This window comes from Triturus cristatus, chromosome 1_1 (assembly GCF_964204655.1).
Source record: "Triturus cristatus chromosome 1_1, aTriCri1.1, whole genome shotgun sequence".
Lineage (NCBI taxonomy): Eukaryota > Metazoa > Chordata > Amphibia > Caudata > Salamandridae > Triturus > Triturus cristatus.
In genome coordinates this window covers 1,066,798,341-1,066,870,429 of record NC_140579.1, presented here as the reverse complement: position 1 = coordinate 1,066,870,429, position 72,089 = coordinate 1,066,798,341, and the positions used below count along the sequence as shown (strand labels likewise).

Below are 72,089 nucleotides of genomic sequence, written 5' to 3'. Positions count from 1 at the left end.
CTTTCCACTTTCTCAATTCTTTCTCTGTAGCCTCTTCTTGAATTGATTTCACACTTTCTACTGTATCCTCATACATTCCTCTTTCTCTGACCCAATTTGCAGGACCCGCAACATACATGCGACTTGTAGCATCTCTGGCTGTCTTTTTCGCTACCTCATCCGCAAATGCATTCCCGCGACCAACATCGTCAGTAATCTTCTTATGCGCACTACACTTTACAATTGCTATCTGGGTAGGCAAAGCAAGTAACTCAAGAAGGTCAGTCACCAACTGACCATGTTGTATCTTCGTGCCGGTATACACGTTCACTCTTTTTCCTTTGGATAACACACACGCTCTGGTTAAGGCTATCAGTTCAGCTGCCTGAGCTGAATTATGTCTGATGCGTGCTGTTTCCACGACTGTCTACAAGGTAGTAACAGCATAGGCTGAAGTTGTTTCTCCATTAGGAAGCTTAAAACAAGAACCATCTACCCATAGCGTTCCATCCGGATTCCTTAATGGCGTATCTGTTAAGTCAATTCTACCTTTTGTCTCTTCCTCAGTACGGAAGAAACAATCATGTTGTTCTTGAACACCTTTCTCTTCTGGCAGAGGCAACAAAGTAGCTGGATTTAAAGTATTACATCGTTTGATATGCACGTGACTAGCCAAGAGCGTCAGCTCATATCCAGACAAACGAGCACTCGTAAGATGCTGTGTTTTTGTTCTGTTTAGCAAAGTATCCACTGCATGTGGCACCATAACAATGAGAGTATTATCTAGCACCACTTCAGCCGACTGTCGAATAGAAATTGCTGCTGCTGCTGTCGCTTTAAGACAACTAGGCAATGCTTTAGCTACTGGATCTAACGTAGCCGAAAAATAGGCACATGGTCGCTGTTTATCTCCAAATCGCTGTGTTAAGACTGACAACGCACAACCTTCTCTTTCATGAACATAGAGCATAAAAGGTTTACTGTAATCAGGAGTACCTAGAACAGGAGCAGAACACAGAGCAACACGTAAGTCAGTAAAACTCCTCTGACATTCGTCAGTCCATGGAAGGGGCTGAGGCGTATCTTTCAAAGTGAGTGCCAACAAAGGTTTGGCCAACAGAGAGAAGTTAGGGATCCACTGCCTACAATAGGAAGTAATGCCCAGAAAGGCACGTACCTCTCTTTGTGTGGATGGCACAGACATTTGCGCAATTGCTTCGATACGTTCTGGGGTTAATCGCCTTCCCTCCTTTGATAAGAGATGACCCAAGTAGGTAACCTCTTGACGAAAATATTGTAGCTTAGAAGGTGAAACCTTATGATTAAGATTGGATAAGTGTCGCAACAATGCAACCGTCACATTCTTACATCTATCCTCTGAATCAGCAGCGATTAACAAGTCGTCCATGTACTGAATGAGAGCAGCACCAGACGGCAAGGAAAAAGCATCAAGATGACACTTCAGAGCTTGACTATAAATAGAGGAACTTTCACAATAGCCTTGAGGTGCGCGCTTGAACCGGAAGCTTCGGCCTTCAAGAGAGAAGCCAAAAATATCCCTACTCTCTTCGCCAATGGGAATACTAAAGAAAGCATTTTTCAGATCAATAACAGAAAACCAAACCGCTGTAGAAGGTATCATCCTCAACAGCGCAGTGATATCTGGGACAACAGGAAACTGTGGTACAACAATTTTGTTTACCTCCTGAAGATCAATTACAAAGCGATAAACAGGAGGCTGAGAAGGATCAGTGTGTTTAAGAACAGGAAGAATAGGGCTATTACATATGTTACCTCTCGTTTCCTCAACCACATCTTTCTGAATCAAATCATGAATGATTTCCAAAAGCGCTTTTTCACCTTCAGTGGAAATTCTATATTGAGGAACACGTGGCAATTCAGTGTTGGGCTTGAGAGTAACAACATAAGGTGGAATTTCAAGACAACCAACATCATTTGGACCCGTAGCCCAAAGCGTTGTAGGAAGAGAGAGCAATTCAGGTGGGAATTGATCTTTAGACAAATACATTGGAGAAGTCCGTTTCTGTCCTAAAGTGAGATATACACCAGAAGGAGAACAAGATATTGTTGCATGCAATCTTTTCAATAGATCCAAGCCCAATAGATTCTCGCCGCAACCATTCGTTAAGAGAAGCGGAACTTCTAAATCATAAGGACCAATTGAAATAGGCAAAGGGCAAGAAACCGGATTACGAACTGGGGCGCCAGAAAAACCTACAGATACATTCGTTAAGCCAGACAAAGGTGCCCCAGGGAGTTTTGAATGAATGATAGAACTTCTCATCGCACCAGTATCTAAAAGAAATGGCTCTGAAACGCCCATAGTAGTGACATTGACATAAGGTCCATTCTGATCTACTGGAATCGACACAACTCCCTTTCTTTGTCCATGGCTGTCCTAGTTAGCATGAAGACTTGCATTCTCGCCTTCAACATAACAATCCTCATTGTAATACTGTGTAGACCGAGCGTTTTGCTGATCAAAGTAGTTCACGGAATTAGAAGGAGGAAGGGAACGCTATTCTTGGGTTAACATACCTCGACCTCTACCTCTGTTTGCTGACTGGAGGCCACCACGACCTCGTGGAGCAGATAGAGTCCCATTACGCTGCAATAAAACCGGACAACTATTCTTAAAATGACCTTCCTCTCTACAATAGGCACATTGATTAGGACATAACAAAGATCGCGGAATATATGGCTCAGGCTTTTGATACACCCTCTGAAACTGTGGAGGCTTTTGAAACTGGGGCTGAGCATAACAAGGTGGATAAGCCTGTTGTAAGAGAACCTTAGTTTTCAATTCTTTAGTCTTTTTCTCTTGCTTATCTTTTTCTTCTTTATCTCTATTTTCATAATATTGAACAGTAGCTAATATCTGAACTGAAGAAGAAACAGCCCATGAACTCTCGGAGTCCTTCAACTTATGCGACAGCTCGGGTAGCAAATTAAATACGAACTTATCTACAAATAATCGCTGTCCACCCTCCGTAGTCATGTCCTGACCACTGTGATCAATGAATGTCTCCTCAAAACGAGTGAAGAAATCGGAGACACTCTCATCTTTCTTCGGTTTACACGCGGCTAGTTTATCCCAGTTAACTCTCAAGGCAGGCATCATCGTTTTCATTAATGTAATAATCCTACCAGGGAGTTCTGAAATCAAAGCATCAGGCTTCGCACCACCCACTTGGTCTCTATCTGTGGCAATTATAGCATCCCAGTCTCCACCTAATTCTTGGGCATGATTCTCTTTACGAATCCTAGCCCATAACGCTTGTGGGACTACATTCCTCATCAACATATCGATATCTGCTAAATTCATGATGCAGGCATCAACAGTCTGTGACAACTCTTTATAATAACCTGCAGGGTTCTTACGAGGATCCGGTAGAGACTGTTTAAGAGCCAAAACTTCAGATCTTTTCCAGGGGACATGTACCCATATTCGCTGGAAGTGAGCAGGAATAGCTTGATTAGCACCTGCTGCTGTAACCTCTTCTCTCCATACCGGAGGAACCTCTCTCATTGGGTAATTTTTCAGTGTCAACCTAACTGAGGGATCGGGCTCAAGAAAAGTCTGTGAGGTAAATAAGGTTCTAAAGGTAACAAGTGTCTTTACAGCGTCCTCAACCTTAGAACCCACAATGAGCCCCTTATCACAATTAGCCTGAATATCTAACAGACCTTGAGGAACCGAACCCAAGTCCATATCCTCCCAACCTTTAACAAGAGTATCACACATAACATTGAAAACATGTCTCTGCGTAGGCGCATTCCACTGTGAGAAGGTAGGCATAATGTCGGGTACACTCTACCGAGGACCCTTCTCAATCCATTTGCGAGCGAGAGAGTCCAACCTTTCTCGTTCTTCGGAAGCTGGGAACTGACAACGAGACTGTCTTCGAGAAAATGCCGGAGACACATTTAACGCCTCAAAGAAAGGAGATAAAAGACCAGAGACCGTATCTGTGAGTCGCTTACGCATAGACGGAGAATTGGACATAAGGATAGGGGACAAGGTATTAGGCGAATTAACTGAAGAGAAATCAGTAATTACCGGGGGAGCAGAGGGCAAAGAAGATGAAGGTAAAGGAGTTGAAGGCAAAGCTGGCTGAGGCGGCAATACTTGAGGGGGCAAATGTGGAAGAGCCGGAGCAAGCGGAGGCGCAACTGGCGGCTGAACAGGCTGTAACAACAAAGGTGCATTAGCACCTTGTACATAGGGCGGAGGCAATCTCAATAGGTGAGACATCAAGGGATCTTCCTCTAAATCTTTTCTTTTATCAGAAGGGGAAGCTGGCAACATCGGATAGCATTTATCTATCGCCATACGATGCTGTCTCTCTGAAATTTCCATCGCATTATCAACTTCATTATCTTTAAGTTGCTGAGCAGCCTGTATAATTGTCATACCCTGTGCTTTCCTATCTCGTTTTTCTTGCTTAATTTTTCTCTGTTTGGCTTCCTTACGCCAAAGGCGGAAAGAGTCAAACATTGCCGGCCGGGCTTTTCTTTTAAATAAAATAGTTTCCAAATTATCTAGTATGTCAGGCTCAAAGCTACCATTTTCTGGCCATTTTAAAACACCATCATTCTTTGTGTATCGGATCCATGTCTCGTTAAAGGCAATGGGGCCAACACCATGTTTAGAATAGAGCTCATAAGTGGGAGTTCCAACCGAAGGAATTGGACAAGAGTCCTCCAGCCGGGAATCCCTATTACAACCAAATCAACAAAGCTTCCTGAACTTAGTCAAACCAGGCATCGTTATTTCACTGGACTGTTCACAAACATCAAGGGGGTTAAATCAATTAATACAGCACAAATGTACTTACCCCTCGGCTTCGGTTATTGCAATACCCGAATCAAAGACCCAAAGAACCTAAGAACCAAAGAACCAAAGAACCAAAGAACCAAATGTGGGAGCGACCCACTGATACTTAACTAAGATGTCTTCTTACACCAACAGAGGCCCGTCTATCGTCTCGCTTTACCATACATCACCAAAAAGAGGGCCAAGGCAGGGCGGCAGTCAGGGCAACAGTCGTCAGTAGCCGTCAGGAAGGAGTAACCACGCTGCAAAAGACCTTCGGACCACTTTCGACATACAGGGGTCGCTTGACGTGGTTCGCGATTCCTCCAGAATTTTCTTGCAGGGTTCCTCACGACCTTCAGGCAGAACCACTAACTCTGAAGCCGCCCCACGTTGGGCGCCATTTGAAGAACCAGAAACCTTATGGGCCTGTCGGCGCAGGGTACGCCTTAATCTCCTGGGTTCTCCTGCTTCAGCTAACGGGGACACTCTGTTGGCATAAAAGATCAGATTTTATTAGCTGCAGCTAGTACAGTTGTCCTAGAAGTACACACGGTATGTTCTCAGGAGACTGCCACTTCACTCCGTGGCGCACAATCTTTTATAGTACATAGGTGACATATACATTAACGAAGGACACACCTAGAACATACATGAAAAACCAATAGGAATAGTCTGAAAGTAAGTCAGAGCCAATAAAAGGAATTGGAAAACAAAAGTATCGAGTAACCCGAAGAAGCCTCTCCTCCAACTGTGTTTGCCACCCCTCCCACAGATTAAGGTATTAACGTGTCTGTAACTGACTTGCAGGTGGCGAGATACGTTCGTGTGTTTTGGAGGACAGTTGTGAAATGAGAGAATACGAGCAGAGGACAGCAAAGGCTAGAAGATAAGATAAAGTCAGAAGAGAATAGTGTGAACCAACAGATAGTTGAGACAGGGATTAGAAAAACCAGACGGGGATTAGTGTACTCGGCCAGTCTCTAACACCAGCTTTGTAAACAGAGGCACAAGGCTATTTTTGACACAATACTGCAGGAAAAGCAGAAAAGACTTCGTTTGTCGTATTGCCTGAGTACGGGCAACACAAAATGGCGGCAGAACACAAAATGGAGGCTCAACATGATCGTGATCGAAAATCGAATTTCCTCAGGAGTCATAGAGCCCGTTGATGCTTCGGAAGGTATCTCTCCAGTAGTTATTGTCAAGAAGATTCTGTGTGGATTTATGCAGCTTAAACCTGCATGTGGTGACGGACACTTTCCCTTTCCCAAATACATATGAGTTGTTGTTGTTGCTCAAAGGTGGTAAGTACTTTTCTAAGTTTGACTTAAAAAGTGCTAACCACCAGATCAAGTTACATGAGGAATCACAGACTCTGACAGCGTTTGTCACTATGGAGGGAACTTTTAGGTTTACAAAGATGCCGTTCGGGTAATCCTCGGCTGCGAGCATTTTCCAGTGGATTATGTCTGAGGTGTTCAGGGGCCTAGATATTGTAAAATTCTTTCAAGATTATATCTTGGTTTTGGTGGGTCCATCCAGGAGCATAATAACACCTTGAGGTCTATTTTGGGTAGGCTCAGGGATGCGGGGCTCACTTTGAGGAGGGAATAATGTAGGTTCTTGGTGGAAGAAATTAAATACCTTGGCCATACTATATCCGGGCAAGGAGCTTGACCCAAGGTGGGCCTGTTGAAAGCTATCAGGTCTGCACCAGTTCCCCAAGATAAAGATCAGTTGCAGTCATTCATGGATTTGATCGAATATTATTTGTGAAAAACTTTGAAGACAAGACTGAAGAACTGAGGATGTTGCTACAGAAGGGGTGTACATTCCTATGGGGCGAGGGTCAACAGAGAGCATTTGATGTGGTGAGGAAGGACATTTTTGAGGGGGGTATCCTTGCACCATTTGACACCTAACTCAAAAACCTTTAGACTGTGGATGCAAGTAAGTGTGGTCTGGGGGCTGTTCTTTCTTAGGCACATGCTGGTGGAGAAAACTGTAGCATTTGCCTCACATTCTCTGACGGATTGTGAGAACAACTATTCGGTCATAGTGCATGAGGCTTTAGCCGCTGCTTGGTTGGTAAAGCAATTTAGGACCTTCTTATGGGGTCTCATTTTTTTCACTCATACAGACCATAAATCTTTGGTCAAAGTTTTGACTCCTGGTGGGGCAGGCAAGGGGTCCACTAGACTGGATAGGCTAGCTTCCAGGACTCAAGAGTATAGGTACCAAATTGAACACATACCAGGGTGGCAAACCACACAAGCTGATTATCTCTCACGTTTATTTTTGGAGTGGTCAGAGGGGGATAGACATGGTACTTCAGCTTTGGAAAAGGAAGGGCTGTGGCATCTTTTTGTGATGTGGAAGAGTGCATTGGAGGTTCATTCTTAGGTGAGGAGTGGCGTAAATGAATGGATCATGATCTTGTTCTCTAAAAAGTGGGGCAAATGGTGTTGTACGGGGGGGTGTAGGGAGAGTACTGTGGCTCCGTCTGCTAGACCATTTGTGAAATTCTGGATGAATTGCCTTTGACTGACAAGCATGTTCTAATGAGCAATGGCAAATTTGTGCCACCAGAAGGGTTGAGGCAAAGAATATTTAAGCTGGCTCACGAGGGTCACTTAGGACAAACTCTGAATAAAAAACGAGTGATGGAAACATTTTGGTATCCATGCCTGGACGAGCAAATTACTTCTTGGGTTGAAAACTGTGAGGTGTGCAGAGAGAGTGAGAAGAGGCTTAAGACAGGTGTATAACCTACACAAGGACATATTAAGGATCCGGGGAGTCCATGGTGTACTGTATGCTTAGATTTTATTGGACTAATGAAATTGCAGGATGAGAGAATGAGAAATGCTATGGTTTTGGTGGATGTGCATTTCGGATGGTTGGTAGTAAAATTCTTACCTGATGTAACCCCCAGAACGACCGTGGAGACTTTGACGAGTGTCGTTTTTGGAGGAAAGGCTACCTCATGTGCTTGTCACAGATAATGGAACTCAACTAGTTTCACATGAGATGAAAAGTTTTCTGGAAAGTCTGGCATTAAACATCATCGTACTGCACTGTACAACCCCCAGGCCACTGGCATGGTGGAGCGGGCTAACTGGTTGGTTAAGGGTACCATATCCATGGTTATCCAAAGTGGAAAAGATGTCAAGGCGATGGTGGATGATATGGTATGGGCTCATTGAACCACAGTTCATTGTGTGACCAATGTTTCTCCCTTTGAGAAAATGAGTGGAAGAAAGCCGGGAACTAAAATTACCATGACTTAGCTCATTAGTACTGATTGAGAGGAAAGTGGTGGGGTGAGTGGTGTCAGGAGAGAGAGAGTGAGTGCTGGCGACTGGGTCAAAATAAGGCATGGAAGGTTATGCAAGGAATTGAATACAATTTGGGGCCCGTTCAAAGTGGAACAAAAGCAAAGTGGCATTGTACTAAAAAGGGCAGTTTGGGGACAGGAAAGAGTGTAAGGATATCTGTGAACGACTGTGTGGAGGCCTCAATGGTTTCATTCTTATGAGTGATGAGGAGTTGGTCAGCAACAAGGTAGGGGAGGGGAGTGTTCGCGTTGAGTTTGGGGGTGGGGATGCCGGTGGGCCTGTCCACACCAGGTTCGTTCCTCACTATGAGGTTAGAGGGTCACACTTCTAGACTTCATAGACCTCTCCGTTATTTGAAGAATTATGTTATGCTCTACTAAGCATTATTGATCCCCGCGCTAACTGCTGTATGGTTACTCTTACTTTATGCCAGCTGTACTTTGTAGCAATTTCTTACAGACGATGTCATTCATTGAAAAAAAAATTGATTTTCATTTGTTTCTACTTTTTTGTAGAAGAGAAGGGGATGTGTTGTAATATAGAACCTCTGTATATCATACTGAGGTTCTGGGGGGAACATTTTGGTAGCACGATTCGACCGGAGTCAGTTGCCCCACAGCTGGCGAAGGGAGAGTTACCCATTTGCTGGTGATAAATAAATGAATGTTTCAGCCTGATCCCTCGCCGTTATGGTGTCATCTTTACAGAGCCCAAAATCTGTATCACAAACTGGCTCACATTTCCTCTGCCATCCACGAGCAGGTCTCACACTCAGGACCATTACCATGTTAATACTAGATCAGTATTTACCCTGAATCTGCTGCCACTCCTTGGCATTCTTTAGCTGTGTTTGTTGCCACGGCAGTTGACGTTGTCTCTTCCTCTGCAGCACCCCGCAGCAAATCCAAAGTCACATGGGTCTCTGACCTTGCTTATAGTTAGGTGCAGGCCAGGGTCTCCATCGCCTCTATTCCCGCTGATGTACTTGGTCCATGGCAGCCTAGCATAGCTGTGTGTAACAATAGGTAAGGGAAGACAAGGATCAATTGTGATCCAGTAGGGCATTAATTACCATTCACAAGAGAAGGGAATGGAAGGTCCGGCCACAGTCGTAGCCCCAGATATGAAAGCAACAAAAAGAGATGACTGGGCTGTTCCTTAGGAAAGGAAAGAGGAAAGGATCACTAGGAAAAAGGGGTTAGTGCTCAATAGAGGACAACCCCTGGGTATCCAATTTGTTGGATATAATGGCCTCACACACCCTTGCGAGTGTCATGCTTCATCATCGGCAATGCTCCACATTGGGCAGGCGGTGCAATGCCCAACGGGCTCACCTCTAAGAGGGGCTCTTTATCGGAGATCTTTTATCCAACTGCCTATGGGTAAAGTGGGGGTGAGGGGCCAGGACAGAGTAGATAGTGTGGGTGAGGATAAAATGTGGCCTAAGGTACCGGAAAGCAATTTTTATTCTGGTGGTCCTCTGCCACAAGTAAAATCAAGGATAGCCGGTGGTCATGGGGACTATGGTTTCCCGGAATGGACCAGGGCTAGAGTGCAAATGGTGTGGTCAACATGTTTCTTGCTTCTAGTACATTGACAGCGATTCTTTAGGACCTAGTAAAAAACTACAATCTACAAAACATGACCTAATGATTAGTATCAGTTTAAATACAGCACATAAGTTGTACTACCTGTATGACACTGCTCCTACCTAGAAAGTGAAGATAAAGGAGAACATTACCACAGGTAAGTAACAACATGTGACCCTGTAGTGACCGTGAACACGCTGTGAAGAAGTGACATACTAGTGCAGATAGTGACTAGTATGTGATTAAAACCAAGTTAAAAACTGGTAGCATCAGTATCCATTTGAACTACTTCACGCACCCATGGAATCGGTGATACTGTTACTCACCTAAGGGTTAGAGTTATGGGTGTCAACAGTACCCGGTGGATCTGACATCAAGGGAGAAGCCCTAAAGATTCAGGCTGGGAAGAAAAGGACAAAAGTGGGATGGTATTGAGATAAGTGGTAAACTCAAATGTTGGGCGCATATGTATCCTGCTGCCTCGGTGCAGACGTTCTGTCTACGGGGTAGAAAGCCAAATGGTGGAATATTGGCTAAGTAGTATGTATTTGAGGCGCTACACGGCACTACGTGGGAGTAATCTAAATTTCCTCTATCCAGCCAGTAATAACCCGTTAATAGATGGTGGACTGGGCTGGGTTTGTGGACATGTTAGGTAGCTAACAATGGGGAGACGCTCCCATTGTAGTTGTATGACACTAATGCGCCGCAGTGAGTACTGGTCAAAAACGGATATTAATTCCTGGTCGCTGTAAAAGCGCACAATTCAAAACTGCTGTTTGTTCCTCCCAGGGCCGCTATAAGAATAACAGGAAAATAGTTGGAAAATAGTCAGGCAAAAGGACCCTGCAGCGCGGTAAAGAGGTTTTAGTCATAATGGGTTGGAAATCCCTGCTGGTGTGGATGGCGGTACACTTACTTTCTACTGCTCGTGTCAGGGCCAGTCAAGCCTACCCATCTCACCGGGTCTGGATAGTGGAAAGCCAGTCGTGTCCCTCCTCATTAAGTAGCACCCAGGGTGTGTTCCACAGGATCCCAAACAGGAAGTAGGACCCGCCCGTAGATCATGTGGTTTCCCTCGCGAATCGGGCGGCCATGATGGAGTGGGGGGTAGTGTACAAAGAGTCAGTGAACACATTCAGGGTTATGTCACTAAAATGGTGGTGTAGCTCAGTGATAAGTGGGAAGTGATTGGCCTTATTAACTGTGGTACGCCAAGGCATGTGTATTGGCCATGATAACTGTTGTAAGACCAAGCCAGCGGGTGTACACTGAACTTTGCATAGTTCGCTGGGCGGATCAGGGATGTTTTGGCAGAGATGTGTTCACAGAGCACTCCACGGTATATCCTCATTCAATCCCTGGCTGTCGGTGGAAAAACGATGTATCCACCTCTGTTCCTTAAGAAAAAGACTGTGCTTGGATTTGTCTGGGGAGGATTCAAGAACTAACCAGGACAATGAGTCAGTCGTGTGGTTCTGTTCTAGGTAGTGCCTGCACATCTTGGTGTTTGTTTTCTTACAACGGAAGTTGCTTCTATGTTCAGAGATGCGGATTTTCACAGGGCGGGAGGTCATGCCTACGTACTGCAGACCGCATGGGCATCTCAACAAGTAGATGCAATTAGAAGTGTTGCAGTTAGTATGGCCACGCAGTTCCCAGCGGAAGGTGTCCGTCAGGGGGATAGTTTTGTATGTGCTGGTGAAAGGGCACACACTGCAGGAGCCGCAGTGATAGTGCCCACGTACAGGCGGTAATTGCCACAGGGTGGTTTGTTTAGGTGGCTCTGCCTTCCTCGGTCTGGTATGCACCAGAATATCCTTAATATTCCTTGACCTTTTGAAGGCAAATCTGGGCGGTGTAAGACTGAGGTTGCCCGTATTCAGAATTTGCCAGTGTCGTTTGATTATCTTTTTGATTTCGTTTGAAACTGGCGAAAAGGTGGTGACACAAGTAAGGAAATCTGACTCCTGTGTCGTCCGGGTCTTGTATTCAAGTAGGGCCCCCCTATGGTTGTTTTGTGCACGTTTGCGTGCCCTAGAAATCTCTCTAGTGGGGTACCCTCTATCCCTCAGATTTCTGGATAGTAAGGAAGACTCGGTTTTGTAATCTGACAGGAGGGAGCAGTTGCGCCTGACCCGCAGAAATTGTCCGAAAGGCAGATTCAGTCTCAAGGCCTTAGGGTGGTGGCTGGTAAAGTAGAGCAAACTGTTGCGGTCTGTTGGTTTGCGATACATAGTTGTATCAATTTTGCCCCCCTCCAGTCTAACGGTGAGATCCAAGAAGGCAATTTTGGATGCAGACGCCGTTATGGTGAAGTGGAGGTATTCGTTCAGCGTGTTTAGCCAGCTGAAGAACTCCTTGTATAGGGTTTCAGTGCCTGTCCAGAGTACCAGGATATCATCAATGAACCTCCTCCATAGTTTGATGTTCAGATGGTAGGGGTTCTCTGGTCCATTGATGTGTCTTTCTTCGAAGTCTGACATGTAGAGGCAGGCTACCGAGGGGGCAAAAGTACTGCCCATAGAAGTGCCCTGGGTCTGGTGGTAATATTGCCCTTTAAACTCAAAGTAGTTCTCCGTAAGGGCAAGGGTAGCACATTCCATAATAAAGGAAGGCGGCGTGGGGGAGCTCCATTCTTCAGCACTGAGGATTCTCTCAACCACCCCTAGTGAGGCCCTCTGGGGGATGTTAGTATAGAGGGCCTCCACGTCTAGGCTGATGAGAAAATCGATCTGGATATCCTCCTGTAGATTATCCAAGAGGCGTAGGACATCAGTGGTGTCCTGAACATATGAAGGTATTCGTTTGACCAGCGGCTGTAGAAAGTGGTCACAGAACTGTGATAAAGGCTCTAGGACAGAGTCGATGCCTGATACAATCGGGCGTCCTGGTACAGGGGTGGTCCCCTTATGTATTTTCAAAAGGGTGTAAAAATAGGGGACCTTGGGTTCTTTTTTTGATAGAAAGTCAGCCTCCTTTATGGAGATCCACTCATGACATTCAGCAGTCTCGACCAGCCCAGTGATAGCTGTTTTCAGACGTTCAGTGGGGTTGGAAGGGATGGGGGTGTAGTATCACCTATCCCCTAGTTGTCTAAGACATTCAGTGTCATAGTCAGTGGTATCCATTAGGACTGTCGCCCCGCCTTTGTCTGCCTGCTTAATGGTGATGGTCTGATCGTTGGCTAAGGAATCTAGCATCTGTCTCTCAGAATTAGAGAGGTTGTGATGTTTCTTGCCTGGTCTCATAGACCCAATGTCTTTGAGCACAGCCTGCTCATACGTTAGGATTTCATTGGGGACCATCCCACTATGTGGGATGAAGTTCGAAGGGTTGTGGAGACCTGAGTCAGTTGGGGTCTCTTGTGGTCTCCCATCAAAGAAGGCTCTCAACCTGATCTTACGAAAAAAAAATTGGATTTCACAGCTCTGTTGGAAATGGTCAATCTTGGGTGTGGGGACGAACCCGAGTCCCTTTTGAAGCACTTCTTCTTCGCCTGCAGTGAGTTGGCGTGAAGAGAGATTCACTACTAAGCTTATTTTCGTGCTGTCTTGCTCCGGGTGTCCATCCCTTGACCTTGAGTGTCCTCCCATTGTACCCTCTTGTCTGACCCGTTTCCTCGCTTGCGCCCGCGCCCTCTGCCCCAAACTTTGTCCAAAAAAGGCTGCTGGTTGGTGCCATGGGGGGCAAATTGAGGTGGATATTGGGGTGCATACGGTGGCATAGGGGGTGGAAAATGGGGGGATTGCCAAAACGGTGGGCCCTGGAGAGGAGGGTGTGGATAAAATGATTGTCCACGTCTCCCTGGGGTTGTGATTGCCAATCGTCACCGCTCGAGTTGCTGTCACTATTTGATCCTCTCCTGGAGGAATTGGCACTGGAGTCTGAAAGGTATCCCGTCCCAGGGGGGACGTAGTCGTCGTTGAGATACGGATATACCTTTTCTTTAGAGAAACGCTGGATATCTTTCTGTAACTTAGTTACCTTCTGCTTCATCAGAAATTCTTTATGTTCAGATATTTCTTTGTTCAATTCAGCCAGCTTGGTTTTGAAGCCTGGATTCTGCCCGGCACTCTTTAGTGCACTTTCTGCGGCCTGAATCTTGGTGAGCAGCTCATCCGCTAATCGTTTTGCTGTATTGACCAGTAAAATAAGGAGGTCATGTGTACACTTCCAAGAGATTAGTGACCATTCGATCTTAAAATGGCCATCCTCCCAGAATATCCTGGGGAAGTTCTTAACGATAAGGCCATTTGGTGCTATTTTTGCCTTAAAATACTCAGCCATGAGTGCTCCATGTAGGATAATTCTAACCCACTCTCTCTTCATATCGGAGAGTGATTTCCAATCCGCTGAGTTACTCCCAGTGGCTGTTTCTGTATCGATGCCAAGAATGGATGGTAGTCTATGGATAGCTGCCGCATCATCGTCACCGAAACTCAGTCCTTGTCCATCCATCTTGTGGTGATACAGGTATAGAGAGGTGAGATGGAGATGTAAATTAAAGAAGAATAGGGGAGCCCCGAAAAAAATATTTTTTAAAACGGGCCCTTAGGTCACTCAGTTATTGGCTGAGGATAAAAAGTTGGGGGAATGAACTAATCTTACCCGCCTGAGAGTGAGTCCCCACGGTGGTTAGCCGTGCAGAGAATGTAACAATAGGTAGGGGAAGACAAGGATCAATTGTGATCCCGTAGGGCATTAATTACCATTCACAAGAGAAGGGAATGGAAGGTCCGGCCACAGTCGTAGCCCCAGATGTGAAAGCAACAAAAAGAGATGACTGGGCTGTTCCTTAGGAAAGGAAAGAGGAAAGGATCACTAGGAAAAAAGGGGTTAGTGCTCAATGGAGGACAACCCCTGGGTATCCAATTTGTTGGATATAATGGCCTCACACACCCTTGCGAGTGTCATGCTTCATCATCGGCAATGCTCCACGTTGGGCAGGCGGTGCAATGCCCAACGGGCTCACCTCTAAGAGGGGCTCTTTATCGGAGATCTTTTATCCAACTGCCTATGGGTGAAGTGGGGGTGAGGGGCCAGGACAGAGTAGATAGTGTGGGTGAGAATAAAATGTGGCCTAAGGTACCGGAAAGCAATTTTTATTCTGGTGGTCCTCTGCCACAAGTAAAATCAAGGATAGCCGGTGGTCATGGGGACTATGGTTTCCCGGAATGGACCAGGGCTAGAGTGCAAATGGTGTGGTCAACATGTTTCTCGCTTCTAGTACATTGACTGCGATTCTTCAGGACCTAGTAAAAAACTACAATCTACAAAACATGACCTAATGATTAGTATCAGTTTAAATACAGCACATAAGTTGTACTACCTGTATGACACTGCTCCTACCTAGAAAGTGAAGATAAAGGAGAACATTACCACAGGTAAGTAACAACATGTGACCCTGTAGTGACCGTGAACACACTGTGAAGAAGTGACATACTAGTGCAGATAGTGACTAGTATGTGATTAAAACCAAGTTAAAAACTGGTAGCATCAGTATCCATTTGAACTACTTCACGCACCCATGGAATCGGTGATACTGTTATCACCTAAGGGTTAGAGTTATAGGGTGTCAACAGTACCCGGTGGATCTGACATCAAGGGAGAAGCCCTAAAGTTTCAGGCTGGGAAGAAAAGGACAAAAGTGGGATGGTATTGAGATAAGTGGTAAACTCAAATGTTGGGCGCATATGTATCCTGCTGCCTCGGTGCAGACGTTCTGTCTACGGGGTAGAAAGCCAAATGGTGGAATATTGGCTAAGTAGTATGTATTTGAGGCGCTACACGGCACTACGTGGGAGTGATCTATATTTCCTCTATCCAGCCAGTTATAACCCGTTAATAGATGGTGGACTGGGCTGGGTTGGGTTTGTGGACATGTTAGGTAGCTAACAATGGGGAGACTACGTCCCCCCTGGGACGGGATACCTTTCAGACTTCAGTGCCAATTCCTCCAGGAGAGGATCAAATAGTGACAGCAACTCGAGCGGTGACGATTGGCAATCACAACCCCGGAGGGGTAAGAGAGGAGGGAGACGTGGACAATAATTTTATCCACACCCTCCTCTCCAGGGCCCATCGTTTTGGCAATCCCCCCATTTTCCACCCCCTATGCCACCGTATGCACCCCAATATCCACCTCAATTTGCCCCCCATGGCACCAACCAGCAGCCTTTTTTAGACAAAGGTTGGGGCAGAGGGCGCGGGCGCAAGCGAGGAAACGGGTCAGACAAGAGGGTACAATGGGAGGACACTCAAGGTCAAGGGATGGACACCCGGAGCAAGACAGCACGAAAATAAGCTTAGTAGTGAATCTCTCTTCACGCCAACTCACTGCAGGCGAAGAAGAAGTGCTTCAAAAGGGACTCGGGTTCGTCCCCACACCCAAGATTGACCATTTCCAACAGAGCTGTGAAATCCAATTTCCAATTTTTTTCGTAAGATCAGGTTGAGAGCCTTCTTTGAAGGGAGACCACAAGAGACCCCAACTGACTCAGGTCTCCACAACCCTTCGAACTTCATCCCACATAGTGGGATGGTCCCCAATGAAATCCTAACGTATGAGCAGGCTGTGCTCAAAGACATTGGGTCTATGAGACCAGGCAAGAAACATCACAACCTCTCTAATTCTGAGAGACAGATGCTAGATTCCTTAGCCAACGATCAGACCATTAAGCAGGAAGACAAGGGCAGGGCGACAGTCCTAATGGATACCACTGACTATGACACTGAATGTCTTAGACAAATAGGGGATAGGCGATACTACACCCCCATCCCTTCCAACCCCACTGAACGTCTGAAAACAGCTATCACTGGGCTGGTCGAGACTGCTGAATGTCATGAGTGGATCTCCAAAAAGGAGGCTGACTTTTTATCAAAAGAAGAACCCAAGGTCCCCTATTTTTACACCCTTCCGAAAATACATAAGGGGACCACCCCTGTACCAGGACGCCCGATTGTATCAGGCATCGACTCTGTCCTAGAGCCTTTATCACAGTTCTGTGACCACTTTCTACAGCCGCTGGTCAAACGAATACCTTCATATGTTCAGGACACCACTGATGTCCTACGCGGTTCAGTGACTAAATATCGAGGGACAAAATATCGACTATACAAAAAATCGACACTAAAATATCGAGGGACAGAATATCGACTCCCTATCTACAAACAGGTAAGTGCTAAAATATCGATTCCAAAATATAGACTGTCAAAATATAGTTAGCCAAAATATCGAATTTTTTAAATGTATTAAAAATAAGATAAAATTAATTAAATATTAAAAACAATTAAATAAAACATACATAATATAATATAAAATAGCTTAAAATGTAAACATAATATAAGTAATTTAAAAAAGTCGAGATTTTGTTGGATACTGAGAGCGTAAAAATTACTATTCCCACTCCAGTGAGTGCAACAGTAGGGAAAGCGTTGGATAGCGTAGGGGTAAAAATACTATTCCCACTCCAGTGAGTGCAACAGTAGGGAAAACGTTGGATAGCGTAGGGGTAAAAATTACTATTCCCACTCCAGAGAGTGCAACAGTAGGGAAAACGTTGGATAGCGTAGGGGTAAAAATTACTATTCCCACTCCAGAGAGTGCAACAGTAGGGAAAGCGTTGGATAGCGTAGGGGTAAAAATTACTATTCCCACTCCAGTGAGTGCAACAGTAGGGAAAACGTTGGATAGCGTAGGGGTAAAAATTTGTATTCCAACTCCAGAAAGTGCAAAAGTAGGGAAAGCGTTGGATAGCGCAGAGGTAAAAATTACTATTCCCACTCCAGTGAGTGCAACAGTAGGGAAAACGTTGGATAGCGTAGGGGTAAAAATTACTATTCCCACTCCAGAGAGTGCAACAGTAGGGAAAGCGTTGGATAGCGTAGAGGTAAAAATTACTATTCCCACTCCAGTGAGTGCAAAAGTAGGGAAAACGTTGGATAGCGTAGGGGTAAAAATTACTATTCCAACTCCAAACAGTGCAACAGTAGGGAAAGCGTTGGATAGCGTAGAGGTAAAAATTACTATTCCCACTCCAGAGAGTGCAAAAGTAGGGAAAGTAATGATTTAAATTAAATATAAGATGACATTAATTATCAATACTGATAAAAAGTTAACTAAAAATAATTACCAATTAATAATAATTAATTATCATTTAAAAATATAAATTATCAATTGATAAAAATGTAATACCAATAATAATAATTAATTACCAATTACAAATTAATTATCAATTATCAATACACATAAATAAAAAAATTAATGTTTACTTCATTACAATTAATTTACTTCCCACCCAATTCCCCTACAAACCCACAACCCACTCCCAATAATAAAAAATACATTTCACATTATTATCAATTAATCAATTAATAAAAATATTTTTGCAAATAATAACATTATTTAGCAATTCATACAAATTATTTACCCATTAATACAAATTTATTACCAATTATTAACTAATTATCAATGAATTATCAATACACATAAATAAAAAATTAATTATTTAGTTTATTACAATTAATTTACTTCCCACCCAATTCCCCTACAAACCCACAACCCGCTCCTATTAATAACAAATACAATTAACATAATTATCAATTAATCAATTAATATAAATTAATTACCAATTAATAAAAATAAATTACCAATTAATAATTAATTATCAATTAATTAATTGTCAAAACATATAAATATAATTAACATTTAATTAACCATAATTAAATTACTTCCCACCCTATTCCCCTATAAACCCACAACCCGCTACGGAATTAAATTACACAATAATTAAATTACATAATATTCATTTGTTTAAATAAATTAAACATACATTACAACAATAATACATCATTTTAACACATATACTACCATACATAACACAAAAAAAAAAAATCGATATTATGGTAATCTATATTTTAAAATTCGATATTATGGTATTAGATATTTTTAAGGTCTATATTTTGGTAATCGATATTTTGGACCCCAATTTCGATATTCTGACCAATTTATATTTTGTAGAGTCGATATTCTGTCCACTCTATATTTTAACTTCGATATTCTGGGCAGTCGATATTTTGGAATCGATATTTTGGGTGTTTACCATCCTACGCCTCTTGGATAATCTACAGGAGGATATCCAGATCGATTTTCTCATCACCCTAGACGTGGAGGCCCTCTATACTAACATCCCCCAGAGGGCCTCACTAGGGGTGATTGAGAGAATCCTCAGTGCTGAAGAATGGAGCTCCCCCACGCCGCCTTCCTTTATTATGGAATGTGCTACCCTTGCCCTTACGGAGAACTACTTTGAGTTTAAAGGGCAATATTACCACCAGACCCAGGGCACTTCCATGGGCAGTACTTTTGCCCCTCGGTAGCCTGCCTCTACATGTCAGACTTCGAAGAAAGACACATCAATGGACCAGAGAACCCCTACCATCTGAACATCAAACTATGGAGGAGGTTCATTGATGATATCCTGGTACTCTGGACAGGCACTGAAACCCTCTACAAGGAGTTCTTCAGCTGGCTAAACACGCTGAACGAATACCTCCACTTCACCATAACGCCGTCTGCATCCAAAATTGCCTTCTTGGATCTCACCGTTAGACTGGAGGGGGGCAAAATTGATACAACTATGTATCGCAAACCAACAGACCGCAACAGTTTGCTCTATTTTACCAGCCACCACCCTAAGGCCTTAAGACTGAATCTGCCTTTCGGACAATTTCTGCGGGTCAGGCGCAACTGCTCCCTCCTGTCAGATTACAAAACAGAGTCTTCCTTACTATCCAGAAATCTGAGGGATAGAGGGTACCCCACTAGAGAGATTTCTAGGGCACGCAAACGTGCACAAAACAACCATAGGGGGGCCCTACTTGAATACAAGACCCGGATGACACAGGAGTCAGATCTCCTTACTTGTGTCACCACCTTTTCGCCAGTTTCAAACGAAATCAAAAAGATAATCAAACGACACTGGCAAATTCTGAATACGGGCAACCTCAGTCTTACACCGCCCAGATTTGCCTTCAAAAGGTCAAGGAATATTAAGGATATTCTGGTGCATACCAGACCGAGGAAGGCAGAGCCACCTAAACAAACCACCCTGTGGCAATTACCGCCTGTACGTGGGCACTATCAGTGCGGCTCCTGCAGTGTGTGCCCTTTCACCAGCACATACAAAACTATCCCCCTGATGGACACCTTCCGCTGGGAACTGCGTGGCCATACTAACTGCAACACTTCTAATTGCATCTACTTGTTGAGATGCCCATGTGGTCTGCAGTACGTAGGCATGACCTCCCGCCCTGTGAAAATCCGCATCTCTGAACATAGAAGCAACTTCCGTTGTAAGAAAACAAACACCAAGATGTGCAGGCACTACCTAGAAAAGAACCATACAGCTGACTCATTGTCCTGGTTAGTTCTTGAATCCTCCCCAGACAAATCCAAGCACAGTCTTTTTCTTAAGGAACAGAGGTGGATACATCGTTTGTCCACCGACAGCCAGGGATTGAATGAGGATATACCGTGGAGTGCTCTGTGAACACATCTCTGCCAAAACATCCCTGATCCGCTCAGCGAACTATGTAAAGTTCAGTGTACACCCGCTGGCTTGATCTTACAACAGTTATCATGGCCAATACACATGCCTTGGCGTACCACACTTAATAAGGCCAATCACTTCCCACTTATCACTGAGCTACACCGCCATTTTAGTGACATAACCCTGAATGTGTTCACTGACTCTTTGTACACAACCCCCCACTCCATCATGGCCGCCCGATTCGCGAGGGAAACCACATGATCTACGGGCGGGTCCTACTTCCTGTTTGGAATCCTGTGGAACACACCCTGGGTGCTACTTAATGAGGAGGGACACGACCGGCTTTCCACTATCCGGACCCGGTGAGATGGGTAGGCTTGACTGGCCCTGACACGAGCAGTAGAAAGTAAGTGTACCGCCTTCCACACCAGCAGGGATTTCCAACCCATTATGACTAAAACCATATCCGTTTTTGACCAGTACTCACTGCGGCGCATTAGTGTCCCACGACTCGCGTCTAATTTTACTATATTTTTACTCTATCTTTGCAATATCTTTATAATACAACTACAATGGGAGCGTCTCCCCAGTGTTAGCATGTCCACAAACCCAGCCCAGTCCACCATCTATTAACGGGTTATTACTGGCTGGATAGAGGAAATTTAGATTACTCCCACGTAGTGCCGTGTAGCGCCTCAAATACATACTACTTAGCCAATATTCCACCATTTGGCTTTCTACCCCGTAGACAGAACGTCTGCACCGAGGCAGCAGGATACATATGCGCCCAACATTTGAGTTTACCACTTATCTCAATACCATCCCACTTTTGTCCTTTTCTTCCCAGCCTGAAACTTTAGGGCTTCTCCCTTGATGTCAGATCCACCGGGTACTGTTGACACCCTATAACTCTAACCCTTAGGTGAGTAACAGTATCACCGATTCCATGGGTGCGTGAAGTAGTTCAAATGGATACTGATGCTACCAGTTTTTAACTTGGTTTTAATCACATACTAGTCACTATCTGCACTAGTATGTCACTTCTTCACAGTGTGTTCACGGTCACTACAGGGTCACATGTTGTTACTTACCTGTGGTAATGTTCTCCTTTATCTTCACTTTCTAGGTAGGAGCAGTGTCATACAGGTAGTACAAAATATGTGCTGTATTTAAACTGATACTAATCATTAGGTCATGTTTTGTAGATTGTAGTTTTTTACTAGGTCCTGAAGAATCGCAGTCAATGTACTAGAAGCGAGAAACATGTTGACCACACCATTTGCACTCTAGCCCTGGTCCATTCCAGGAAACCATAGTTCCCATGACCACCGGCTATCCATGATTTTACTTGTGGCAGAGGACCACCAGAATAAAAATTGCTTTCCGGTACCGTAGGCCACATTTTATCCTCACCCACACTATCTACTCTGTCCTGGCCCCTCACCCCCACTTCACCCATAGGCAGTTGGATAAAAGATCTCCGATAAAGAGCCCCTCTTAGAGGTGAGCCCGTTGGGCATTGCACCGCCTGCCCAACGTGGAGCATTGCCGATGATGAAGCATGACACTCGCAAGGGTGTGTGAGGCCATTATATCCAACAAATTGGATACCCAGGGGTTGTCCTCCATTGAGCACTAACCCCTTTTTTCCTAGTGATCCTTTCCTCTTTCCTTTCCTAAGGAACAGCCCAGTCATCTCTTTTTGTTGCTTCCAGCCTAGCTTAGCTGCCAGTGCCACTATCGCAGGGCACCAGCAGCACTCACTTTTTCATCGCTCATTAAATTGTCTTCCTTTCTACTGCTGATATCATATGGGACATTTGCTTCCCCTGGATACGCCATCTTGTGCACAGCCCAACTTACCTTTACTTTCTTCTTGCTCATGGAATCACTGCCCCCATTATGGTATGCCACCCACCTCAGCTGGCTGGGCAAAGGTATGCTGAAATGGCAGCAAAACAGTTTCATATGATGCTGTCAGATGGGGGGAATATAGGAGAGGTTTGCATTTACGCGTCTGCCATTTTGGCTGTCAAGCAAAGCCTCATTTAATTCCCATTTTTTAAAGAAATGTATGATTATTTTTCCCATAATTTACCACTATGTTATTCAGAATTACTTCCTGTTTCACATTTGTTTCGCTGGCAAATGATATTGAGATAACATATTACAATCTGCTTTTCAGAATTCTAATTGTCTCTCTCAGTTGTACTTACTCATTTTACTCAAAAAGAAACTTTTAGTGAATGTTCCTGAGCAGTCTGTGTAAGCATACTTTCGCTTCTGAATGATTTCGATTATATGTCGTTGCATAAAATAAACTTATGAGTTGTTGTTAGAAATGTATTTAGATGAAATTTCAAACTCTAAAAGGCCCACTTAAACAGTAACAGCTGACCCATCTGCCAGCTTTTTCAGAGGAGACTCTCGCCTCTGCCCCCTGTCAAAAGTCAAACGGCTCCTACTAGGCATTTATTGTATGTTTACTGAACCAAACTCTCAAACTTTGTTCCATCAGAACAACAAGCATTTTCAATACAATAGGTCTCGCATTTTCGAAACTTTGAACTGTTGGCATTGTAAATGACAATGCCTTTTATTTATGTGCACGTTGTACTTACAGTCGTTGCCTGCAGGTTTTCAAAAAACACAAATAATAGGCATTATCCTTTACAATGTCAATAGCTCAAAATCTCGCAAATTGGAGATCTATTGCATTGCAAATGCTTGTTCAAGCTTACTCAAGTGAAGCAAAGCTCTGTTCCACAATTAGGCAAATCAACTTAAAGGCCCTATTAACAATTAGAGAGATTTATAAGCAGGATTGTAGACCTAAAGCGATGCATTATTTTTTTTTTTTATAGAAGATGAAACATAGACATTTAATTGTGAAAAAGAAACACAATTCTAGACTTGTTGATTCTTTGATTCCAGCCCATTGCGGAGTAGCTGTAACATGGACGCTATATCCGTAACTGCACCCAGTTTCAGACACGTTTCCCAACTTCTCAAAAATGTGTTGAATGTGGGTGCACTGAGCATGTTGTGTTAGCAGGCTCAGTGCTGCACCTTTTCAAAATGCTGGGGGTCGCCTCTGGTGGGCACGACCACCGCCAGAGAGCACGGACAGAAATGTGGCCAACTCAACAAAGCAGAGGCATGTCCAAGAGCAGAGCAGAGCTGACATTGCAGGCATAGTTCCAGGGTGAGCCAGCTACTGGCTATTCTTGGAAACAAAGGCTAGGGCGAGTGTGTTACTGAGGGAGCGCGAGGGTAGGAGACATGCCCGAGGTAATGAGGAAAGGGTGGGACTAGAAGAGAAAAGGAAAACAATGTGTGAGGCAGGGCGGTTGGCGGGAGTTGTGCCTGGAGGTGGTGCCACTCAGCCTTTCACCACAGATTGGAGTGCGAAAGTGAATTCAGTCGATTTAAAACTCATAACTCCAGAGTAGGCGAGACTGTCCATTCTGTTCACCAGTACCCCGTTCAAGACTATCCAGGCTTCTGTATTGTGACACTCGAGACTGAGTTTATAATAAATGCACACCTGCCCATTGTCTGACGGACTGCTCTAGTAATAAAAATATAAAAGTGGGCACGGTGCTGTGTTACAGGAAAGCACGTTGTGGGTGGAATGGGTGAAAATAATTAAAGAAAATAGTGCTCATACATGGAGATAAAGCAGATCGTGTAACACCACCAGTAAAAGGTCCACTCCTTATGGGAGGTTACAAATGAAGACAAGGCGGTACTAAGGAGGGACTAACAAGCCTATTAAGGAATCAGAAGCTAGCGTTTACAAAGGACACTGACACAAGCCAATTAAAAATATGGGCGGAGAGTGGGGGGCACATGCGCTGCCCAGGCTCGACCTAAAAAAGGCCCTGACACACAGGGACTTTACTATGTGCACCTAGGATCATTGTTTATTTTCCATGACTTCATTCTCCATGCCTCACTTGGCGGACAGGGACAATAAAGGATGATCGCCCCACTTTAATTATTGTGAGGTCACCTTCACTCAGTGGCAGATGGACTGTTCGGTTAAGTCTTTCTGATGGCAAAGGCATCTGGGACTCCGCCTTCCGAGACCATGCAGTTTCTCAGACTCTACATGAGGTGGATAAACTGCCAACAAATTTATGGCTGTGATCTCACCCCACAGAACTATAATTGAGGCCCTCTGTTTTGGGATATTTTGTCTGTCTATTTATGCACTGAGTTGCCTTTTTGTATTCCCCTTTTTTCTGTCCCTTACCCCTGACGGACTTTCTGTTTGTCCACCATCTAAAAATTACCCTTCACAGATTATTGTTGTGCTGTTTCATTGTAGCAATGTTTTGATAGATTCTACAACTAGTATCCGCTTTTTTATTTGAAAGAATGATCACTTACCATGTAGTGAGACACACACACATGCTGGTCTGTAGCATAGCTCACCGTCGTAACTGGGACATATGGATGTGCGAACTCAGCATCTCAAAATGTAAACTTCACGGACCGTAGAGCTCTGACATTGTTATACTGTTGTTTCTCTTTTCTTCCTCCTCTCTCTCCCCCTCCATCCCTTTCCTTTCCCCCTCCCACTTTCTCCACATGGCAGTGGACCACTCAAATATCCTGTCAATACGCTAAATGCCAAACGTGTATCTTGTCGACTTACTACATATGTAAGTAACACGCTGCGAGGTCCACTGTTAACTGTTGCACACTGCAATTTGTGTTGTTAATAAAAACATTTTTTTTTTAAATAATGATCACTTCCATATCTAATTCCAACACTTTTTTGGAAAGTTTCTCTATGGTCAAAGGAATTTTGATTACAGCACCATTACCCTTCCAGAGATAGGGACATATTTATGAGCCCCTTGAGCTGCCGGAACTTCACTTTTTATGACGCTCCCACAGCGCAAACTACAAAATCATATTTATGAGGTCGTGCAAAGTCACTTTTCATGGCTTTGAATGGCCTCATATATGGAGTAAGGCAAGCCAGAGCAAATAGCTGCGTTGCCTTACGGTGCGCTAGGGAGGCGTTGTGGTGGATTTTTCCAAGCAACACCCAAGGATTATGATGCTTCCCCAGATTTACAAAACCATGTAAACCTGGAGACGTGCCAAAACCTTACACCTCAACAGGGAAGGTGCAGCGAGGAGAAATAACTTTATTTCTCCTCGTTTTTACCTCTTTGCATGTGTGTTGCACACATAAAAAGAGGAAAAAGCCTCCCAGGAATCCTGTCCACCACAAAGGCACCCTTGCACCATGGGTCAAGGGTGCCTGAGATGGTAATAGGCTCCCAAAATGATGCCACCGCAGGGGGAAAGGACAGGAATGCTTTATATCGGATAAATATGCTGCATTCCCGCCCTTACACTTTGACATAGGGCAGCACAGCAAGGTGATTTGCTGCACTGCCCCATGCCAAAAACCCCATAAATGAAGGCCATATTGTCTTGTCTTCATATAAGGAAGAGAGTAGCATTCAAAGTCGTTGTAGTATTCTTATTCTCCCAAAATGATTGCATGCAGGTTTTGGGGTATACCACATTAAATCAGTGTGGAGGAGTAGCGTGCACTTATAAGTGTGCATGTGTGTTTGGCAAACTGTCCTAGGTCGGACAAACACATATGCACACATATATTTCTCCAACCCAACTGTGTTACACAGCTGAGCTGAGGAAAGCCACAGGTTCCAATGCATTGTCTGAGAGGTATATGAGGCCACTCAAACCAATCCTGGTGCTGCTCTCATTCTATAAGAGCAGCATCTGGTTTGGGTGTGGAGCCTGTGCTCTGAGGGCCCTTTCCCTTGTGGCCCGACAAGAGGAGCAGCGAGGCGGCCGTCAGCGGGAGTGGAGCGACAGGTAAGTCTTTTCTTTTTATATTATTTCTCCCCCCAACCCCATGAACTCCCCCCACGGCCGGCCTACTACTTTAGATAGGCGGGGTCCGTCACTATTTCCAATCAGCCTTTCGCTTCCTGAGAAAATGTCAGGGTTTACGCTTGTTATGAGGTGATGTTGCTAAGTTCCTCAAAAGACATTTGATCATGTTGGTAGTAGATATGTGATTCTAAATTAATAAAGCAAATCAATGATTGCCAATAATAGCACACCAGTTCAAGTAAATTTCATTAATTGAACATCTCCTCCCCTAGTCAAATTAACCATCTTGAAAAAATCTTGAAAAATCTTTAAAGACTGAGACCGAAAAAAGTATTTTTTAAATTAATAAGATGTTTAAAAAGGTGCTCCTCCAATGGCCTGCGCTCTGGTGACAACAGCCAGCCTCTTGTGGGAACCATCATAGAACTTCATTACTTCAGCAATTCAAATGCCTAAGACTGGTTGTTGTTTAAACCCTCCTCGTTGTCAAGGCTTATTATCTTCAGAAACATTTGTTAAATGGTGATTTCTTCAATGAAGTGGACGGAGGCTTTGTAGATTTCAATGTTGTAGTATATTGAAAGATGCAAGGTGAGAAACAGCTCAACCGTCTCAGGAACAAGCTCATCTGGAATGCCCCACAACATTCCACAAACCAGAAAGAGCATCTTAACAGTTCTAGAATCCATACATGCAAGATAACACAAGATTAAAGGGAAAGCACATTACAGCACATCTCTCCCTGTAATGCATAAAATGTGAACAAGGTTAGGAACAAATTAAAATGAGGCAAGAACTAGTTAACAAAATATCAAAGAATGAATAAAGACAAAAAGAATTTATAAATGAGGTTTAAATAACATAATCATCCAGATATGATGGAGCACGGGTCTCCCTTTTAGATTTCCTTGGAAACTTAAGATCACACATGTCACCATCATTACTAAGATGACCAAATCCCCTCCCTTGATAAACAGCAATTCTGCTGAGATCCCATACCCTATGATCAGAAGTTCTAACAGCATTGTCAAAGACTTTAATAACCTTCAAGGGTTTCGAGAATTTAAAACCAGAAACACAGAATCCAGGTTTCTTAATCATCACTAAGTCGCCAACCACAACTTTGGTTGCCTTGACAGCGTGTCTCAAATTTTTTACTTTTTATGCATTTTTCATCCTACTTCTCTTTCCAATCATGCATATCAGAGATCACACGTTTATCAGAGAGAAACTTATTAACCCACGGGGGTTCCAGGAAAGTATTGGGGTGTCTTCTACGAAACAAAAAGAACAGTTGAGTGAGGCGCTAATCTATAGACCCCAACCCTCTTAGAGACCTCCTCCTTCCAATCAAGACAGTTTTGTTTTGTCAAAGAAATGGTTTCTTTTATTACTCTATTAAACCTTTCCACTGTCCCATTGGATTCTGGATGGTACAGAGGAAATATTTTATGATGAATACCACAATTGAGGAGAAATTCTTCCATTTCTTTTGAAACAAGTTGATCGCCATTGTCAGTTAATGAAGTATCAGGTATACCTTCTCTTGTAATAAACACTTTAAGAAAATCAATAACAGTTTTAGTATATAAAATTGTTTACTTGCACTAGTCTGGAAGCCCAAGAAAAAGAGACTCCCCTACAAGCTCCTACAATTAATGCTGGTGCTCGTTAGGCGCAGGGTAGCTATAACTTGGATGGGGCAAAGGGCCCCAGAAGTGCCCATCTGGCTCAAAGATGTCTGTGAATGGTAACTGGCCGAAAAGGCCCACATGAAGCTCACCCGAAGGGACGAGAAGTTGCAAGGAGACCTACTTGCTTGGCTTGACATGTGTACCTCTGGGTTGGCAGAGGAGGAGCCCTCCTCGCAGGATACAAGCGGCAGTGGGGAGAGTGGATTAGATATAGCCAGTGGGTCCAGCCCCAACGGGGAGAGAGAGGCTCGACCCCGGTGATGTCTGCATTGGAACTCGGTGCCATGCCTGTTTCCTCCCTCACTATGATATCTTTGCAAATACATTTTTTTTCCTTCCCTGGTGCTGCCGTTTGTCCTATATGCTATTACTACCTTCAACGATATGCCTACATATGCCGATTCGATGCCGATTTTATTTGTTTTTTCTTGTATTTGCAACATGTAAATTAAAAAATAAAGTTTAAAAAAAATGTTAATTTCTCGATAGTGACTCCCAGAAAGGAGCTATGCCAGGGAAACTTGACACCATGTGACAGAAGTCTGCGTTAAGGTGGTCACATAGTCAGCCCTTGATTACCTCAGATACCAGTATCATGTTTATTTTTTTAACTGTCATGTAGCTGTTGTGCGGAAAATTAAACTATGCATATTGCAACAAAAAATATATATATCCATCACTACAATGAGATAGGTGTCTTGCCCATTACCATGTACAGGACCCAAAATATCTAAAGCAATATCTTTCCAAGGGCCACTGGGACAAGACCTGGTTTCCATAGGCTGAGTTCTGATTTTCATATTTTTATCACTCAATGAGCATTGAACACATTCTCTTACCAAATGCTCAAATTGAAAATCCATATGAGGCCACCAGTAGGTAGATCGTACTCTCTCTTTGGTCTTAGAAATGCCTAAATGTGCATTAGGTGCTAGATCTAGTCATTCTTTCCACAGCACAACTGGAGGGACTAACCTATGGCCTCTCCATTACATGCCCTCACCAGAGGACAGCTGATCTTTTACACACCAATAATCTTTAAAACGTGGCTCTACTTTATAGTGCCAACCGTCACAGATCAGTCTTATCAGACCGTGAATTACCTCATCCTCATGACAAGCCTCTCGCCAACGTTCCTGTAAAATAATCTTATACTCAATATCACAGACAAAATCATGAGAGTGATTGAAAGCTGAATCATCTTGACAATCAGATTCAGTAACAGGGACCAATCTAGAAAGCGCATCAGCCACAATATTTTCTGATCTAGGAATGTATTTGACACAAAAATGATATCCTTGTAAACCAACAACCCATTTAGAAATTCTTGGTGAAATTAAATCAATGCCCTGGTTAGAAAAAACCTCACATAGTGGCTTTTGATCAGTTTTGACCATGAATGAGGTACCCCACAGGATTTTTTTTCATTTCTTAATGGCCCAATAAACCGCAAGAGCTTCCCTTTCAATGACCGAGTACCTAGACTCAGCTCCTTTGAGGCTCCTTGAAATGAACATGATAGTATTATCTGGACCAGTGCCACCCTGATACAAGATAGCACCAAGACCCTCAAGGCTTGCATCAGTGGAAATGACAGAGGACTTGCTGGGATCAAAGTTGCGCAGTTTTGGGAGCATGAGATAATTTGATCTTAATCTCACGAAACTCTCTTACAGGCTTCATCCGACTCAAATTTTACTCTCTTCTTCAACAAGTTACGCATGTTAAATGTCACCTCAGCAAAATTCTGGACAAATTTGTTATAATACTCAGCCATTCCAAAGAAACGCATGAATTCTTCCTTGGAGGAAGGAGCAGTTAAGTCTTTAATAGTGTCAACTAAATCAGCTTTGGGGATTACTCCATCAGCCGTAATTGAATGACCTAAATAGTCAATTTTATTCAGACCAAATTTGCACTTTTCAAGTTTTATAGTAAGATTGTGTGCACTAAGTCTATCGAGGACTTGTCTGACCCTACTACCATACTCATCACTGCCATAAACTAAAATATCATCCTGGTATCCACACACTCCTGGCACATTAAGCAAAACTCTCTCCATGGCACGCTGAAAGACAGAGGCAGCAGTTACCAGGCCAAAAGGTAGTCTCATGTATCTAAAAGTGCCAAAAGGTACAACAAAAGCAGTCAGATCTTTAGAGCACTGATCTAATAAAATCTGATGGTAGGCAGAAGTTAAATCAATGGTACTGAAATATTTTGCACCACTCACCATAGTTTAAAGATCAGAAATATTGGGAAGGGGATATTTATCAACCAGAACACATTTGTTGAGCTGTCTGAGATCCACACATAATCTCAAAGAGCCATCAGCCTTCCTGGCGGCTACAACTGGAGCCAACCAGAAAGTACCCTCAACCTCTTCAATAATGCCTTGTGATTTCAACTTCTCTAATTCACAACACATCTTTTCTCTTACCATAAAAGGAACATTGCGTACTTTACTAGAAACAGGAATTGACCCAGGAGGCAAATTAATTTTGTGACAATATCCCTTCAAACACCCTAATTTGTCACCAAAACTTGAGGGTACTCTTTCATTAAATCTGTTTGCAACAGAGAATCATGTCCAACAAGTTTGACAGGTTGTCTCTCTTCTAAAATAATGGGAGGAACACTGTTGGGGTCTAACATGACACCAAGGTCTTTCTGATGCCACCAACTTATAATACTGTATCCTTGTTTAGAAACATAGATTTTACTTGAGGTAAAACAATCTTCATATTCAATTAAACCAATAAAATATCCACGCAATTCAAAGGGATCACCACCGTAGGCAAACGGGCGAATATCAGGTTTAAGTAAGGTGACTTTTGCTTGTAATTTGTCTTCAAAGAATTTAATAGGAATAATGGTAATTTTGGCACCAGAATCAAATAAGATCTTAGTCTTTTCACCTTCAACATTAATATAATCTAGAGGGCTTCTGCCTGTAAAATAATTTGTCCACACTAAAAATCATGAGAATCAGTAGATAAGTTACAGTCAATTTTACTGACCTTCTGGCTGAGACCCTTCATTCTACAGGCAACAACAAAATGTCCCTTTTTTTTAACAAAAAGTACAAACAGCATTAAGATCAGGGCATGACTTGTCATTTGCCCAGTCTAATTGCACCTATAACATTTTCTTTCCCTATTGCCTTAAAATGTGTTCATTTGTTTATCACTGTCTTGAACTCTGGTTTGGGAATTCTTGGAAACAGAATTTGATTTAGAAGATGAATTGCTACTTGAGCTAACAACTGGTGAGGGAGAAATATTAATACCTGCAACAGATACCTCTTTATTGAGATCTTTCTAGATCTCCTTCACACACTCAAGAGAATGTTCAATTTGTTTAGCTACCAATAAAACTTCATCAAGAGAAGGTTCATCTTCAAGTCACAATTCATCACGCACTTTTTCAGTTCTGCATCCCAACACCTATTAATACCTCAAACTTGCAGGAAGAGGCTGAACGTCTAAGATCTGTGACGTAATTTTCAATAGTCTCACCTTCCTTTTGTAGTCTCCTGCCAAAATGATAGCTCTCTAAAATTGTGCTTACTTTAGGTAAGTAATGAATATCAAGTTTGTAAATGCACATCGTGTACTCATTAAGATCTAAAGCAACACTATCAGGGACATCAGGAAGTTGATCAATAACATCTTGCCCTTCCGAACCAAGACAGTGTAAGAGTAGAGCTGTTCTCCTTTCAGCACCGAAAGAAATACCACAAACCCATGCATATCTCTCAAAAACCTTCTTCCATTTTGACCATTTGATGGGTGGGTCACCAGGGGATTGAAGCTAAAAATTGAGGTGCCATAACTTTCCGCATGGTTGATGACAAAGTAAATAACTCAGAATAAAGTGTTTCTTATGCGTATCAGCGTAAATAGAAGTAGATTCCAAGATTTGCAAATAGAAAGAATATGCAAAACGTATTAGCATCCAGAAGAAAACACCAAATAAATAAAGATCTTACTGTAATCTGAAAAAAAAATTATCCAAGAAATAAAGTGACACACCATAAAAAAAACATATGCTGTGTGTATCAGCATGTAAAAATCTGATTGATTCGCTGTGCGCATCAGCGCGTGGTTGAAAAAACTGGAAAGATCTTGAATTCACCGTAAAGAGAAATTCTGAAAGGAATACGGTTACATGCCAAAACAAAAATTCATGCTGTGTGACAGCGCAGATGAAATAAAATTGATTGAGATGCCAAACAAAAATTAATGCTGTGCGTGTCAGCGCAGATGAAATCAAATTGATTGACACGCCAAACAAAAATTCATGCTGTGCGTGTCAGCGCAGATGGAATAAGATTGATTAGCTGTGCGCATCAGCGCGTAGTCAAAATTAGCAGAAGGGATTTGAATACTCAGTGCGAAGCGTGATGAAAAATACACGCGTTAGCAAGGATACTTGGTAGGCACGTAATGAAGGAGCTGCGCTGAAACGGAGACGACGAATACACACATTGTCAAGGTAACGTACAGGTAACGTCACAAATCCTGACAAGCAAAATATGCCATGAACGCATGGGAGAGCTGAGCCCCGAGAGATTGCGCGAGGTGAGTCCAAATACGATCACAAGGCTGTGTTTGAAAATGAACAAAAGCATAGCCTTGGTTATCGGGGCGCAATCGATTCACATAAGCGTACGTGACCGCCAATGTAAATGAAGGCACGTCTTTGGCTAGCAGCGCATAAAGTTATTTAAACAAATAATCACCACAGTTAAAATACATGTAGAACTAAAACTCACCACTGTCAACATATGCGCAGGTAGTACGAAGACAGCAGGAGTAAGAAAGAAAACGAAAATCTTACTTCAGTATGACGTGTAGACCAAACCTCCTCGAATTCTTTGAAGATGAGAAGCAGTTTCTCATGTGTCACAAAGCATGAAAAGGCAGGCTTGAAGTTGCTTGCAGAGACTCCAGTCCCATCAATATGTTGATAATACAAAAGTTGGAGTAGAGCTGTTCTTGTCTTTTTCCTCCTTTCTTTTCCCAGTCGTCGCCAGTGTTAAATGGTGATTTCTTCAATGAAGTGGATGGAGGCTTTGTAGATTTCAATGTTGTAGTTTATTGAAAGATGCAAAGAAGAAACAGCTCAGTCACCCAACCGTCTCAGGCACAAGCTTACCTGGAATGCCCCACAACACTCCACAAACCAGAAAGAGCATCTTAACAGTTCTATTATCCATACATGCAAGATAACACAAGAATAAAGGGAAAGCACATTACAACAACATTATGGCTTTTGATTGCAGGATTTGATCCTCATTACGTGGTTTCTTTTGTTATTCCAGACCTGAGATGGCAAATCGTGGTTTAAATATCCTACAAATTCTCTAAATAAAATAAATATATATTTATATATGGCGGTGCGTGGTACACTTATGGTTTAAATAAAATACCTTGCACTTAGTGGATCTGGGTCCGTTTCGTCTTTCCAGCAGCTTTTGCTGCAAGTCCTCTACCCCGGAAACAAACGGAAGCGAACCACAAAGTAAGTGCTGTATTTTTTAGTTTATTGCTGCCACCATGACCATCATGACGCGTTTCGTCCTTGTTCACATGACGCGCATTAGGAGTCGCCATAACTTTTTTAAAGTGACCTGTGCCTCTCACGTGATTTAGCATGGACATAGAAAAAATATACTGTTGTTGTTGTTGTCCATGTGTGAAAAAACAACAGTTATAGTTAGGACCGTGTTTCCATAGGAAATCCGCAACATTCTATTTTGAATAACTTTGGCGCCGGTTGACGAATCCTCGCAAAATTCTCAAAATAGGTGGGGCGCTCCGCTCCGCTCCTACCCTGAAAGTCTCTGGGGGATTCGTCAAGCGGGGGCTGAGAAAAAGGGGGGTCCCAAAACGTGTTTTCCCTATGCATTTTTCCATAGGACCTTTAGTCCAAGCTACAGCCCGAACGGCTGAACAGAATTACTTGAAATTTGGCAAAGAGGTAGTCCTCAGGTCAGGGATGTGCCTTTTGCAGGTCTGGTCTAAATCTGGTCAGTATTTCCTGAGAAAATAGCATTTAAATCGATATTTATATCTATAAGCGCGCTCCAAGCGCGTACGGTAAGCTTACCGTACGCGCACGCTGCCGTGCGCGAGCTTAATTCTGATTGGTGGTTACATGACTGTAAACATTCGAATCGGTCAAAATCAGGAAGAGTCGGCCGCCATTTTGTGTGTCTCACACTGATAAACAAAGGTGGAGAACGTGAAAAGGGGGCAACGAAGAGAGTTGCAGACCCCCTAGCATTTGTCAGGGGGTCCAAGAAGGTCCCAAAAGTATGAAAAATACATTTAATTTTTTTTTTTTTAAATCGCGGGGTGCGCGTACGGTAAGCTTACCGTACGTGCACGGTAGAAAAAAAACAATAAAAAAATAGAAGAAAAATCAAATTTAAGTGTTTAGATATTAGGGGGCTCTAAAAAGAGCCGTTGTGTTTATGAAGTGGTTTTTTTGTGGTACCTACAAGTAAGTACCGATGCAGAGTCTAAAGTTCTAGAGGAAGACTCTGTTGCCTTCATCAGTGAAATGTACACCGTCTCCTCTATAAATGCCTTGCATGTTGTAACGCAAGTTGTTGTGGTATATAGAACCCATACCATAGTCTCTGAGGAAAGCAGAAATAGATTTGTTGACGTGCTTTCTTGCTTTGTCAATCTGTGGACAAAATTGGTTGGACCAGTTCCACTTTTGCCTTTGGCATATATTAGAATATACAAAGGCAGATTGAGGAAAAAGCGACATTAATTGCACAAAGGTGTCCTTAACAAGCATTTCCAGACCTACCCCAGTTAAAGTGCCTAGGTCATTTCCACCACAGTGCACAATAATAAGGTTAGGCTGTTGGAGGTGTAGAAAAGATTTCACCAAAGGCATTAATTGGTGCCACTTTAACCCTCTCTGACCAATCCATTTAATGTCTACATTTGGCAAAGCAAGGTCTCTCACCATACCTCTTTTTTCTGCATACTTTTCACGCCAGAAGACATAGCTGTGACCTACAATCCACACTGTGAACATCTTTCAAGGAGATCTGGATGCACTCAGGAGGTGTCTTTCAGTAGAATGGCAATATGAAATGAAAGACAGTTGTAAAATGGAGGCATACATATTTTTTTTTAATAAAAAGAACTCATTGGCTGATTCAAACCATTTTACAGTTAAAACTAGGCTGTATGTGTACATTTTTAGAAGCATGTTTTGTATTGGTTCAGAAAATTGTGTTCCCACAGAAGTTTAATTTGGATTTGCTGTTAGGTTTGACAGGTGAAGCAATCTTGCTCTTTGGAATAGAAACATTGTGTGCTGAACTTCTGACCTCTCTGTTCACACCAGTGTTCCCTGAGCTGTTGCTATGGTAGCAGGCAGAAGTCAAGTTGGGGGAAGGGTTCATTTGGAAAAGGGTTGAAGTTTTCAAGCAATAGAAATGTGTGATTTCATTTGAAAAAATGTGGGAAGCACTGAGATTTGTCATTAACATGTATATGTGTGAAAAAAGAGAGGGAAACATTGCCATTTACTGGTTCTGGTGAGAGGAGAGAGGTGTACATCTCTGAGATTCTGACTCTGATAATCTGCTGTGTTCTCCTCTCTCTGCTTTTCTCATTTCCGTTGTACTCCCTCAAGGACCTTGTAGGGTGTAAACATTTTTTTTTTTTAATGCGCGTAAAAAATTAAAAAATTAAAAAAAATTAAAAAAAATTGTGAGGTAAGGTTGGCTCTTAAAAGAGCCATTGTGTTAATACAGGGACAGAGGAAAGAAAGAATGGGAATATTAACAAGGACCACAGATGTGCTGGTCTATCTTATTGTCTATTAGGGAAATACTGGTCTACCCATGAACAATTAGACCATAACATCTGGTGCACCTCATTTGTACCCTCTGAAATCGAGGGTTCGTTTCCAGAGGAGCAGAATGGTGATGCTCCCACCGCAGAGGAAGTGCTTGGCTGAGCTGCCGAAGATGTACTCGGCTGAGCTTCTGCGGATGTGCTCGGGTGACTTACTGAAGGGTTTGCTTCAGTATGTCGAGCAAAAGTCCTTGGATGAACATCCCTAAGGTGTCTCAACATAGTGTGATTACCAAAGGAATACTTCTTCCTTGGATTACCTCTAGATAACACACGCTCACAAAGTGAGCAGGTAACTAAAGGAGCATTTACCTTTTTCTGCCCCTCAGGAAATGTAAAATACTCCCAAATAAAAGAACTCTTCTGTTTCCTCCTTCTCTGTCTGATGATGCTGCTGCCCTGCTCACTCTCAGAAGAGGACTGCTGCTCTGCCATTGTATCCCAAAGACAATTCAGCTCCTTCTCCTAAGAAATCACAAGCAGTAATGAGGGGAATGGGTGTGGTGTAGGAAGATTCTGGAACTGAAAGTAGTTTAAACCAATCAAAAGTGTTGTTTCTTGATCACATGACCAACCGTACGCGCACGTTGAGCTTACCGAGTGCGTACGGTAAAAGTACGCATGCGCGTACGAAAGACACATGCACGCGCGCATGCGCATTACAGGCACACTCGTACACTTCCGCGTAACGTGCGCGCGCGTGCGCATATAAAGCATGCGCTTACGCGTCGCGTAGGAAGTACGGACGCGTACGCAAATTGCGTAAGCATGCGCACACGGAGTATAAATATTACGTACGCTCACCGTACATAAAGCGAAGCGTGCGCTTACGGTAAGCTTACCGTACGCGCACACTGTAAAAAAATTTTTTTAAAAAAAAGATAAAGGTTTGTTGAAGATATTAACTATGTTATACAACTATATCTAACCATTTATTTAAAAGGTGAATCTTTCTATATTGAAGAATGCATTAAAACCATGAATATATACATAGGTAGAATAGTGTTTAAAGGAAAAAAGAAAAAGAAAAAAAATAATGTGAAAAAACAAACAAATTCAATGAAAAAACCATAGGTTTCACACACATTATAGTTAGGAATTAAAATTCAAAAAACCATGCAAAAACACAGAAAAAACCATAGGTTTCACACACGTTATATTTAGGAATTAGCTTTTAAAAAACCTTGCAAATTCACTGACAAAACCATAGGTTTCACACACGTTATAGTTAGCTGGACATTTCTCTCGTAAAAAACCATTGAAATTCCCCTGTTATAGTTAGTTCAGCTAACTATAACTCGCGCACCCGCAATCCACTGCTGATGACGTCACATATTACATCACTCATGACATGGTCAGTGACATCACTCATGACATCACTGATGACATCTCAAATGACATCACTGATGACATCACTGATGATGTCATCAATGTGATAAATTACCACATCTTCTCACACCCTTATAAAAGCTTTGATATATCAACTCAAAATTACAGAGTTCCATTCTCATATCCATAAATAATGCAATACCAATAACTGCATACCCACATATTAACTTTTAGGTCTTCTTACACCTCCACACACTCACCTGTAAAGTCACTCATAGTTACAGTCACTCCATAAAAAAGTATCATATGAATTTATACACACACCTATATAGACACTCACACACTACCAATCATCCATAGAGGTACTCTCACACCTAGTCATTCATACAAATAATCACACTGCCATTTACTCACCTATGCAGTTATACACACTCAAGTTCCCTTGCTCACAAAAATAGTATCACATTTTTATGCTCTATTAGAATCATTGACAAAAGCACACACTCATCCATACAGTCACTGTCACAATCACACATTCTCACATCTAGCCACTTATATACTCTTACACACATATATACTGCCTTTCACATATGTAGTTAGTCACAAATGTACCACTGAGATATACATTCAATCCCTAACACACCCATACATACACTCGCTCAACCATACAGTCCATCACAGATGCACTCTTAAAACCATGCACCCATAGAATCACCCACTCACACATCTATGCACAGAGTCACACACAGCCTACCCACACTAACACTCAGGCACCCATACAGATACTGAGACAACCAATCGATAACCCATATAGACACTCATATAGCTATTCACAAAACCATGCAGCCACTTATACACCAACAGACAGAAACATACAGACATTCACACAGTTTAGTCACTAGTCTGCAGTAAGATACATTTAATGACTCACTTATAGAGTCAGTTACGCACCAAAGAAAATCATACATTTACACACTTGTACACCCACTCATTCTTCAACAGGCCTTTCCCTATATATGTTAAACATATTAAAATTGTTCAGAAACACATACTCAATGGATGATGACATCAGTGATGTTATCAGTGATGTCATTTGAGATGTCATCAGCGATGTCATGAGTGATGTCACTGACCATGTCATGAGTGATGTAATATGTGACGTCATCAGCAGTGGATTGCGGGTGCGCGAGTTATAGTTAGCTGAACTAACTATAACGGGTGAATTTCAATGTTTTTTTACGAGAGAAATGTCCAGCTAACTATAACGTGTGTGAAACCTATGGTTTTTTCAGTGAATATATATATATATATATATATATATATATATATATATATATATATATATATATATATATATATATATATATATATATATATATATATATTACCTACTGGCGGTCGCCAGTAGGTAGTTATAGTTAGGACCCCTTTTCCATAGGAAAACCTCAACATTCTATTTTGAATAACTTTGGCGCCGGTCGATGAATCCTCGCGAATTTCTCAAAATAGGTGGGGCGCTACACTCCGCTCCTACCCTGAAAGTCTCGGGGGGATCCGTCAAGCGGGGGCTGAGATAAAAGGGGGGTCCCAAAACGCGTTTTCCCCATGCATTTTTCCATAGGACCTTTAGAACGAGCTACAGCCCGAACGGCTGAACAGAATTACTCGAAATTTGGCAGAGAGGTAGTCCCTAGGTCAAGGAAGTGCCTTTTGTAGGTTTGGTGTAAATCTGTTCAGTAGATTCTGAGAAAATAGCCTTTAAATCAATATATATATCTGAGCCCGCTTACGGTACGCTTACCGTACGCTTACCGTAAGCGTACGGTGGCGTGCGCGAGCGCGATTCTGATTGGCTCTTAGATCTTAGTAAACATTCGAATCGGCCGAAACCAGGAAGCGGCGGACGCCATTTTGTGTATTTCACTCAGAAAAAAAAGAGTGAAAACAAGAAAAGGGGGCAATGAGGAGAGTTACAGACCCCCTTACATTTGTGAGGGGGTCAAAGAAGGACTGTAAAGTACAAAGAAAACATTTATTGATTTTAAAAAAAAAACACGGGGTACGCGTACGGTAAGCTTACGGTAAGCGTACGGTAGAAAAAAAAAAAAAAAAAATGAAAATCAGATTTAAGTGTTTAGATATTAGGGGGCTCTAAAAAGAGCCGTTGTGTTTATGAAATGATTTTTTAGTGGTACCTACAAGTAAGTACCGATGCAGAGTCTAAGGTTCAAGAGGAAGACTCTGTTCCCTTCATCATTGAAGTGCACACCATCTCCTCTATAAATGTCTTGCATGTCATAACGCAAGTTGTTGTGGTAAATGGCACCCATACCATAGTCACGGAGGAAAGCAGAAACAGATTTGTTGACGTGCTTTCTTGCTTTGTCATCGCACCGCGTGCCCACCGTGCGTGCACGGAACGAACTGCGTTAAGTGGGCGCGCACGCCACGAATGGCGTAAAGTAACTTAGCATTTAAAAAACCGTACAAATTCACTGAAAAAACCATAGGTTTCACACACGTTATAGTTAGGAATTAGCATTTAAAAAACCTTGCAAATTCACTGAAAAAACCATAGGTTTCACACATGTTATAGTTAGCGGAAATTTTACTGATAAAAAACCAATGAAATTCCCCCGTTATAGTTAGTGCAGGCAACTATAACTCACGCGACCGCAATCTTCTGCTGATGACATATGTGTCTTTATGAAAAAAAAATATTTGTAATATATGTATAGCTAAAAATGTATGGAAGAAGACATGGGCAAATAAGTGTCTAAATACAGTATTAGCATCAGCAGAGGATTGCGGTCGCGTGAGTTATAGTTGCCTGCACTAACTATAACGGGGGAATTTCATTGGTTTTTTATCAGTAAAATTTCCGCTAACTATAACATGTGTGAAACCTATGGTTTTTTCAGTGATATATATATATATATATATATATATATATATATATATATATACATATATATATTATCTACTGGCGGTCGCCAGTAGATAGTTATAGTTAGGACCGAGTTCCCATAGCAAATCTGAAAATTCTATTTTGAATAACTTTGGCGACGGTTGACTTATCTTCGTGAAATTTTCAAAACTAATGGGGCGCTCCGCTCAGCTCCTACCCTGAAATTCTCGAGGTGATTCGTCAAGCGGGGGCTGAGAAAAAAGGGGGGTCCCAAAACACGTTTTCCCCATGCATTTTCCCATAGGACCTTTAGTCGAAGGTACAGCCCGAACGGCTGAACAGAATTACTTGAAATTTGGCAAAGAGGTAGTCCTCAGGTCAGGCATATGCCTTTTGCTTAAATGGTGTAAATCCGTTCAGTAGTTCCTGAGAAAATCAAAAGTAAAATCACATATATATCTGGGCGGAGCCTAACCATCCCATCTCATCGTGAGATCTGATTGGCTTCCAGCACTTCATCCAAGAAGTGTTGGCAGCCATCTTGGGACCAATATACATGATAGCACCTCATTAAAAAGCATTGCAGTTAATAGAAGGTTTTAAGACTTTAGTTACATTATAAATCATTTGTTGATGGTACCATACTCATTTTAGGAATTGTGGTGTGTTCTAAGGTGATTTTACCATGTGAAAAAGCCTTCTGCTGTGATATCATGAATCATGTTTGAGAGAAAACTATTTTCTCATGCTTTTCCCACAGAGGTTTGAAAGGTGATCTATAAGCTAACTGAGAGCATATTTTCTGTAAATTCACATTATCTTTCTCAGTCATGTGAGAATGAAGTCTGACATTATCAGTAAAACATGTACATCCAACAAGGGCAGAGACTGTCAGTTGATTCCTTTGTGTTCTACTGCAGCTTCCCAGAGTGTTCTAAAGAACAACTAGAGCGCTAACAGTCCTACTTATGACAAACATATGGCACACCTGAAGCCATCTTGGTTGGAATAAAGTGGTAATTCTTAAAACATTTAATTTAAAAAGGAACAAAATGAGGGGGTTCATTTTGCCATAGAAAGTATGATTAGTGCTGCAGAAAGGAAAATTAGGCACATTTTGAGTGACTTCTCAAATCCTCTTCTATTGCATTAAAAAATTCTGACATGCAGACTGAAACATGCACTTTCAATACCAGCAGCAGACTTCACTGGTGAGCAGTAGCTTTACTACAGTGATCTAATAAGCAACTAGAGTGCTAACATTCTGAATTTATGGCAAATTTGTGACACATCAGAATGCCTTCTTGATGGAATCAAAGTAAAAGACTGAAAGTATTTCCTACTGAGGAGACTGTAGTAAATGAGGAAATTAAGAAACATCATAACAAATAAGTCTCCCAAAATGGCCACCAGAGACAAAAGAGCCCAAATGTAGCCCAAATATCACCCAGATGTAGCCCAAATATAGCCCAATGACAGAATGTCCCAGAGTGTTCTAACGAACAACTAGAGCGCTAACAGTCTTACTTATGACAAAAGTATGGCACACCTGAAGCCATCTTGAATGGAATAAAGTGGTAACACTTAAAACATTTAATTTACAAAGGAACACAATGAGGGGATTCATTTTGCCATAGAAATTATGATTAGTGCTGCAGAAAGAAAAATTAGGGCACATTTTGACTTCTCAAATCCTCTTCTATGTAATAAAAAAATTCTGACATGCAGACTGAAACATGCACTTTAAATACCAGCAGCAGACTTCCCTGGTAAGCAGTAGCTTTACTACAGTGATCTAATGAGCAACTAGAGTGCTAACATTCAGAATGTATGGCAAATGTGTGACACATCTGAATGCCTTCTTGATGGAACCAAATAAAAAACTGAAAGTATTTCCTACTGAGGAGACTGCAGTAAATGAGGAAATTAGGAAACTTCGTAACAAATAAATCTCCCAAGATGGCCACCAGAGACAAAAGAGCCAAAATGTAGCCCAAATATCACCCAGATGTAGCCCAAGTATAGCCCAATGACAGAATGTCCCAGAGTGTTCTAACGAACAACTAGAGCGCTAACAGTCTTACTTATGACAAAAGTATGGCAGACCTGAAACCATCTTGATTGGAATAAAGTGGTAACACTTAAAACATTTAATTTACAAAGGAACAAAATGAGGGGGTTCATTTTGCCATAGAAATTATGATTAGTTCTGCAGAAAGAAAAATTAGGGCACATTTTGACTTCTCAAATCCTCTTCTATTTCATAAACAAATTCTGACATGCACACTGAAACATGCACTTTGAATACCAGCAGCAGACTTCCCTGGTGAGCAGTAGTTTTACTACAGTGATCTAATGAGCAACTAGAGTGCTAACATTCAGAATTTATGGTAAATGTGTGACACATCTGAATGCCTTCTTGATGGAACCAAAATAAAAGACTGAAAGTATTGCCACTGAGGAGACTGCAGTAAATGAGGAAATTAGGAAACTTCATAACAAATAATTCTCCCAAGATGGCCACCAGAGACAAAAGAGCCCAAATGTAGCCCAAATATCACCCATATGTGGCCCAAGTATAGCCTAATGACAGAATGTCCCAGAGTGTTCTTAAGAACAACTAGAGCGCTTACTGTCTTACTTATGACAAAAGTATGGCACACCTGAAGCCATCTTGATTGGAATAAACTGGTAACACTTAAAACATTTAATTTAAAAAGGAACACAATGAGGGGGTTCATTTTGCCATAGAAATTATGATTAGTGCTGAAGAAAGAAAAATTAGGGCACATTTTGAGTGACTTCTCAAATCCTCTTCTATTTCATTAAAAAATTCTGATATGCAGACTGAAACATGCACTTTTAATACCAGCAGCAGACTTCCGTGGTGAGCAGTAGCTTCACTACAGTGATCGAATGAGCAACTAGAGTGCTAACATTCAGAATTTATGGCAAATGTGTGACATATCTGAATACCTTCTTAATGGAATCAAAGTAAAAAACTGAAAGCATTTCCTACTGAGGAGACTGCAGTAAATGAGGAAATTAGGAAACTTCATAACAAATAAATCTCCCAAGATGGCCACCAGACACAAAAGAGCCTAAATGCAGCACAAATATCACCCAGATGTAGCCCACATGTAGCCCAATGACAGAAGTGTGCAAAACACTTATTTTTTGTGTATTTGCAGTTTTATATAGTGCAGACTTGTCAGGTATTGGAATGCTTTACATGAGCATTGGTTACATCACACAAGATCAAATTCATTTTGGTTGTAGACATGGGGAGATTAAGTGATTTGACCACAATCACAGAATGTTGAGCTGAAGCAGAAACCCCAACCTGGTTCCCCAGTTGCAAAGTCTGCAGCTCTGGAAGTAACACCACATCCTCTCGCCAAGGTGCAACATTTAATCAAGTGGTCAACTGGATAAAAAAACATAAAGATTACAAATAATTTAAAAGTTCTTTGTCGCTATCTGAAAACTCAGAAAATATGTCCTCATTTTATTTTTTAAGAGCACTAACCATAATTTTGATGCAAATAAGACCCTCTCATATATGTAATTTCTATAGGAAATGCTCTAGGTATTACAGTTTTGATTACATCAAGATGACGTCAGGCGTTCCACACTTTTGTAATAAATATAGAATGTTAGCAATCTAGTTGTTCATTGGGATACTGTTGAGAGGCAGAGGCCAGGGGCACGGACTCTGAAAATTGAAGGCAGGTAGGAGAGTGCAGAGGCAACAATTTGACCACACTGGGCAGGCAGAAAGGGCAGTAGCAGCACAACAGACTACGGAGGGCAGTGGAAAGGGGGGCAGGGTCAACAAACCAACAATACAGGACTGGCAAGAGAGGCTGTGGCAATATATTAGACCATTGTGGGCAGAAGGAAGAGGCAGTGGTAGTACAACCATACATGCCAACAGACCCGTTTCAGCCAGGAAACATCCAATGTTTTTAACCTCAAATGGGCTCTATTTGATCTGTCTCCTGTCTACAATCTCCTCTTTTTCAATGTAACTCAAAGGGGAAAATCAATACCCCAGTTTTGTTTCAAAATCTCCCTCTTACAAAGTTCAAAATGTTCGCAAGTATGGTACATTGAATCATGGTAGGCAGGAGGAATTGGGGTAGGGACATGGACTCGGATAACAGAGGACAGGAGGGACATGGAGAGGTGCACTGAACTCACCCTACAGGACAGGCATCAGGGTTTGCAGCAGCACAATATACCACACAGCGCATGCGGGATGGGAGTGCAGCACAACAATCCATAGAAAGCAATAGGAAGGAGACAGGACCATGCACATGGACAACAGAGAACAGATGGGAAAGAGGCAATGGTAGCTAGCTGACCATAATGGACAGACAGGAGAGAAAGCTGCAGCATAACAGACCATAAAGGGCAGGAGGGACGGATCAGGGGCATTACAATGGAACAGACAAGCCAGGAGGGAGGGAATAGGGGGTCTGGTCTGCACATGTAAACTGAGGGCTGGGGGCAAGGTGGCAGGGCAGGAGCAGCAAGATGACCATGGAGGTCAGGCAGGATGGGCACTAGAAACAAGACACACCATGGAGAGCAACAATGAGACTATGGTGGCATACACACAGACCATGGATGGTAGGTGGGAGGGGGTCAGGGGCAGCTAGCTGACCACACAGGGAAGGTGGGAGGGGCCATGGCAGCACAGAAGGCCATGCATGGCAAGCGGGAGGGTTAGTGGCAGCACAATGGCTATGATGGGCAAGAAGGAGGGTACAGGGGCATGCACAAAGGACCATGGAGGATAGAAGGGAGGGTCAGGACCTGGGCACAGACAAGAGAGTTCAGGGGACGGGGCCTCACAACAGACCGCGCGGGCAGGCAGGAGGAGCAGTTGCAGCACAACAGATCAGGGAGGGCAGAAGGGTGTGGCAGTAAAATGGACCATGGAGGACAGGAGGAAGGGGATAGGGGCATGGCATGTGGACAGGCAGGGTGGAGGTGGCAGGGACAGGTTACAATCATCTGACAATGCTAGGCAGGTGGGAGGAGAGTGGCAGCTCAACAGAACACTCAGAATAGATAGGAGTGGCAGTTCCATGGAACATAGTGGGCAAAAAGGATGGAGCAGGGGCATGCACAAAGACATCGGAGGGCAGGGGGAAGGAGAATAGGGGCAGCAAGCTAAGCACAGAGGCTAAGCAGGAGGTCAATGATGGGCCATAGAATTGGGCAATGGAGGGCAGGAGGAGTGGACCGGTACATCATGATAAATGGAGGGCAGTGGCAGCACATCAGACCATGCATGGCAGGAGGGAGGAGGCTAGTCCATGGATTCAGACAACAGAGGATAGGGAGGAGGTGGATGGGGCAGCAAGCTAACTGTTCAGAGAAGGTGGGTATTAGGAACTTTATTGTTTTTAAAATGTGTGTCTGTGCGAACTACTTAAAATATGAACAAGTATGCAGCATAATCTCACTTTTATTCAGGAAGAAGAGGGCGTTTGTGACTGTGACTCCGGGCTCACTTGGCAGAAACAGCCCCTGACCCTCCACCCCCATCGCAAAATGTAATGCCCGTGAAAAGGGTAGGTGGACGCAGTGTTATATAGAACATAGTCCTAAGAGCAAGATTGAAAATGAAAACTAGATGTAGTATATGGTATAAACTATGCACCTAAAAGTGTGATATAAGATGAACCGGGGCATGAAAAATAATATGCAATACATTGTGCGCAATGACAGATTCATTGGAGAGCGCGAGATAGCACAGGCACTAGCGCGTGCTATGCGATATGCGCCTTGGAGTGTAATATGCACAGGGCAGTGTTGTGTAACATAACTAGTCTCTAAAGTTGTAATATAAAATATGTGCTGGGGAGTGTAACGTTGCATATGCACTGTGACAAAGATATGGATCCCAGATTGTAATATGTATGGCATAGCGCTGTGCGTTATAACATACACATCAAGGAAGGCACATTAGATGGGGCAATATAACCCGTGCGAAGGCAAGTGTGGCATGAAATATTCACGGGGTGGTGTTACAGTGCACATGGGCTAGAGAGTGTCATAGCATACGCACTAGCTGGTGGAATACAACACAGAGGTGTGAAGCAATCGGCGGGCACTGGTGGGTGTAACACAGCATTGGGCTCAGCCAGGAGCAGGCTGTGTCTCTCAAGTGAGGTTCGTCTCCTTTCCAGAGAGTAAAATAAAAAGTATTACACATCCGGCGGTGGATGTGTTTTTTATTAACCGTGAGGGGGGTTTCTTGCATAGTTTGGTCGAATTTTTATCGAATCCCCTTTGAATGGCTTGGTGTGCGTGTATATTAAATGTGCCCGTCAATAGCTACCCATGTTTGTATAAATAAACGACAAGGGTGTCTACTTGGAGATTACCCACCGGCGGGGGCGCCGGGATTTGGCACGGTAGGGCGTCAGACACATCAGAGCTTCACTAGCGGTGTAAATACATTCCATGTGGATTCATTCTATGCATAGTCGCCTTTTAATGAATAGCACGCAAATCGTCATGGTGATAGGTACATACGGTTTGTCCAGCATGTCCTAGGTGTTTCTATAAATATATATATTTTTAAAATATTAAAAAACAAAGGCCGGCCCCGGGGGATGGGGTCCCCGGAGCCATAAGTGGCCTGAGGAGGGGGGCAACGCAGCCCCCTCCTAAAGAATTAAAATTAAAAAAAGGCCATGACCCGGGGGTTGGGGTCCCCGGGGCCGATTAAGGCCTTGGGAGGGCCAAATTTTTTTTTTTTTAACAAAAACAATTAGGGTGCAGGCCCTGGGGGATGGGGTCCCCAGGGCCAGTAAATTAGAAAAGGAAGGGGGGGCCACACAGCCCTCCTTCTTAAAAAAATAAAATAAATAAAAGACCGGCATCGCGCTGGAGGCCACGCCCCCTCCTTGCAGCACTCTGCAAACACGCCCCCTGGCCTGTTGTAAGTTGGGGAATTAATTCCCCTTCATTACTGAGGGTCCCTGAGGGCTCACTAGCCCAACAGGTATCTCCAGTGTGCTCCAGGGAGCTGCGTTGCTGTGTTCTGAGGCCACGCCCCTTTTTACACCTCTATGCAACGCAGCTCTGTGGCGCTTACTGGAGGTACCTAGTGGGCTAGTTTGACCCTAGGGACCCTAGAGAGTGGTGCAGGCCGTGCCCCTTTTTACACCTCTCTGCAATGGCGCTTACTGGACGTACCTAGTGGGCTATTTTGCCCCTCGGGATCCTCAGGATTCAAGGGGACTTAATCTCCCAACTTAAAAAACGGCCACAGGGCATGTTTACACAGTGGGGAAGGGGACGGGGCCTGAGGTGACGTGTGCAAACACGCCCTATGACGCGTTTTAAGTTGGGGAAATAATTCCCCTACAATCCTGAGGGCCCCTGAGGGCTAACTAGCCCACCAGGTGCTTCCAGTAAGCGCCACTGAGCTGCGTTGCAGAGAGGTGGTCCAGGCCGTGCCACTTTTTACACCTCTCTGCAACGCAGCTCTGTGGCGCATACTGGAGGTACCTAGTGGGCTAGTTGGACCCTAGGAACCCTCAGGATTCAAATGAACTTAATCTCCCAACTAAAAACGGCCACAGGGTGTGTATACACAGTGGTGAAGGGAGGGGACGGGGCCTGAGTTAACGTGTGCAAACAAGCTCTGTGGTGCGTTTTAAGTTGGGGAAATAATTCCCCTTCAATCCTGAGGGACCCTGGGGGCCAACTAGCCCACCAGGTGCTTCCAGTAAGCACCACTCCGCTGCGTTGCAGAGAGGTGGTCTAGGCCGTGCCCCTTTTTACATCTCTCTGCAACGCAGCTCTGTGGCGCTTACTGGAGGTACCTAGTAGCCTAGTTGGACCCTAAGGACCCAGTGTTTTTCTGAAAATTACATATGTTTTATATATGTATATCTCAAGGTCGATGGAAGAATAAATGGGTATATAAGTGTCTAAATGGATGATTTGTTTTTGAAAAATTGATTGTATAACTGACTGATTAACTGTATCTTAGTGAATACATGGCATAGTGAGTAATGTTTAAATATGTAAATATCTGTATCAGTCTCTCACTTTGTGTATCAGTGGCTGCAAGGGTTGATGAGTAGCTACATGAGTGTCTAGATAGGTTATTAGTTGGTTTTTTGAGTATCAGTATGAGTGTTTGAGTGTCTGTATGGTTCGGTGGGGGTATTACGTAGTGCATAGGTGCATCAATAAGTGACTCACTGTTTGTATGTCTTGAAGACAGCATGTGTGCAGGACTGTATGGGTGGATGAGTGTGTGCATGAGTGTGTTAGTGAGTGAATGACTGTCTCAATAGTGTCTTTATGAGTAACTACATATGTTTTAAACTAGTATATGTGACTATTGGTGTATATAAGTGAGTATATGTGAGAGTGAGAGATTGAAAGAGTTCCTGTATGAATAAGTATGTGTTTCTATAAGTGATTGTTTAAAAGACTAAGTATGAGTAAGTTTCTGTAGAAGTAAGTGTGGTGGTGTATGTATAACTGTATATGCAAGTAAATGGATGTTTGATTCTTTATTAGCATGAGTGACCATGTGTGTGAGTAACTCTATGGATGAGTGGCGTTGTGTAACAGGATGTATAGGTGTATGAGTACATATGATGAGTGAGTACATGTATGAGTGACTGTATTGGACTGTTGGTGAATGAGTGGATGTGTATGTGGATCTTAGAATTACTGAATAGGTTGTTGTAACTGGTATTGGTATGTCCATTGTTTTGAAATTTTTAGTTTCTATTTTTGAATGTGTGTATCAAATGTTATATTGGGGGAGAGGAGGTCTGCCACTCCATCACAAGGATGATGTAATCAGTGATGTTATCAGTGATGTCATTTGAGATGTCATCAGTGATGTCATGAGTGATGTCACTGACCATGCTGGGACTTGCCAGTGGGGACAGGAATGCACTGAGAAGCGCTGCAGCCAAGAAGCGCTGTGTGCCTTAACCCAAGCGCTGTGACGAGAAGGCGCTGTGAGCAGGAATCACTGCGCTGGGACTTGTGTGGAAAGTGCCTTGTAATTGATCCCTACTTCACCGCCGTGGATTCGAGTGGGGGTGCACCAAGATCGTCTGTGGAAGCACCGCCGGCAGCCCGGGAGACTCGGGAGGTCGTTGCCTGCTCCGCTGACGTCACCCCTGTGCCACGCTGTCATTGGCCCGAGACTCCGAGGATACCCTGCTTGTCACTGGTTGGCCGCAGGCCGCGCTGGGATTGGTGGCTGCCTCGAGGGCTTCCCCAGCTTTGGCCGGGACAGGAAGGGCGGCACCAGAGGTTGGAGGCCGAGGAGTGTTCGGGAGAGGGAGCCTGCTCGCAAGGAAGCCCCCGAGCCAGCATCCGCCCAGGTACAGTCAGCAGTGCGAGGGGAACTGCCGGGTTGTAGCGGGTTGTGGGGGCACAGCGTTAATAAACACGGAACTGCCCTGGTTTGGAAGTGGATTGCTGGGGGACTGTAAGTGAGAGATTACGGGCCAGAGATTGGGGGAACCCTGAAGTGGAAACCAGCCTCTGTTCTGCATAGCAATTGAGGCCCCTTCACTGCACATTTGGTTACCCCCATGGGATTAAAAACACGCTGCTGCCCATACGATCAGGGTGGAAGGGACTGATATTCTTTACTCTTTGATCTGGGCGCATCACTGCTTGTGCCTGGGGACTTGTTCTCGCCCTAACGTGTTACCACTGAGAGACAGACGATTACCGGGACCCCTGTAACAGCCGCCCCCAAGACATTTGACTGATCCCTTTGACAAACTGCATTGCGCACCTTCTTGTTAGCCTGTAGCTGGGGGTGCATTCTTTGAGCCAGCAACCTTTTGCCCGCTGGTCCCGCTATCATTGCCACTGCCCGCACTTTAACACCTGTTCTCCCCCTGCCGCTGAATCTCGTTTTCAGCAGAGCACGGCCGCAGTTAGGGAGGGGACCACAAGTGCCAGGAGCCTTTGCGGACGGAAGCCGCCTACGAGGGATCCGCGCCATTTGGTGCATAAATCACAGCGCGCCCCCGCGTCGCGGGATCGTGCGCGGGACGCGCCGGGCGAAGCCCGGGCCAAGGGCGGGCCCGTCTAAGCCTGTCTGAGACTGGACTGGGCCCCCCCTTTATGTTTTCAATTCTAGTTAGCCTTTATTCATATATGTTTAATATCTCATTTTAATTCATTTGTCTGATATTTTATATTTAGGTACCCGATTCTGGTTAAACAAACAGGCATCACAGGGCCCATCAGTTGGGCGATGGATATCCGAGCTGCTGAAATGGTCTAGATGCGAGAGTGTGCTTAGAAGGCGGCAGGCCACCAAGGCGGATAACGAGAAGGGGTTGGAGTGGGTAAGGGCTTGGGAGATGATCGTACAAGCTCTGCAGGACCACCGGCTGGAGCGTGCGGAGCACGAACGTTCGGAGAGCGGAGTTCCTTGAGGCTGGGGAGACTATATGCAAACCCCGATGACTAGCACGCATTAGTGTTAGGATCCACTGGTAGGGCCCACATCAGCAGCAGTTGGGGGGGTGGGGTGGGTGGGGGGGAGTTACTGGGGTACGGTTGTAGTGTTACGACGAGGGCCGGCAGGAAGGACCCCTGATTGCTGACCGCCGGGGAACGGGGCGCATGGGCAGCTCTCCTTGGGCACCTAGTAGGTGATGAGTGGCTGGCCTTAGGCACTGCTCACAGGGGCGGGCGCAGATGGGGATGGAGGCTGCGGACACGGACAATACTAGTATCAACCGCGTCGAGGGGTTGCTTCAGACAGGCGGTAGTTGGATTTGGGGAGAGAATCTGATAGGAATAAATGCAGAGGCTATAATAGGACATAGACCGGGCTTTGCTATGAGGAGATCGTTATGATAACATGAATCACTGTCTTAACACGCCGCCCGGCCCCCGGGATGTGGGCTAAACGGCTGTGTGCATTGCTATAACGAGGGGTGTGATTTGAGATTATACGCGGGTACCGGTTGCCCTAATGGATGTTTTGTTTATAATGCTGCAATAAAAACATGTTTAAAAAAACAAAAAAAACCAGGCATCACAAACATGGCATCGAAAACTAAAACGTCTATTACGGGTGTTGGAGGTGGACTAGTTGGTACCATAGATGCTTTCTTTACTAAGGCAGTCACCGCTCTGGAGAAGGAGATAGCCTCAACTGAACGGCGATTATCCCTTGATCCTGTTTTTATGAGGAAATCATCATTGGGGAAAATTGCCCCAGTACCGTCCCCTGAACAAATACTGACCCAGAATGTTCAAATACCATGTCAACAACGCGAACTCTCAACTATACTTGATATAAGTGGCATTGACGCAAGCCTAGACTCCTATATGGCCTCTCCAATAGCGGAGCCGGGTCGGCGCCAAAGCCTCCTGCTAACTAGTAGCGAGCCACTATTAGATCGTATCCATTCTGATTTAGCAGAGGGTAATGCCCTTACTTTAAAACGCAAACGTGGTGGAAAGCAGCATAAAGGCTCGCGTACTAAGAAGAGTAAAAGTTATTTCCCTATGCGTCAAGATAAGGGGGTCACGTACAGGAACAAAACACCAACACAGGTAGAAAATACTGTCTCGAAACACACAAGCCCTATCGTTGACATTACGGATAGCCCGCCTACACATGGTAGAAGCACCGTATGCTCTTTGGATAATATTGAGCACTTAGTTAGGTCCTTAATTTTTCCATTGTTGGAACGTACAAGAAGGATAGGCATACAGCTAGAAACACTGGAGAAAATTACACAGGATAATTCAGCCCTGTTGAAAAAACTGGGGGACATAAAACCTACAATAAACAACTCACTCGCATCACCTAAAAATAGACAAAAGCCATTAGCTAGTGCTAAACTGGGACAAGGCAGTAAAAATCCGTCAATCCAAGAAGGTGGAAAGATAAAAGCTAATGATTCTCAGCAGGATGGTAAGGCTGGTAAAGAAACCAAATCAGATAGCCTCAAAACAAGCACAACCAAGATCTCAGATAACATGGCCCTAGAATCAGATAAAATAGTGGAATCCAGAAGCAAAGGATACAGAAAGAGAGTTGATCTCCCCCCGGACTCCTATCCCTATGTAATTGTGCTTGCGGGGGTACTGGAGTGGAAAAACAACAGGGATGAAACTTTGCACGAATTAAAGAACAAGGTCATGTACTGGCTAGGGAAAAATAGACCCCTTAGACCTGACTTGTGTGGGGGAATTATTAACGTTCGTAGAGCGAACTGGCTGGGACCTAAAGCAAAAGATATTAGTGGTGACTGTATCATCGTAAATTTTAGAGATCCAAGAGTAGTGCAATTTATTAGCGGTTTTCCAAACTACGATAACTCTGGCGGAATTTTCTCTCTGGACTTAAGCTATTTCTATCTACCGGCCCCATTTGTTGTTGCTGGTAGCCAGAGGTCACATAACACACGATACGAAGAAAGGCACCCACAAACCGGAAGCCGACTTAACGCCCTTAGGGCACCCATGATGCATGGAGGCTTCATGCCGTATAACCCTCATGATTACCGACAGACAGGGAACCTATTTAATGTTCCAACCTATAATAGATTTGACTCTTTGTCAGGTTTGGGGGGGTGGATTGACCAGCACGGGAAAAGGCATTTGATACCTGTGTAGAAAATATTGACTCCTTTCTAGTAAAGGCCAGTTTAGTAAAGGTGGATTCCCAAGATGGAGAGGGACAGATCCTGGCCAGGATAGAACATATACATATAGAAAGGTTGGAAGTTGCACAAATGGGGGACCAAAATGTGAGAAAGGGAAAAACAGATAATAAAATAGTAAAGACCATTAATTCAAGCCACGCCATATATGATAGAATTAAGGATAACTGGACTATCACTTTTTGGAATATTGCCGGACTTAGGGCCAAGCTGGATAACCCGCTTTGGTTTAAATTAATTGAAGGTCATGATGTCATATGCCTGCAAGAAACGTGGGCAAAAGATGTGTACCATTTGAATGGTTTTAAAACAGTTTTTTCCCCGGCAATAGGCTCATTACATGGCAGAGCCAAGGGCGGGCTCTGCACATATGTTTCTAATTGTTTTAAATGCAAAAGTATTGAGGTTTTTTATAATAACTGCTACTACCAAATTGTCGGTCTACATATGAACAATACTCTCTGCATTCTGATTATTAATTTATACAACAATGTTCCCTCGGCTGACTTAGCTTCAGTATTTGAAAAGCTAAGCTCTGAAATTAACTCTATAATTTGCAATGAACGAAAGGAGTTCGTTGCCATATGGGGGGTGATTTTAATTGCGCAATCTGCAATAGAGTTGGAAAAGGAAACTGCGGATTAACCTTGGACAGGGAGTCCATAACGACACACTTCGAACATAGTGGGAAGGGCGATGCCCTGAATGAGATACTCTTTATGAATGACTTAGGGTTTGCAAACAAATTATGCCAACCAGAGGTCCCGTTCTCTGCAACTTTTTGTGGTAGAGGGTTCTCGTCTGTAATCGACTATGTTTTGATTTCCTCGTGTTTTAGGGGAAGTGTTGGTAATTATCGTGTATTAGAAATATCCCTTAGCGATCATTTCCCCATCAGGGTGAAAATTATAGACCCTCGTGCCATCTCTGATAGCAATCCCAGGTTGCAGTCAAGAGATATTACTATCTCTAGGCAGAACGGATACGCCCTAAAGTGGTCTAAAATTGTACCTGCCGAGTTTCTTTGGAATCTAATTAAGGCATGTAATACATGTTTTAATACTTGTCTGGACATAGTGTCTAAGGACATCGAAGTATTTAATAACTTCAAATCAATTATAACATGTATAAAGGAAAGTTTGTGGATCAGTCTGAAAAAACATAATAATAGTAAAAAGAAGGGATGGTTTGATCAAGAGTGTACTAAGGCACACTCTAAACTCAAACAGGCATTGAACGGGCATGTTAAAGACCAGAAACAGATCAGGGAGCTTCGGAAATCCTATAAATTGGCTATCAAGAATAGGAGGGCTAAAAAAAAGAAGGAAGCATGGGAGGATCTATTAGGAGCTTCTGAACGGAGGGACATGACAGCATTTTGGAGGGCAGTCAACGCACCATACTTTAAGGATGATACTAAGGCACGGGTTGAGATTGCCATTGCCGAGGATGAATGGGTGAGTCATTTTGAGTCACTTTATAGTCCTGTAGACTCCCTGAGGGACCCGATCGAGCAGGATACGCCCAAAGTACCTACAAATACTAAAGGTTTGAACCTCTCTTTTACATTGGGTGAGGTGACGAAAGGCATTAGTTTGAGTCAGGGGGGCAAGGCACCGGGCCCAGATGGTGTACCGGTAGATGTTTTAAAAAATAACGTAACATTATGGGCACCATTACTAACAAGATTCCTTAATGCAGCTTGCACTGTGGGCCTTCCTAACACTTGGTACGAATCAATTATAGTACCCATTTTTAAAAAGGGCGATAGGGCAAGCTGCAAGTGCTATCGCCCTATATCCCTGCTCGATTCAACTGTTAAAATTGTGAGTAGGGTTATCTTAGACAGGCTGCAGTCATGGGCAGATGAGCATAAGATCATTAGCGACCTGCAATATGGTTTTAGAGAAGGGGTAGGGACAGTAGACCAAGGACTTAATTTATTCATATTACTGGAAAAGTATACCAATGCAAAGGGTGGGAGTTTGTTTTTAACCTTTGTGGACTTAACTTCCGCCTTTGACTGTGTTAACCACAGTAAATTATGGTCAATTTTAATACGTTCGGGAGTAGAGGATAACATCATTTGTTTTTTAAGGGACTGTACAATGGGGCTAGGGCAACAATCAGATATGGCTTGAATGGAGAGTGCACTAGAATGTTTAACATTGCGAGGGGAGTAAGACAAGGATGTGTCCTTGCCCCGTTTTTATTCTTAATCTATATCAACGAGTTAGAGGATATCTTGTTTAGGGATTGTATAGATATGCCTACGGCATCACAACGTCATATACCGGCACTAATCTACGCTGATGATGTCGTTCTGATGGCAAGGACCCCCGTAGCAATGCAATTCATGATTACTTCCTTTTCCATCTTCATGACCGGTTTGGATCTGAAGGTGAATTGTACCAAAACCTTTGCTATGAACTGTGGCACTAAAACAAAACAGAGGAAAAAAATCATGTTTATAGATTCTAAGCCATTAGATCACATCTCTACCTTTCCTTATTTAGGAGTCCTGTTTGACTGCACAGGCCAGTGGAATATTGCAGTCAAGGGGAGAAATATGTTGTTCACCAAGTCTATAATGGCCCTTAAACTTTTTAGCAAAAAGATGGGAAAGAAACCAGTTAATGAGCTTTTGCGCATCTACAAAACTAGTCGTGTGGCAGTGGCAACCTATGGTGCGGGAATTTGGGGCATTTCAAATGTAACTAGTTTACAGTTGACAGAGAATAGCTTTTTGAAATATCTCCTAACCACGCCTGAGAGTACATCCACCCATAACTGCCACGCTGAACTTGGTATGTTATATATTGAGGATATCATTAGAATCCAGCCGGTTCTTTTGTGGCACAGGGTTTGGACCACAAAGGAGTGTCATTTGAACCGTCTCATACTGGGGGACGCCTTAAAATTGGAGGGTGCTCATCGAATGAAATGGTTGAGATACATCAAAAGCTTTTGTGGTTATATTAATTACCCCGAATTTTATGATGATCCCGAGTCAATGGTGAAAATCCCGAGAAAGGAATTGAAAAGGCTATGTATCATGTATCTTGTGAATTTAAGAGATCAAACTGAGTTGACTAAAAAAAAAGTGATGTCTCATAAACTGACCTTAACCTCGCAGGCTATACAACCATACCTAACCCTGCGGTTGACGGAACATGAAAGGTTTTTGCTGGTACGTTTTAGATTTGGGATTCTTTTTAGAACACTGAGTTTTCCTGTTAACAATGATTGGTCAGCCGGAATAAGCAAATGCCCCTGTGACGATATATCCACCCAATCGGATATTCATATTTTATTAATTTGTAAATATTATTCAGTACCCAGGGAAAGGTGGATCAAGACAATTTTAAAGTATATGAATTTTAGACAGTGCCGCCCTGCCTTTCTGGCAATTCGGAAACTTGAAGACATTTTCACGGTTGCATCTGTCTCTGCATTTCTTAGAAACGTCTTTTATTCAAGGAAATCAATAATGTTTTAAAGGTATTGAGTCTATGAGTTTTTAATAACCTATATATACCTCACCTGTTTTTTTACATTGTGTAAATAATGTCTAATATGTGTCTTATGTACTTTTATGGTTATCATTGTTTTATAACCGAATAAAGTATTTGAACTGAACTGAACTGAGTGATGTAATATATGACGTCATCAGCAGTGCATTGCGGGCGCGCGAGTTATAGTTAGCTGAACTAACTATAACGGGGGAATTTTAATGGTTTTGTACGAGTGAAAAGTCCAGCTAAATATAACGCCCCTGAAACCTATGGTTTTTTCAGTGAATTTCAAAGGTTTTTTAAATGCTAATTTCTAACTATGCCTACAGAGATAGGACATGTGAAGAAAGAAGAAAAAACGCACAGAAAGAAAAAAAAGAAATGCAGAAAGAAGCAACAGAAGTCCTCAAAGACAAAGAAAAGTGCAGGAAGAAGGATAACGTGCAGAAAGAACAACCAGAAGAGCAGAAAGAAGCCTTGATGCAAAATCATCCTGTACCTCCAACTTTTTCAGACGGATACTGGTGGTAACTGAGTCTGACTAACCAGTCCTAGGCCAGTGCTATGTTAAAAGACACTCAGAATACAGTAAAAACGCCTACATACACTAGGGAACACTATGCGTTGGGGTCCCCCTGTGATTAGCATGACCTCCTCTGTAAGTCCCTAGTATATAATAGGGCAGGGGATTAAAACTACCTCTTAAAACGCGCCACAGGGCGTGTTTGCACACGTCACCTCAGGCCCCGTCCCCTCCCTTCCCCACTGTGTAAACACGCCCTGTGGCCGTTTTAAGTTGGGAGATTAAGTCCCCTTGAATCCTGAGGGTCCCTAAGGTCCAACTCGACCACTAGGTACCTCCAGTAAGCGCCACAGAGCTGTGTTGCAGAGAGATGTAAAAAGGGGTACGGCCTAGACCACCTCTCTGCAACGCAGCGCAGTGGTGCTTACTGGAAGCACCTGGTGGGCTAGTTGACCCCCAGGGTTCCTCAGGATTGAAGGGGAATTATTTCACCAACTTAAAACGCGCCACAGGGCGTGTTTGCACACGTTAACTCAGGCCCCGTCCCCTCCCTTCACCACTGTGTAAACACGCCCTGTGGCCATTTTTAGTTGGGAGATTAAGTTCATTTGAATCCTGAGGGTCCCTAGGGTCCAACTAGTCAACTAGGTACCTCCAGTAAGCACCACAGAGCTGTGTTGCAGAGAGATGTAAAAAGGGGCACGGCCTAGACCACCTCTCTGCAACGCAGCGCAGTGGTGCTTACTGGAAGCACCTGGTGGGCTATTTATCCCCCAGGGGCCCTCAGGATTGAAGAGGAATTATTTCCCCAACTTAAAACGCGCCATAGGACGTGTTTGCACACGTCACCTCAGGCCCCGTCCCATCCCTTCCCCACTATGTAAACACGCCCTGTGGCCGTTTTTTAAGTTGGGAGATTAAGTCCCCTTGAATCCTGAGGGTCCCTAGGGGCAAAATAGCCCACTAGGTACGTCCAGTAAGTGCCATTGCAGAGAGGTGTAAAAAGGGGCACGGCCTGCACCACCTCTCTGCAACGCAGAGGAGTGGCGCTTACTGGAAGCACCTGGTGGGCTAGTTGGCCCCCAGGGTCCCTTAGGATCGAAAGGAAATTATTTCCCCAACTTAAAACGCGCCACAGGGCGCGTTTGCACATGTCACCTCAGGCCCTGTCCCCTCCCTTCACCACTGTGTAAACACGCCCTGTGGCCGTTCTAAGTTGAGAGATTACGTCCCCTTGAATCCTAAGGGTCCCTAGGGTCAAACTGGGCCACTAGGTACCTCCAGTAGGCGCCACAGAGCTGCGTTGCATAGAGGTGTAAAAAGGGGCGTGGCCTCAGAACACCTGTCTGCAACGCAGCTCCCAGGCGCATACTGGAGATACCTGTTGGGCTAGTTGGCCCTCAGGGACCTTCAGTATTGAAGGGGAATTAATTCCCCAACTTACAACTGGCCAGGGGGCGCGTTTGCAGAGTGCTGCAAGGAGGGGGCGTGGCTCCAGACGCGATGCCGGTCTTTTATTTATTAAAACTTTTTAAGAAGGAGGGCTGTGTGGCCCCCCTTCTTTTTCTAATTTATTGGCCCTGGGGACCCCATCCTCCAGGGCCGGCACCCTAATTTGTTTTGTTGAAAAAAATAAATTTGGCCCTCCCAGGGACCCAACCCGGGAGTCATGGCCTTTTTTTAAAAAAAAAATCTTTAGGAGGGGGGCTGCGTTGCCCCCCTCCTCAGGCCACTTATGGCCCCGGGGACCCCTTCCCCCGGGGACGGCCTTTGTTTTTTATTATTTAAAAAAAATATATATTTATAGAAACATCTAGGACATGCTGGACAAACCGTATGTACCTATCACCATGACGATTTGCGTGATATTCATTAAAAGGCGACAATGCATACAATGAATCCACGTGGGATGTATTTACACCGCTAGTGAAGCGCTGACGTGTCTGACGCCCTACCGTGCCTAATCCCGGCGCCCCCGCCGGTGGGTACTCTCCAAGTAGACACCCTTGTCGTTTATTTATACAAACATGGGTAGCTATTGACGGGCACAATTAATACACACGCACACCAAGCCATTCAAAGGGGATTTGACAAAACTTCGACCAAACTATGCAAGAAACCCCCCTCACGGTTAATAAAACACACATCCACCGCCGGATGTGTAATACTTTTTATTTTACTCTCTGGAAAGGAGACGAACCTCACTTGAGAGTCACAGCATGCTCCTGCCTGAGCCCAATGCTGTGTTACACTCACCAGTGCCCGCCGAGTGCCACACACCTCTATGTTGTTTTCCACCAGCTAGTGCGTATGCTGTGACGCTCTCTAGCCCATGTGCACTGTAACACCACCCCGTGAATATGTCATGCCACACTTGCCTTCGCACAGGTTATATTGCCCCATCTAACGTGCCTTCCTCGATGCCTATGTTATAACGCACAGCGCTATGCCATACATATTACAATCTGTGATCCATATCTTTGTCACAGTGCATATGCAACGTTACAGTCCCCAGCACATATTTTATATTACAACTTTAGAGACTAGTTAGGTTACACAACACTGCCCTGTGCATATTACACTCCAAGGCGCATATCGCATAGCACGCGCTAGTGCCTGTGCTATCTCGCGCTCTCCAATGAATCTGTCATTGCGCACAATGTATTGCATATTATATTTCACGCCTCGGTTCATCTTATATCACACTTTTTGGTGCATAGTTTATACCATATACTATATCTAGTTTTCATTTTCAATCGTGCTCTCAGGACTATGTTCTATATAACACTGCGTCCACCTACCCTTTTCACTGGCATTACATTTTGCGATGGGGGGTGGAGGGTCAGGGGGTGTTTCTGCCAAGTGAGCCCGGAGTCACAGTCACAAACGTCCTCTTCTTCCTGAATAAAAGTGAGATTATGCTGCATACTTGTTCATATTTTAAGTAGTTCGCACAGACACACATTTTAATAACAATAAAGTTCCTAATGCCCACCTTCTCTGAACAGTTTGCTTGCTGCCCCATCCACCTCCTCCCTATCCTCTGTTGTCTGAATCCATGGACTAGCATCCTCCCTCCTGCCATGCATTGTCTGATGTGCTGCCACTGCCCTCCATTTAGCATGATGTACCAGTCCACTCCTCCTGCCCTCCATTGCCCAATTCTATGGCCCATCATTGACCTCCTGCTTAGCCTCTGTGCTTAGCTTGCTGCCCCTATTCTCCTTCCCCCTGCCCTCCGATGTCTTTGTGCATGCCCCTGCTCCATCCTTTTTGCCCACCACGTTCCATGGACCTGCCACTCCTCTCTACTCTGAGTGTTCTGTTGAGCTGCCACTCCCCTCACACCTGCCTAGCATTGTCAGATGACTATAACTTGTTCCTGCCACCTCTACCCTGCCTGTCCACATGCCATGCCCCTATCCCCTTCCTCCTGTCCTCCATGGTCCATTTTACTGCCACACCCTTCTGCCTTCCCTGGTCTGTTGTGCTGCAACTGCTCCTCCTGCCTGCCCCGCGCGGTCTGTTGTGAGGCCCCTTCCCCTGAACTCTCTTGTCTGTGCTCAGGTCCTGACTCTCCCTTCTATCCTACATGGTCCTTTGTGCATGCCCCTGCACCCTCCTTCTTGCCCATCATAGCCATTGTGCTGCCACTAACCCTCCTGCTTGCCATGCATGGTCTTCTGTGCTGCCGTGGCCCCTTCCACCTTCCCTGTGTGGTCAGCTAGCTGCCCCTGACCCCCTCCCACCGTCCCTCCATGGTCTGTGTGTATGCCATCATAGTCTCACTGTTGCTCTCCATGGTGTGTCTTGTTTCTAGTGCCCATCCTGCCTGACCTCCATGGTCATATTGCTGCTCCTGCCCTGCCCCCTTGCCCCCAGCCCTCTGTTTCCATGTGCAGATCCCAATTCCCTCCCTCCTGGCTTGTCTGTTCCATTGTAATGCCCCTGATCCGTCCCTCCTGCCCGTTATGGTCTGTTATGCTGCAGCTTTCTCTCCTGTCTGTCCATTATGGTCAGCTAGCTACCATTGCCTCTTTCCCCTCTGTTCTCTAATGTCCATGTGCATGGTCCTGCCCCCTCCCTATTGCTTTCTATGGATTGTTGTGCTGCACTCCTGTCCCGCATGCCCTGTGTGGTGTATTGTGCTGCTGCAAACCCTGATGCCTGCCCTGTAGGGTCAGTTTGGTGCACCTCTCCATGTCCCTCCTGTCCTCTGTTATCCGAGTCCATGTCCCTACCCCAATTCCTCCTGCCTACCATGATCCAATGTACCATACTTGCAAACATTTTGAACTTGGTAAGAGGGAGATTTTGAAAAAAACTGGGGTATTGATTTTCCCCTTTGAGTTATGTAATGATGTAACATGGCTCCATGCCAGAACACTAGGCATGGAACCAGCTTGTTCTGAGGTTCTGTCATGTGAGGGTTCTATGATGACAGTTGATATGCTGGCTGTTGGTTGAGGCTGTAATAAATACCTCTTACCACATATCTTCATCTGGTGTGGATTTACTTTATTACACTGGCGACGTTTGGGCGGAGAAAAGAACCCAGAGGAAGGGACAGCCTCAACAGCAACAAAGAAGGAAGAGCTTGGAATATTTCAGAGAAAAAAAAGGTGATAACTTACAGAGACGTGCTGGATGAGGATCCAGCGTTTTGAAGCATGTTCAAGCAGTGAAAAGTGGGAAATTGCGGTTGTAAGAGCCTTGTGGAAAGCTGTTTGAGCAGGTACTGAGGATCAAAGTGGTCTCTGTATGCTTCACGACGTCTGAAGGTCAGTGAGCAATTGAAAAAGGACTGAAGGCTGTGGGAAAGGTTGGCGGCCATCTTGAGTGTGGTGAAAGGAGAAGAACAAGCCAGACTAACTAAAGAAAATAGACCGGATGTTTGGTTGCGGCCATTTTGAGTGAGGAAAACGATCCGAGATTGCTCAAAGAGGAAGCAAGCCCAACTGCCTGAAGAAAATGGACCAAATGTTTCGTGGCGGCCATCTTAGATGAGGAAGAGTTTGGTTGCGGCCATTTTGAGTGAGGAAAACGATCCGAGATTGCTCAAACAGAAAGCAAGCCCAACTGCCTGAAGAAAATAGACCAAATGTTTTGTGGCGGCCATCTTAGATGAGGAAGAAGGAATTTTTTCTTATATATATATATATATTTTTTTTTTTTATTCTTTTTTGCAGCACAAGTGTTGGAGGACATCGAAGAAGATCATCGACGGTCTATTGGAAGTTGAGAATTGGACGGAGACTGGATAAGGATCACTATATTGGTTGGTGGTCAGGGGAATAAACGTTTCTTTTGAAACTTGATTACACTTGTGGAATACAAGTATTTGAGCGTTGTAAATTGAATTAAACTGAAAAGGTCATCTGCGGTGACAAACACACCATCAACAAACGTGTTTGATATAGCGGTATCGTGCTGGGACATATGGTGACTGACACATCTTTTGGACTTTAAGCACTTTTAGCAACTAGTTGGGTTGTGGGGAAGTAGTGATTTACACCTCTTGTGAGTATGCAGAATGTTACAGCGCCGCCGTTTTTCTTGTCAGATCCAGGAGAACCGGTTATTAAGTGGAAGAAATGGAAAAAGATTTTTGAAAATTATGCCAGGGTGTGTGGAACGAATTTGAGTGGTGAAAGGAAGCAGGCACTTTTGTTACATTGTTTAGGGGGCGAAGGACAAGAGGTGTTGGAAAATCTACCTCCTTTGTCGCAAAATGATCAGAGGGGGTTGAATAAATATGAAATATGTGCAAGACAACTAGATTTACATTACTTGCCAAAGATTAGTACTATTATGGAAAGGTACCATTTTGGTTTGCGGGAGCAAAGAAAAGAGGAGAGTGTGGAAGAATATATTACGGCTTTGCGGAAGTTGGCTTCAAGTTGTAAATTTGGGGCGTTGGTAGAGGAAAGGATTAGAGATCAGTTTGTGCTGAGGTGTTGCAGTGATAAAGTGAGGGAAGAACTCTGGCTAAAGGACGAGCCACCGTTGGATGAGGTTATTAGTATTGCAAAAAGGGTAGAGCATATGTTAAAGTGTGTTGGAGAACTAAGTAAAGAACATAAAGAAGACAAGATCAGTGTAAAAGCACAAGAAGTGGAGTGTCGAGCCATACAAAAAGATGAGAGGGAAAAAAATTATGAGGGTGTCTGCGAGAAAGGTGTTGTAATAGAAAAAAACGCAGGAAAGACACAAGGGAATAGGAGGTTTGCAACAACTTTTCAGGGAAATTGCTACAGATGTGGAAGGTTTGGACACATGGCTAATGCAAGTGAGTGTCCTGCTAATAGGGTTACTTGCAATGTATGTGGAAAAAGAGGACATTTTGGGAAAAATTGTAGGATGAGGAATAGGAGAGATTCAAGATCAGAAATAAAGGAAGTCAGTTTTCAAGTTAGTGAGAGTGAGGTGGAACATCCCTCTGAGTGGGTTTTGGTGGGGGATGTTAGAGTCAAAATGAAATTTGATTCATGCTCTCACATCACGTTTCTCTCAAAGGATCTTTTTATGAAGAATTTTCAAGGAAGGAAGAAACTGTCCAAACCTAATATTAAACCTACGGGTTATGGTGGGTTGCCAATTAAGTTATTAGGTTATTTTGATGACTGCATTGAGTACAATGGTAGGTTCACTGATGCTAGGATTTATGTTGCTGAGAGGGGTGATAATTTGTTGAGCTGGAGTCATCAAGCTCGTTTGGGTGTCATTCTCAATCCTAATGCACATCCATCTGTTCAGGTACAATCTATTGAGGGTGACGAAAACAAGTTTGTGAGAGCGTTTGGTGAATTGTTCAGTGACACCTTGGGGTGTTTAAAGGGGTACAATCACCATATTAAGTTGAAACAGGGTGCAGTACCAGTTGTGGCAAAAGTTAGACGCATTCCCATTTGTATCCAAGATGCTGTACAAAAAGAGATAGATAAATTGTTGTCCACTGGTGTTATACAGCCTGTAGAGGCAACGGAGTGGTTAGCTCCCATTGTTGTGGCACGTAAACCAAATAATGAAATCCGTTTATGTGTGGATCTTCGTGCCTTAAATAAAGAAGTAGTGGTTGACAAGTTCCCACTTCCCAATATTGAGGAATTAGTATCATCGTTGGATGGTGCTGGTTATTTTACCACTCTGGATATGGCATCAGCATACCATCAGGTTCCGTTGAGTAAAGAGTGTCAAGAATTAACAGCTTTCATTACGCCAATGGGGGCCTTCAAGTTTTTGCGTATGCCGTTTGGGCTTGTTTCTGCGGCCTCTGTATTCCAGAGGATTATGGAAGATCTTTTTAAAGGAATTTCAGGCGTAAAGTGCTACCAGGATGATGTATTAATATGTGGGAGAGACGTGAGAGAACATGATGAGAGGGTACATGCTGTGCTTAAAAGGATGCTTGATGCTGGGTTATCTCTTAGGCAAAGCAAATGTAAATTTGGAGTCACTGAACTGGACTATTTGGGTCATCATATTTCACGGCAGGGGGTAAGTCCAAAAAAGGATTTGGTGGACACTATTGAAATGTTAAAAGAACCGTGTACAAAAGATGAGGTTTCTTCATTCTTAGGTATGGCAGAATTTTATAACAAATTTATACGAAATTTTGCAGATAAGACAGTAAATCTAAGGAAGTTGATGTGTAAGAATGCAGAGTTTGTTTGGACGGAAGAGTGTGGTGCTGAGTTTAAACAAGTAAAAAATGATCTCAGGAATGCACCAAACTTACAAGCTTTTGTACCTGGGAATCCCACTTTCATTGTTACTGATGCGAGTATAAAGGGGCTGGGTGCTCTTCTCTTTCAGATCAGGAAGGGCCAAGAGGTGCTAATAGCTTGTGCTTCAAGATGTTTGAAAGGTGCGGAGATAGGTTATTCTGTTATAGAGAAGGAAGCGTTGGCAATTTTCTGGGCCATAAACAAGTTCAGAAAGTTCGTGTGGGGATCTTCTTTCGTTGTCAGGTCTGATCATAAACCCCTGAAAGAAATTTTTGAGAAGAAGGGTTTGGACTCAATTTCCTCGAGGATCAGGAGATGGGTCATTTCCTTACAGGAGTATAACTTCATGTTTGAATACATTCCAGGAAAGGCAAATGTAACGGCAGACTGTCTGTCGAGATTGGTGGAGGTGGTAGAGAATGATAAATCTCAGGATGAAAATGATCAGTGTGATGCTGAGTGTGGCATAAGAGTTTGTGACGTTACGCTGGGGGCTGTAAAGGAAGATGAATGGAGGGATGAGTTACAAAAGGATAGTGAATTGTGTTCTGTGATGTCTCTTTTGAAACAGCATAAGTCTCGAAGTCTGGTTAAACCTTGGTCCTTAGTTGCGAATGAGTTAGCTGTTGTTGATGGGGTTCTAATGAGGGGCACAAGAATGATTCCCCCATTGAGTTTGAGAGAAGTCATCGTGAACATGGCTCATGAAGGGCATATGGGCATTTCTAACACCAAAGAGCGCATCCGACAGGATTTCTGGTGGCCTGGATTAGATTTGATGGTGGAACGTACTGTTAGGGAGTGTACGCCTTGTCAAGCTAGTGATAAGGTGCTCAAACCAAGATATTCACCTATGGTTTGTAGAAGTTTACCAAAAAGTCCATGGGATGAATTAGCTATCGATATTGTGGGACCATTGCATGGAGAACATCAGACTCCTTACCTGTTGGTGTTGCTGGATTTGTATTCACGATGGGTGGAGGTGAGTTTGGTGAGAGAGATCACTTCTCTTTCTGTGATCAGTTTTTTAGAATCTGTGTTCAAACGAGAGAGTTTTCCTAACTCTATTCTTTCTGACAATGGTCCGCAGTTCTGTTCTGCTCAGATGGAGGAGTATTTTGTAAAATGTGGAATTGAACATAAAAAAATTGCATTATATCATCCAGAGGCAAATGGTGCTTTGGAGAGATTTAACAGGACTTTAAAGGAGAGTATACAATTAGCAAAGGTAAACTGTTTAGATTGGAGAAAAGAACTGCAGTGTCGTATAACAGCCTACAGGTACACTCCTCATGCATCAACGGGGAAGACTCCTTTTAAACTGCTCAGGGGAAGGTCTCAAAATACTTGTTTGTGTCCTGGCTGGATGGTTGCTGGGAAGGGTTTGAAAAACAATGGTATTGGGGAATGGAGAGACAAAGAAGTGTCTCTGCAAAACAAAAGGAAGATTTATGTTGATAGAAGGAATAATGCGAAAGTTAAAAATTTTGAGGTTGGAGATAAAGTAAAGGTCAGAGCTCCTGTTGGGTGTCAAAATTGGTCAAAATATACCTCTCCAAAAACTATCATTAAGCTGTTTAAAAATGCTGTCAAGACGGATGATGGTCGCATCTGGAATCATAGTCGTGTAGCACATTTTCGGGGGTGTGGTGTGGCCGACAGGAGGGATGATACTTCTTATCGTTTTCCCTCAGACATTGATGTAAGGTCTGATAGAACTTGTAGGGGTGTCAGAACACGCAGGTTTCCTTTGCATTTACGTGATTTTGTGTAGTTCTTTCTACCTTCTTTTTCTTGTTGTTCAAATGTGTTTATTGTTCTCATGTTACTTTTGTTCTAATGTAAAGAGGAAGAAGTGTAATGATGTAACATGGCTCCATGCCAGAACACTAGGCATGGAACCAGCTTGTTCTGAGGTTCTGTCATGTGAGGGTTCTATGATGACAGTTGATATGCTGGCTGTTGGTTGAGGCTGTAATAAATTCCTCTTACCACATATCTTCATCTGGTGTGGATTTACTTTATTACAAGTTACATTGAAAAAGAGGAGATTGTAGACAGGAGACAGATCAAATAAAGCCCATTTGAGCTTAAAAACATTGGACGTTTCCTGGCTGAAACGGGTCTGTTGGCATGTATGGTTGTACTACCACTGCCTCTTCCTTCTGGTCACAATGGTCTATCATATTGCCACAGCCTCTCTTGCCAGTCCTGTATTGTTGGTTTGTTGCCCCTGCCCCCCTTTCCACTGCCCTCCATAGTCTGTTGTGCTGCCACTGCCCTTCCTGCCTGCCCAGTGTGGTCAAATTGTTGCCTCTGCACTCTCCTACCTGCCTTCAATTTTCAGAGTCCATACCCCTGGCCTCTGCCTCTCAACAGTATCCCAATGAACAACTAGATTGCTAACATTTTATATTTATTACAAAAGTGTGGAACGCCTGATGTCATCTTGATGTAATCAAAACTGTAATACCTAGAGCATTTCCTTTAGAAATTACATATATGAGAGGGTCTTATTTGCATCAAAATTATGGTTAGTGCTCTAAAAAACTAAAATGAGCATATATTTTCTGAGTTTTCAAATAGCGACAAAGAACTTTTAAATTATTTGTAATCTTTTATCCAGTTGACCACTTGATTAAATGTTGCACCTAGGGGAGAGGATGTGGTGTTACTTCCAGAGCTGCAGACTTTGCAACTGGGGAACCAGGTTGGAGTTTCTGCTTCAGCTCAACATTCTGTGATTCTGGTCAAATCACTTAATCTCCCCATGTCTACAACCAAAATGAATTTGATCTTGTGTGATGTAACCAATGCTCATGTAAAGCACTCCAATTCCTGACAAGTCTGCACTATATAAAACTGCAAATACACAAAAACGAAGTGTTTTGCACACTTCTGTCATTGGGCTACATGTGGGCTACATCTGGGTGATATTTGTACTGCATTTGGGCTCTTTTGTCTCTGGTGGTCATCTTGGGAGATTTATTTGTTATGAAGTTTCCTAATTTCCTCATTTACTGCAGTCTCCTCAGTAGGAAATGCTTTCAGTTTTTTACTTTGATTCCATCAAGAAGGTATTCAGATATGGCACACATTTGCCATAAATTCTGAATGTTAGCACTCTAGTTGCTCATTAGATCACTGTAGTAAAGCTACTGCTCACCACGGAAGTCTGCTACTGGTATTAAAAGTGCATGTTTCAGTCTGCATATCAGAATTTTTTAATGAAATAGAAGAGGATTTGAGAAGTCACTCAAAATGTGCCCTAATTGGGAGGCCGCACGAGCCAAACAGACGGCAGCACGGCATACAATTTATGAGCTGGGGGACAAGGCCGGTAAACTGCTGGCCTGGCTTGAAAAGGGGGAGCGGGTGGCGCGTTGGGTGGCCCGGATCAGACTAGACTCGGGAGACCTCACGTCGGAGCCACGGCAAATTGTGGAGGCGCTAGCGGCTCACTAACAACAGATCTATACACCGAAGGCCTCGTCCACTGTGGCAGACAACGAGGCCTTCCTCCGGGACGTCGCGATGCCAAGGCTGGCCCCGTCGGAGGTAGATGCCCTAGAGGTGGACCTGACGGCGGAAGAGCTCACACTAGCAATACTTGCTCTCCGTGCTGGGAAGGCGATGGGGCCAAATGGAATCTGTTAGACCCGGCCTCGTAGCAGGGCTCTTCCTGTCCTCGCACTACCTAACCTGGTACCAGGGACCCCAAGCACACGGCCCAGCCGATCCTTCCCACCAGAACACACACACGCAGCCGGGCCTCCCCGTCCATGGCCTCTCTCCTTTCGGCCACCCCGGGCACGCGTGCCCACTTCGTGCACCAAGATGGCCGCCCGGCCCCAGCACAACCCGGGCCTAGAGGCGCCACTCCGGCTGGAGGACATCACGCTTTCAGGGGATGAGAGAGGGAGGAGCAGTTTCTATCGCACCTCTGAACAACCCCCCTGGGACGATGGGTTTCGATCGGCCCTCCGGCCTCCCTAAGGGCTGGCTCCACGCCTGCTGGGTGTCTGGGACTCCTCCCGACCCGGCCCTGAAAGGATCAAAAGACAATAGCAGGAAACCTCGACAAGCGATCCCCAGGTGACAAGACCCCTGCCTGCACAGACTCCGGACATCAAAGAGGGGTCGACCTATAACAAGGGGTGCTCTGGGACTGTTCGGCAGATTCGCCTTGGAACATCTGAGCCCTGCTGAGTGACTCGCGGCTCCCCGAAGAACGTAAGACCTCCGAACCTATGCTGAGCCCTGCTGAGTGACTCGCGGCTCCCTGAAGATCGTAAGACCTCCGAACTTGTGCTTGAGCCCTGCTGAGTGACTTGCGGCTCCCCGAAAAACGTAAGACCTCCGAACTTGTGCTGGAGCCCTGCTGAGTGACTCGCGGCTCCCTGAAGATCGTAAGACCTCCGAACTGGTGCTTGAGCCTGCTGAGTGACTCGCGGCTCCCTGAAGATCGTAAGACCTCCGAACTGGTGCTTGAGCCTGCTGAGTGACTCGCGGCTCCCCCTGACTCTCTTTGGTCCCGCCGGACCCCACGACGACAAGCGTATCCCCCAGCTCGAGGATTGTGAGCTGTGCGCCGGGTACGCTCCTGCATTTGACCCGATCCCCCCAAAGACTGTCCCGCTACCTCCTACCCCCGCCAAGACTCTGTGAGCCCACGCTCTGCTTGTAAATATCTGCCTTGCTGATCATAAAGATCCTACCACTTCGATTTGATAAAGCTTGAATCCTAAGAACCCTCGTGTGGTGCCAAGTGTACGATCCCAGGTACGAGATTCCTCCCCTGCGGAATCTCCCGCCAGTGCCCGGCTACGATACCTTGAGGGTGGGTCTCAGGACAGTCAGGGCCCCCTCCGGGCTCCCCTGAGGTCGCCTTCTAACATTGGTGGCAAGCGACGGGATTCGGGCCCATAACCTAGAGATCGTACCGTGAACGACTGACACTACCGACAAAGATGGCAGAAGGAAGCGCCATGAGCCCCGCAGAAACCAACACCAACAGGGTGTTCCAGGTGGAACAACTAGAAGAATACACGCACAAAGAACTGAAGCAATTCTGCAAAGAACTTAAAATCGCTACCACCGGTCTCAACACCAAAGAAGATTTGCAGAAAGCACTGAAAGCTTGGGTGGATGCCGGGGCTCCCGCCCAGAAGGCATGGGGGAGCGACACGACGAAGCAGAACCCACCCAAGGCGAAAGCAGCAGCAATCAGGTGCGAGGCTTCGTGCCAGACGGGGGCCTTTCCCCGGAAGAGCTCGCAGACAGAGAGAGAAGTTGCAATCACGAACTCGAGTTAGCCAAACTCAAAATCGAAGGCGAATTGAAATTAGCAGAAAAAAAGCTAGCAGTAGAACAAATGCACGTACAAGGCGAATTGGAGGAGAAGAAGCTCCAACGGGAGCACGAAGGAAGGAAGCTTCAACTAGAGCACGAACGCAGCTTGAAGGAGATCGAGCTCAAAGCCAGAAACGAGGAAGGGAGGCCCCCGGGGAACCGAGAGGCGACCTCCCCGGCGGAACAGAAGGTCCACATCCCCAAGGACGTGGTCAAAGATTATTATAAAAATGATGACATTCAACAATGGTTCAGGGCCTACGAGGTCGCCATGACCTCTCATCGGGTCCCGCAGAAGGACTGGGGGGCAGGGCTGTGGGGACGGTTTCTGAGCGAAGGAAGGGACACCCTGCTCGACCTACCCCTCTCCCTGCAGACCTCCTACAGCCACATGAAAGAGGCTCTCCTCACTAGGTACGGCCTCACCCCAGAGATGTACCGTCAGCGATTCCGGGACTGCAGGAAGATCCCGGGCACCACCTGGGTGGAGTATGTAAACTTTTTCAGTCGGGCCTTCGATGGGTGGATCAAGGGCAAAGGTCACCACCCTCGAGGAACTCACCGACCTCATGTTGTGGGAACACCTGGCGGCGAACTGCTTTGTGGAACTACGCCAGCATCTGCTCGACAGCAAACTCACCGATCCCCGGAAGCTGGCTGTGGAAGCAGACCGCTGGACCAACACCCGGGTCCCCCGGAGCAGTGTAGGAGAATACCCCCGAGCCAGTCAGGGACCACCCCGCCAGAGAGGGGGAGGGAACCAGGGAGGGCAGAGAGAGTCCCAGTCGAGTCCCCCGAAGGCCCAACCTCCACCTTTCCCGGCGCCCCCCCCACCAGTCTCCGGACCCCCCGGGAGACGGGGGCACCGGGTAACCATCACTTGTTTCCGTTGTCAAAGGCCCGGGCACTACGCCAATGACCCGGAGTGCCCCATGGCCCCCCAGGTTCCCCCTGCTGCAAACCCTGCTAGACAGATAGCCAACGTAGCCCTGGGGGAGGAGGTTGAGGACACCGGGGAGTGGGAACCCGCAGCTATGGCCCTAGTGTCCCTGGGAGACAGAGAGATGGTCCCTGGTAGCCTCCTGCCCTCCAACACGAAGAAGTACGGGCAGCTCGTCAAAATCAATGGCCACCAGATAGAAGCCCTGCGAGACACCGGGGCCAGCATCACCGGTGTCCTCAGGCACTTAGTCCCCGAGGAGCAGATCCTACCCAACGTCTTTTGCCCCGTAATTTCCACAGATAATAGAGAGAGTATGTGTCAGGTAGCCCTGGTGCCGTTTGAGTGGGGAGGGGTGATAGGTAAACTGAGGGTTGCCGTGAGAACCTCCCAGCCGGTCGACTGCCTCTTAGGGAACGACCTGGAGAGTTCTCCCTGGATGTACGTCGAGCGCAAGGCCCGCCTAGAGATGATGGGACTCCCCGAGTGGGTGTGCGCCACCACCCGATCTATGTCCGCCCGACTCACCCCCCTGGGGGAAGTCGAGGACCCCCCGACCGAGGGAGTCAGAGCAGTCCCCGCCGAGGGTCCTCCCGTCCCCCCATCGGGAGGGTCAGTCGCCAGCGACGAACCCTCCGACACCACCCCGGTCCCCGAGTTAAGCGATCTGGCCGAATTGGCCCCGTGGCGCCACGAGGGCGGGCCCACCCGGGAGGAGTTCTGCCAGGAGCAAGCCACCTGTCCTTCCCTGGTCGGACTACGGCACCAGGCCGAGGGCCAAGCCGCAGGCGACCAGACCGGAACACACCGAGTTTATTGGGAGAATAACCTCTTGTACAGTGAGCAGAAGTCGGTGGAGCTAGGATCCGGCCGGGTGCTAGTGGTACCCCTACGCTTCCGAGACTTCCTCCTGGGCTTGGCCCACGACGTCCCCCTCGCCGGCCACCTGGGTCAAGACAAAACCTACAGCCGTCTCGTGACTCACTTTTACTGGCCTAAGATGAGAGTAGCTGTAGAAGCCCACTGCAAGTCCTGTCCCACGTGCCAGGCTAGTGGGAAGAGTGGGGGGAAGTGCAAGGCTCCCCTCCAACCATTCCCGGTCGTCAGTACCCCATTCGAAAGAGTCGGGATCGACATCGTGGGGCCCCTGGATCCCCCCACCTCCCAAGGTCACCGTTTCATTCTGGTCCTAGTGGATCACGCCACCCGATACCCTTAGGCGATCCCCCTACGCACCGTCACAGCTCCCGTGGTGGGCCGAGCCCTGATGGGGATCTTTTCCCGGGTGGGATTTCCCCGCGAGGTTGTGAGCGATCG

General features: G+C 44.5%; 1 long non-coding RNA gene across 1 annotated transcript; it reads right to left on the bottom strand.

The window, feature by feature from the left end:
- Positions 1 to 28,480: 28,480 nt before the first annotated feature.
- Positions 28,481 to 61,540, bottom strand: LOC146871540 (uncharacterized). The gene is made up of 2 exons (XR_014981019.1): positions 61,388 to 61,540; positions 28,481 to 32,957 (listed from the first exon to the last, which is right to left on the bottom strand). It is a non-coding gene; the product is annotated as an uncharacterized LOC146871540 (long non-coding RNA).
- Positions 61,541 to 72,089: the final 10,549 nt, after the last annotated feature.